The following is a 72,089-nucleotide window of genomic DNA, read 5'->3' as shown; positions in this document are numbered from 1 at the left end:
TTTATAATGAATAAAGAGAGGGTTTACAAAGCACTTCAATTTAAAATAAATCATGATAAGTTCTATAAAGATGTTCAAATTGATGAAAATGCACTTAGTGAGCTCACATCCAATTTAGATGATAATATCTTTGATCACCTAAACTCAGTTCAAATGGAATTTGATTTAGATGCAAATGAATATTTATTTGTAGGTCCAATAATGGAGATGGATCAAGGAAATTTTATCAATCATACCACGTCAATGGCCTCTAAACCACCAAATGCATGAAGAGAGATGGAACCAATTCACGCATGGATAAATAACCCAAATGTAGATCCTGGATCACTAATTGATTGGCCAGGAATTGGAACATCTCTATTGAATGAGTATGTCATAGAAGGATTACTTGATATGGCTTTTCCAACAATATTTTTAGATGGATGATGCGATTGGATTGAGCCAAGATTGAGAAGATTTTGTCTTCATGAATTTGTTAAGCATTTACTTCGATATAGAGATCATCGCTTTGGATGAACCCCACAATTTAAGTATTATATGATGAATATGATCATGCGACATCATACAAAAAATTCATCAGGTGTATTTTCCAAAAAGAGCTTGCAAGATATGCCAATCACAATCAATGAGTTACAAGAACATATAGAAAATGTCCCTCACTCACATCTAGCAGATCACTTGATGCATTTTGGTACAACTTTAATGGGTACAAGGTCTTATTGGGAAAAGTGTCAAGCTGAATGAAGTGATCTCTTGCATAAAAATGGAACACCAACAATTTTCTTTATTTTGAGTGCAGTAGATATGTATTGGCCTGACTTACATGCATTAATGCCAAGAACAAAACCATCTAATCCATAAGAAGCATAAAAATGGCGATGACAAAATATTATTGACTACCCACATATTGTTGCATATTATATGCATCTAAGATATAAAAAATTTCTAAAGGAAGTACTACAAAAGGGAATGAAATTAAATGATTTTTTGTCAAGATTTGAATGGAAACATAGAGGATCACCACATGTGCATGGATTCATATGGTTAGAGGGAGCACCTAACATAGACAACCTTAATTGGAGAAATCATGATGAAATCAAGATAGTTCAAAAATATTTTGATTCTATTATACATGCATGGAATCCAAGGGGAGTGTGAGGCCTCACCCCAACCCTTCATAGCATAGTTGATACCTTATTATTTTGATACTTATGACTCGATACATCAAAACACTACCTAGTGCTTTGAACATATTATATTATTTCATGTTGTGTGATGCTTAGTTTTAGATATTTGAGTTTGTTATTTAATGCTTTATGAACACATATGTTGGTGAAGTAAGTAAATGCAGGATTAACGCTTTGATTATGAAATTGTAATGATTGAGAATATGAGTAGAACAAGAGAAACCCTGATTTATTAAAAGATGTATGTTTTAATTTATGTGATACCCCTATATGTATATACATATGTGCATGTGATTTTATGGGACTACTGATGTGTGTAATGAGTGTGTAAGATATTTTAGCTGAGAAACCCGACAGAGGAATGGAACTGATCCCTATGTGCCATTTGTGGAAACCTTATTGTCATAACTTAATTGTATTGTGAGATGTATGAATGTATCCTTCTATGATCAGTAAATGTTAATGTTTTGTAACTGTGTTCTTATAGTGTCACTTGACATTCGTGAATTTGCATATGCATTCCAGCATGCTAGTTAGGGTTAACTGTGTAACCTTTGGACCTAAGTCAGACCAAGTTAGTGACCTTTTCATTAATTTTTTTCTTAATCAAGTTTAGTTATCCCTAATTTAGATTAGTGCTTAATCTACATTTTGAAGTTGTTAGATGGTCCTAAATATTCCTAGCATTTGTTTGGTCCCAAAATCAATTCCTAAGGCCTTAAAACATGAAATCTTTATACTCAAGGGGTATGGGTATGGGTTGGGGGCATTTTCCACCCCCTAAGCCCCTTTTGTTGACTTTTGAGGTCACTCAAAAAGTCTATTTTTGCCCTTGTGCGAAAATTGAAATTTGTTACCATGAGTTGAATAACCACAACTCCACTTAGAGGTTAACCTTAGGTTTGGTTGAGTTAGAAACTTCTATATTTTTAGGTGAGTGGGGGAAGTTATTTCCCTTTTTGGTGGTTAAGTTTGGATCTTATTTAGAGGCCCTTTTTGGGAGTAGTTTTGATTGTTACCCAATCTCTAGTTTTAGAGAGAAGTCTTGAAAGATTGGAGGCAAGGAAGGAAAAGCTCTTCTCAACTTGTTCATTTTACCATAACATTATTGTGAAGGTAAGAGTTCTTCATCTTCTTTGTTCTTGTTGTTCATGTTGCTCTTGTTATTTCATGTTTATGTGATTGTGTTGTTCTTTGGTATGCTTGTATGAATGTTGGGTATGCTTGGGAGGATTTGAATCATGTTTTCTTGAATGGTTTTCCTTCATGTTGTTGTTTGATTTTTGAAGAGATTTTGTGGGTTGTTTTGGCATTACTCACCCTTGGATAGGGAAAAAGTGGCCATGTATGGGGGAAGGGCTTAAGTTGGATCCTGATAGTGTGGAGTCTCTTCTCATGACAAGAAGAGGGAAAGAGGGTAGGGTGTTATGGGCCCCTACTTGTCATCACATACCATGTTTGAAATTTTGAAATTTGGAAAAAAAAGAAAGTGAAAGAATGGATATCCTTGTATTATTGGCCTCGAAAGGGCATTTGTGGAACAAAGAAAGTTCCTGAGATTTTAGCCTCGAAAGGGTTGTGTTATGGTATTGTGGTCAACGTCTCCTATCGGAAAAATCCACCTTTTCCCTAGTCTGGTTCAATATTGAACCTATTGTGCAAAAATAGGATGGGGATGCATGTTTGTTTTGTTCTTCATGTTTTGCTTGGCTTGTCTCCGAGTTAGTACTTGTCTTCTCCATGATCACTGTGACATATCAAAGCTATTGAAAAGGATTCCTTGTTAAGGACTTAGAAAAGATTTCAAATTGTATTGTAATATTTTGTAAAAAGGTATTTAAATATTTTGTTGAAGTGGCAAGGATGTCGGGTTTTCTTACTGGTTCTTTCCCAACAGAGCCTTGAAGCAGGTAGAATAATATAAAAGAGTTTGATAAATATTCTTGTCTTGAGAATTTTGTAATTTTTTTGTTATATGCATGTTGTATGAAAAATTAGATAAAATGGTAACATTCAATTTTATGCAATCTTGAGTTCAATTACATTTTTAAAAAAAATGGATATGGTTGATATTTCAATTCAAATTTTGTGCTTTATTCGAGATAAAATAAGTCTTGCATTTTTGTGAAAACAAACTAGTGAGCTCTAAGTTATAAAACCTATTTTATATATATATATATATATATATATATATATATAAAGTTATTAAACCTCCTTGTAAAATAAAAAAAAATATGTTGCTTGAAGGATTTCATACTTAGAAAATATTTGCAAAAAAAAATCTACACTTAGACAAATTAGAGTTAGAAAAAAAATGCATCTCCTTAGAGCAATTTAGTCCTCTGGATTTTGTATGAGGAAAGACAAATTCTTGCTTTTGAGAACAAAGAATCTATAAAGATTCCTCTACTTATTCTTTTGAATAAAATAAATAATTTAAAAAAGGAATTTTTTTTTTTTTGAATAAATCAAATTTTAAAAAAAAATTATATCCTATTTCCAACTATAAAACTTTTACATTAACTATCCTAAAATCCTATCAAATACTCTAAACTGCTGATGTGACCCTCCCTATTTTTATTCTTGGGCATAGTTTGTATTTATTGGAGATGTGATCATAAAATCAATGTTTTTATTAGGGTGGGGCGGCTTGGTTTTGAAGGAAGTTTAAAATATTAAAATATATATATATATCTTACCCCTTCTTCTTTTCATTCGTACCTCCTTGATTTATAGGCTGCATTTTTTAAGGCAACATGGGGCAGTGTGAGTTGGGGGGGGGGGGGGAGGGGGAAGAGGGCGAGAATATTTATTGGGCAGCATTTGGTTAGTGGGATAGGTGAGTTTGTTTAGGGATGTAGGTAGGTTAGTTATTATGTTAGAATAGTTTGCTCTTTTAAAAAGTTTTTAATTATAGTTTTGTTTTTTAATATAAGTTAGTGTTATTATAAGTTTAATTTAGTTTTAAATTAGTATTAAATTAAGTTTAGTTTAGTATTATGTTAATTTTAATTTAATTTAGTTTTGATGTATTTTTAGTCTTGTGTTATAATTATGTTAATTTAAATTTAATTTAAATTAGTTTATCTTATTAGTATTTAATTTTAGTTAAGAATTGTTGTTAGATAATATTTATTTATTTTTATTTTTTTTGTTAGTTTTAATATTAGATTTATTAATATTAATAAAGTAATATTTAGAAAATGACTTGTTTGATTTATTAGTTAAAAAGTTATAAAATTAATATTACTTGTAAATTTATGTGAGATTAATAAGAAAGGTTGAATTGTTTTCCTTTAACATTTGGTGAAATTTAAGTTTATTTTATATTGTTATTAAATTAAGAATGTTAATTTAAAAAAAAAAAACATCATCAATTTAAATAAAATTGTAATTTGAATAAAGTAAAATAAAGTATACTTATGTGTACGTTAGATGTGACTTTTATCTTAATTAGTTCTTGATTTAATATTTGAATTAAATTAGACCCGTATTGATTTAAATGGTTATTCAATAATTTTAAATATAATGTTGTATAAGAAATGAAATAACGAAACAAATGTCGATATTAAGATAATAAAAATAGTTCAAAATTTAACGATTTATTTCTCCTCAAGATTATAAACTTAAGATGAAATGTAGAGAACCTATACTTCAACTGTGAACACAAACATATCAAACTTAGAGTATTTTTAATTATTAACTTTAAAAAAAAAAATTGGTGTGTGTTTTTGCCCTATATTTTGGGCATGAAAGGGAGATCCACATCAACGAAACATACAAGAATGATACCAATTCTTCTATAGGCATTCAACATATATTATGCTTATTTTTTTTATTTTACTTAATAAAATATGTTATATATTCAATAATAGGTCCTACAAAATTTTACACAACATCCATGCCTTCGAAATACACAACTAAATCAAGTAGACTTTGAACTTGATTATGAAGAGTTGCTCAATTGTGTTGAACACTATACAATATGCAAAGAGGGTGCTTGCCTTCATAAAAAAAGAGGAAAAATGGTTTGTAGGTAAGATAATTATATAGATTCATATGCTTTTTTACTAAGAAATGAAAAATTAGTGTACAAGCTAATAGCTTTCTTTATTTTATAGGTACAATGCACCATGGCCATTACATCTGAATGGATCAAGATTATTTGAAGATCCAACAACAAGAGATAGAATATATGAACCAGTAATAAATGATGATCGGGTAAACACACATAATCATACCATAGTTCAGTTATGGAGAGGAAATGTAGATTGGTAACTTGTTCTTTCAAGACATGCTGTAATGAATTATATTGCAAATTATGCAACAAAAGCTGAAAAGAGTTCTAAGACATATCATCAAATGTTGGTAAGACTCTCAAATATTGAAAATCCAGATGAAGCAGCATCAAAGGCATATAAGAGACTACTAACTGAAACCATGATTGAAAGAGACATTGGTACATAAGAAACATGTCATATGTTATTAGAGTTGCCATTAGTATAAACTAGCAGACTATTTGTTATATTAAGAGAGGTGTTCAAGCCAGTGATAAAGAATGAAGAAAATGATGATGAAGCTCACCTAAAACTTTTCATTGAAGGATATATGGATAGACCATATGCAATGGAAAGTGTCACACTAATAGATGCAACTAGATCTTGGACTTATAACTCTAGAAGAAAACAAGATAATAAATGGCAAGCAAGGACAATGAAAGCTATTGTGAGAGTGTTTCCAAGATTTACAAATATTCCTTCATGAAACTCACAAAAATGGGTTGATTATTGTTGTCAGAGTTATTATTGTACAAATAATTTCATAATATACAAAGAGATATTGGAATAGATGATACTACAATTGTATCCAATTGGTTGTCCCTTAATTATAATCCATGGCATGTAGATAGGTGAACTATTGAAAATTAATCTAAAAATAATGTTGAAACTCATGATGATTCTAAAGATGAAAATTAATTACCGAATAATCAAAATATAATTGAACATGAGTGGGAGATAATATCAAGACTACATCATGGACAAATGATGGATCTAACCAAAATAGATACTGGGAATAAGAGATATTGATAGACAAAATCCATGGAGTGTAGAATATCGAGGAGAAGAATACACAAATAATGCAATACATTTTATCAATGCTATGAAACAAAATGATTTACTTATACTTGAAGATATGATGATAAGTATATCATATGAAAATTTAGGTGCTAAGCAAAAGAAAGCACTTGATATTATTATGACACATTATAATCAAGGTGAACATGTCATGCCATTATGTATGATAATTCAAGGAACAACTGGAATAGGGAAATTGTATCTAATTCAACCCATTCGTCAAGCTCTTTATGATGTATCAACACCACAATGTTCTCCCCTATTATTATTAGCACCAATTGGAATTGCAACTTTTAACATTGGTGCATCAACAATTTATTCAACTCTAAGAATTCCTCTTATAAATTTTTCTAGTTTACAAGGCACAAGGCTCACAACATTACACGAAGAAATTCAATATATTAGGTACATATTAATTGATGAAATGAGTTTTATTGGTCAAAATTTGTTACAAGATATAGATTCAAGATTATGTCAAGCTTTTCCAAAAAAAATCAAACATGAATTTTGGAGGAAGATCGATTATTTTAGTAGGAGATTTGGGACAACTACCTCCTGTTAGTGACAAACCACCTAATGTTAGTAATGTTCGTGCAAAGTTATTATGGGAAGAGTTCAAGACTATTGTTACTTTGGATAAAGTGTTTAGACAAGAAGGTGAAAGCGAAGAAAAAAAAAGGTTTTGCCAATTACTCACTAATATATGAGATGTAACTCCAACTATAGATGATTGGAAATTATTAATGACAAGGATAGATGTTTCATTGCCCCAAAATGTTTAAGAGGAATTTGATGATAATATTTGTATATTTACAACAAATGATAATGTCAATAACCATAATAGAAAGAAATTAAATTCACTAAAAAAACTAATTGCCCATAGCATTGCATCAAAAGAACGAAGTACTAATCCAAGGAAAGATCAAAATGATGAACTAGATATTGAATTATTACTTGTGAAGGATGCAAGGGTCATGTTAACATCTAATTTATGGATTGAAGAAGGACTTGTCAATGGAGCTTTAGGATACATTCGAACTATCATATACAAACCTGGAAATGCCCCACCAAATCCACCAACATATGTTATGGTTGAATTTAAAAATTACTCTAGAATGCCATTTGAAGATGGAGATCCATAATTAATTCCCATTTCTCGAATACAAAGAGGTCACAAACATCAATTTCCCTTGCATTTGGCTTGGGCATTAACTATTCATAAATCACAAGGATTAACACTTTCCAAGGAAACAGTTGACACTGGACCAAGAGAAAGAACATGACTAACATTTGTTGCTATATCACGAGTTAAGTGTTTGGATGGACTTTGAATTTCACCACCATTTTCTTATGATCATTATGAAAATATGAAGACAGGGAAGCAAGTTGTGAAAAGGAAAGCAGAGGAGGAATGACTAAAATCTCTAGAAAGAGATTAATTGTATTCATTGTATTTACTATATTTCAATATCTATAAAACATAATGGATATGATAAGCATCATGCTGTAAAAGAATATTTCAAATTAAAAATTAAATAGATTTTAGTTTTACATGTTGCGCTACAGATGCTACTAGCTTAGATATCTTTATACATCTATCTAAAACACACACAGAGATATCAATCTCGAGTGAAATAGGCGCCTCAAGATTGATATCTCTCAATGTGTTTTAGATAGTTGTATAAAGATATCTAAGCTAGTATCATTAACTTTATTGGATGCAATGATTCATTAAAAATAATTCACATGTAGTCGGCTTTAAATTTTTAATATTAAAAAGTTAACATTAACACAGTCACAACACTTCAATTCCCCTCATTCTGCACTGTATGATACGCCTCTCGATGTAATTAGATCCTAGAAAGGATTTTTTAATAACAAGATTTTATAATAATTAATAAAAATATATAATAACATTAATTAATTTTTTTCAAGAAATAATTAAAATATTAATAAAATCTAACATTTGTTTCTTTGTACATAAATTTTATAGTAGAAGAAATAAGCATGACTATGGCCACAGTTTTAACCCACTAGTTCAAGATTATTCCAAAGCTTTTGTAGTGCCTGCCCTCGTTTACATTTTTCTGGACACATTGTTGCTATTATTGTTGAACTATCTTAGACTAGTTTTATGTTGATGGTTAGTAGCATTGTTTTGAGACTATCAGATATTGTGCTCTGGATTTAGTTGATATGTGATGAGATTACTTAGACTTTACATTTCATATATGCATCATGATTATTACACTATTTCCAGTTATTGATGATGATTAGTTAGATGGTTTATTATCACATATGTTTTCTAATGGATACTTACCCCATACTTGCATGTGTATGTTGTGCGTGTTTGTTTCTTATGTATGGCATTTTTGATGTGGTTAAAGAAGCAAGTCGTAGTCACCTGCTAGTCAGGATCTACAAGATGCACCACTTCCTACCATTGCTTGTTTAGCTTAGCATATATATATATATATGCACGAATTTTATGCAAGTTGTAGGTACCGGGTATCAACTTCCCTGAATCGCCAGGATGAGTGTACCCTATCGCACTATCTCAAGTCCAAATCCTAAACCCTTAAACCTTTTTGTCCTAGAGAGGTAGGACAATTATCTAGATATTTTACCTTTCAAATGTGTCGGATGACATAATTCATGATTTTTAACCCTTTAGATTGATTTTGTATGGATTGTTCTATGATGGGCTTTCATATTTTATCTTGGAGGTCTATGGTGAATTTTCTATTAATTAAGTGATAAATTAAAAGATTTATTTAATAATTTAATTAATTTGAAAAAAATAATAATAATATCATGATCTTTTGATATTTTGATTTTAATTAATAAAATGGGAATTAATTGAGAAAAAGAATTAAATAAAAGAAATTAAAATTAATAATAACTAAATTAATAATAAAATAATAAATAAATAATAATAATAGAAATAATAGAAGAATTAAAATAAAAGTTATAAGTCCACGTAAGAGTAAACGCATCTCTTGATTGCACAAATGTCAACAACATAGGAGTTAGCGCACAAATTAAGCACATGGTGTCTACAACCTTGTGACTCGTCTAGAAGGTTGAAAAAGACTCATGCTTAGTTGTCAACACCTTCTGGTTGTTTTTAGAGACATTCTAGGTGCTTACTGAGAGTTCTTTATATTCAAGCAATCCTAGAAGCTTAGAGAGCATGTTTGGAGGACCCAAGAACGTTGGAGAAGGAAGGAGATTGCTCTACGGATTCTAAGGAGAAGTGAATTAGCATCAGTGTCCAAGTAGACACTTGCAAATTTTGCATATGAAATTTTGCTTCTTGTACTCCCTATCTTCTTCGTGTCTTCTGATTGCTTTCTGAGGATTTTCATATCTTGGTTCTATGCATTTGTCATGGGTAATTAAATTCCATATAAGAAATTTTCATATGCTTAGATTTGAAGAATTTATTAGACTAGGGTTTATAATGCTATGGGAAAACCTATTAGAAGGATCAATTAGGCAAATCTAGAGAACAATCATTAAAGAGAAATTCTAAATTATAGAATTAGAAAGCCCTTTTTGTTTTAAAAACTATGTACATGTTCTCTTTTTAATTATGCAAATCTACACACACACACACACACATATGTTTATTGTAATACTTAGTAATAATTTGCATGTATACATACATACATACATACATACATACATATATATCATTATACATACATATATATATTTAATTGAATGCTACATATTTAAATAACGCAAAGGAAAATATATATGAATTGCATATGGGAGAAACGTTTATATTAAAAAAAATTTACAAATTTTAATGGGGCGGGCAGGGACGAACCTGTACCCCCATTGCTTTTTATAAATGGTAGTAGCCGGCGACACTGCTGTCGTAGGCTTTGCGATGGTGCACTATCATAGGCCTGCGTTAGCAAGACCGCACGACACCCTGTGTTACGGTGCTGTCACTTTAAACAACGACGACTGGTGCATACATGGGTTTTAATATATATAATGCTGGTTGAAAAAATGTGTTGCGAAATTGATTTTTACATTTCAATTTTTATAATATTTTTAAATGGTATTATTATTATTAAATGTTTATAATTATAATTATATATATATATATATGTATGTATATATATATGTGTGTGTGTGTGTGTGTGTGTATATGTATGTATATATATATATGTATGTATATATGTTATTAGTAATTAATAATTATTATATTTGATAAAAAGATTTGTATTAATAGATCATCTCTTTTAAATATAGAAATTATTTTGTAGTATTATATTCTAACAATATAGAATTGATTTAATTATTTAATTGACTTCAATTATGAAGGAAAGATGATAATGAAAAGAATTGGTAATCTACAATGTGTCCTATTGGAATTCGATGGGGGTCATTTTCAAATAACATTTATATAAATAATATATCATTAGAATAATTGGAAAATTGATTCTAGAGTTATGGAAAATTTTAAACTATTACATGGGTTAGAAGAAAATGCACAGATTCCTCCACTCAATGTCTAAAATTGAAAATGAAAATTGAGACCTCCACACTTTATTCAACTATGTAACTTTACCAAACCCAAACATGTGCTTGTATTTTGTGTTTTCTCTATGCTTCTTGTTTTAGGTTTTTGGGTTGACTAGTTGTTGACTAGTTATATTGTTGGAATATTCAAATATGGAAAGAATACTTATGAGATGGGGGGTTGAATCAAAAGTATCACACTTTTACCAATAAAAATTTTAACTGAAAGTAAATTGCATGCATGTAAATACATCAAGTAAACATGAAACTAAGACATGCATCAACAACTCATAACACTAGAATTTGGTAACCCAGAAACCCTCCAGGAATAAGAAGGTAAAACTGGGGTGGGGATGATACCCACAAAAATTACTGCAGCAATATTGTTCAACCACTTCTGATGGTTTTCCCTATTAAAGGCTTGCCCTATTAAAGGCTTTACACTGTATTAATAGTGACCTGGTTAGAGGCTTTACAAACACTTTACATGAAGTGTCACCCTGTTAAAGGATTTAATCACCTAATTAAAGGATCTATGAAGTAGCTGTTAAGCTAACCTATCACCATAGGATTTTCATTCTAATACAATTGCTAGAAAGTATTAGGTATAATGAATTTGATAGATTACAATCCTTGATTGCTGAATGCAGGCACATGTTGCGCTTTCTCTGATCTTGATCCTTTTGTGATCTGATAACCCTCGCTTCTGAAAATAGATTTCCTTGTGCACCCTTGTATGTCCACTCACTTTTTTCTTTACAATGAAATTTCATCTTCCTTATAAAAACATTTTAGAATTTAGGGTTAGGTATGGATCTATGATCCATATTCAATCTTCATTTTTCACTTATTATTTGCACTTATTCTATTGGTTGCATGCCTTCATCATTTTTCTTGTTGGCAGCATGTAGATTGCATAGGAAAAATAAAAGATTCAATTTTATCATTAAATCCTTCGAGATTTACCTTATGTCAGCTACAAAAATTGTTTGCATCATAGTTTGTGCAATTACAAACTTTTATACTGATACTCTGAGTTACTCAGCTCCTGAAGTATTGTTGATACTCGGCACATGCTATTTCCTGGATAGCTCAGCACCTAAACAAAATTGTATCACTCGACATCTTATGTTACTCGACACATTGTTGACACTTGGCATCTTATGTTACTTGGCACTTGTTAACACTCGGTATCTAATCTTCACTCGGCATCTGAAAACTACTCGGCACATGAAGATCACTCAGCACCTGAAGTCTTTTCTAACTCAACATTTTTTGTGGCTCGGCATGCATGGTGTACTCGGCTCCAATATAGAAAGTAGGTAAGTGTATTGGCACTCAAGTGTCAAAAACCATTATGAGGTTAACAATCTCCCCCTTTGACATGAGTGACAAAAACACTTAACTAACCTTATGAGTACATTTACTAATCTGATTGGTATATACAAAGTTTAAAGAAAACTTGATCAAAATTTGTAACTGACAATCTTACAATATATACCTCAAAAAAGTTTTTAATTCCCCCTGAGTTGATTATGCCTTATCTGTATATCAAGTTCCTCCTTTGTATCATTTCTCCCCCATTAATTCATCTCATAATATCTGTATCTCCCCCTATTATGTCTCTTTTCTCCCCCTTTTTTGACACTTATGTCAAAGAATTTTTAAGGGTTAAGACCATATTTAGCCAAAAATGTGTTGTTTACTTCCATAATCATGCTCAGAGCTGCATCCCAATTATTCAAAGCAATTTCTAGTGACTTGTGTTGGATGGCAGTCTTGGCAGCAAGATGAATAAGTCCTTCTGAAGTAGAAAGATTTGGGTCTTTCTTGAGAACAGTTTCAGCATATACTTGCTCTTTATGGAGTAATTCTAAATGTGGGGTAATGGAGGACTGGAGCTGTATTAGTTTGGCCTTGATATTAGCCTCATCTGCTGTTAATACGACTATTTCTTTGTGAGTGTGAAGCGATTGAGCAAAATGCTTCTCACTTTGAGCTAGATCATTTGGTAGTTGCATGCTTGAAATGTTTAAAATTCTTTCCAGGCTCAGTATCTTTTGGCTTTTCTCTTGTGTGAAGTACAAAAAATCACACAGCTTTTTGTACAATGAGAATATATTATCAAGTACCTTTTTCACTTTGTCAATGAGTTTTGCTAATTCAACCTATGAAAGTGCAATTTGACTTGATATTTGTTCATTTACTTTTCCTTGGAATTTTCTCTCTGACCATTCCATAAGTTTTGCATTTGTTTCTAGGTCTTCATTTGTCACCTAGTCAATAATATCTGATAATTGCTCCGTGATATGCTTTGACTCATCTGGTGATTGCAAACTGAAGGCATCCATAAAGATGTCCTTAATTTCATATAGTGTTTGCTTTTATTTATACTCCTTCCTGAATATCTCCTATCTTTTCCTCCTATTCAATGCTTCCTGCACCTCATTGATTTGATCAATGGTTATTGTTTTTGAGTCATAGCCTGGTATGACTATCTCCTCATCTAATTCAGGGTCTCCATAGTGAAGTACCCTTGCAACTCTGGTAGTACTAGATGCTGGTATAGATATTTGCAATGGCTGGTGTGAAGGAGTTCCCGAGGTAAGCAAATCTATTAATGTTTGTATTGCCTCCTATTCTTTAGGGGTTTTCACTATTTCCTCCTCCTTCTATCTACCATGATCAATTATTGTAATTTTGGGAAGTGCACCTTGTGTTTGTGTTGTAAGATCAGATGTAATAGTCTGTCCTGTTTGTTCTGTTCCTTTTTCTATAGCTGCACTTGGCTTCTATGTTGCAGCATCAACTATGCTTGTTGGCATTTGAAATTGACTACTAGTAGTTGTAGAGATGATAGAAGGTGGTTCTTGTGGATTCACCTTATCTTTGACTGTACTTTCTACTATTTTCTGCAATTCATCCATACTGACCAATACTGGATCTGCACATAATATTGCTTGTTGGGTAGATTGGTCAAGAATTCTTTTAAGATCTTCTGTAGTTAATGGATTGATATTCTGACCAGAAGTATCAGGAACATCAATAATAGTTACAGTGTCTGCAGGTGAGATGGATGCTTGAGGAGGGCTAGGAGGTGGCAATTGTGTGTCTTGCACACTCTGATCTGGTTGCTGCTCTTGCTCAGCTATTCCCATTATATCCTATTTTTGTGTCTCTTCCTCCTCTCCATCTTTCTTTTCTTCTTCCTTCTTCTCTTCTTCTCTTCTTCTCTTCTTCTCTTTTCTTTTGTTCTTCTTCTTTCCTTTCTTCTTCTCTTTTCTTTTCTTCATCTTCTTTCCTTTTTTTCCTCTCCTCTATTGGTACAACAGCTTCTTCCTTGTATTCTTCTTCAAGAAAATCTTCAATCTTTTTGTACAAGTTTTTCCATGATTTCATTATTCTTTGAACAATTTCTTCCATCCTGTTTTGGAGTATGAAGAATGCCCTGTATTTAGGTGTAAACCTATTATTGTGTCTTTTGACTGCATTCTTTCCTTGTTCCTTAGTCAAATCCGGCAATACACTTGCTAGGGTTGATTCCCTCATCTCCTTCTCCATTTTCAAACAGAAATGTCATCTGACTTCTACAATTTTTGATAGTTCTTTTGGCAATTGTCCATCTAATTCAAGTGGAGTGTACTTGAACTGTGCCATCATTCCATAAACTGTTTCTTCTATCTTATTTTGTTCTTCTTTAGTAAGTTTATTGAAATCAACTTTATTTAAATTACTTAAGTCACCATTTCCAATCTTTTTTTATAAGGTATCAACTGAAGAGTGGCTTACCCTTTCAGATTGGTCTTCTTCATCAGTGTCAGATTGAGCCACATATCTTCTTCTTTTCCTTGGCTCTTCTTGTGTTTCCTTGATTTGTTTCTTCTTTGTAACTTCCACTTTGGCCTTTTTATTGGAGGCCCTTGTTGCTGCTCATGTTGTTGGCTTTTGAGGTGATGGTGTGGCAGCTTTCTTTGATTTGGGCTTAGCTAGAGGCTGTTCTGTTGCCTTTCTTTTCTTTGGATTAGCTTCAGTTGGTGCTTCCTTGGCTTCCTCTTCCTCTGCACCTTCCTCCTTGTCTTCTCCAAGACCTTGAGTTAATTCCATTGGCCCTTGTTCTTGCTCATCTTCATCATCACTATCATCTTCTTCTTCATCTTCTTCTTCTTCTGCTTCAGCCTCAATTTCTTTACCAAAATTCTTCTTAATCTTCTTTAATAATTTGTCTTTCTTCTTCAATGTGGAAGTAGTTTTTAATTCCATGTTTATCTTTGATCTTACCACATCATAAGTGCTAAAATGTGGAGCACTTTTATCTGTTTCTTCTGCCAATAATGCAATTATTGCTGCAGATGCCTCATCAATATTAATTTCATATGCAAATGGCCTTAGCCATCTTACCCTTGGTATTACTGCTTGAATATAGGTAAAATCAATGTCAACTAAGAAACATATATCATTAGTATGTTTTTCCACTAAGGAAACTGGTATCCTTGATCTTTGCTTCATGGATTTCTTGAAATCCTTAAAATAGCTTGTCATCAAGGTGTCAAAATTTTCTCCCATTTGCTCTATATATTCATTAATTTGGGCAATGATGGTTTTTTCATTCCTCCATGCCACTTTGCCAAAAGAAGGAAACTCATTTTGAACATAAAAGAATATGTAAACTAAGAGGGTAAAAGCACAAACTTGTGTCACCTTTTATAAAGAAACGTGATATCAGAATGTGACAGTTCAACATTAATGACAAAAAAATGGTATTTGTGTTTAAAATATGAAGATGATGTAAACTAATGAAATGTGTAGAATTGTATGAATTTTATTCCTATAATTTTTATAATTTTTTTGACTAAGAATTTATTCATTTTATTTTATTTTGAAGTCCCTTTTTTAATTGTAAAAAATATAGAATGTAGTTCCCATCAAACAAGTATGTGCAAATCATCTTTTTTTGTTCTAATTTGAAAATATTTTATAGATGACATGTATAGCTAGTGAAAAAAAAAAGAAATAATTATTTTTTATGTATATTTTCTTTGTTATAAGTACTCAAGTTCGACCTTGTCAAGATCCAATAGTTTTTTCCTCTCGTCAAAACTTCTCTATCAAATCTATACCTTCTTGAAACAAAATTACATATTCGTGAAGAGGATTCTCTCCTCTAGTGATAAATATTATTTTTTTATTTTTTTGATATGATTTACTATTTTTTTTCATTTTTTGAGAGAGCATCTTCTGAAATGTTGAAATATCGACTTATAATATTTTGAGATTATAACATATTATAACTAATCAAAACACTCAAAAATTTATATAATGATGATATTGAATCTCAGATCTATAAAAGGGTATTTTTAGTTTTTGAAAAAAATTGAGTTTTGATAGAGAAATGAGATTTGACCAAAATAGGTTTTTGTATCACAAACGGTGACACAGATCTGTGCTTTTACCCAAGATTGTTCCAAATTTGCATTGAGTGCCCTTTGTTCTTCTTATGGCAGCTAGGTTTTCATTGATTTTTTGTAGTTGCAGTTTTGCAAGATCATAAGTATGATCCTTTTTCACCAATTTGTAGCCTACATCTACTACAATACATGGTACACTATTGAGTCTATTGGATTGGTAGAATTTATGGGCGATGATTCTAACAGCAAACTCAACTAGAGGATCTTGTATGGTGTGAATTGTCATTCCTCTTTTGTTCCACTGGCACCAGTGTTCTTTTCAATAACCTCCTTTGATTCACTTCTCAAAGTTTTGAACTGATCTAGGGTTGGGTACCCTATTAGTCTATGTATGATTTCTTTTCTCAATTTGATGGGAGTATCTTCTAACCACAAATTTCCACCATGAATTCTACTTAGCACAAGTCTAACCCATTCTGTTTTGAATACGGTGGGAAGGCTCAAAACTCGGGTTAAACCCTTTCTTTCAACGATTTTGAATTCATCTTTTAAAACTCCATCTACACACAATTTCTCATAAGCTTGTCTTATTTCCATGTCTCCTAGGGAACCTATCTTACAGTTGTAACATTTTCTCATGTCTTGGACCATTACAACTTTTGGGGGAATTTGAGAGAGAGCACTGGCTGGGTCATTTTTGTAGGCAACTTCGAGAATGGGTCGAAAATCGGGTTGCTTTATCTCATTTGAAACTAACTGAACTTCAAACGTTTCTTTATCCCCAGTTTTCTTCGAACTTGATGCCATTTATGCAAACTAGGGTTTTTACAATAAAAAGATACGAAACTGCGTAGCTCAGCACAAATGAAAATACTTTGAGATTGATGAAAAACATGTTGAATGAGGTTGAAATCTGCTTGAAACATTAGATTCTTGCTATGAAGTTGCTTAGCTCTCTTTCTTCTTCTTTTCTCTTTGATCATGATGAGTAAAACTGATTGAAATTGCGATAATATACCCTATTTCCATCGCATTAAATGCTCAACTGCCAACTCGACTTGCACTATATTTCCACTTTTACTCGGCTTCCATTGGAGTTAACCAACTCAGCATTAGTTATTAGCTTGGTCGCTGTTAGGAGCTCGGCATGTGTTGGATTTTAACTCAACATCCAAAGATATTCTGGAAACAACATTTAGATTTTGTCTTGACATCTTATTTCATGCAGATTTATACTTAGCATGGCTTCTTTGTCTTGGGACTAATGTGAGATATAGCTTTGTATATCAGTCCAGTATACTTCTTATGCTTAGTTTGATGAGGTGTGATCACTTGACCCATTGGGTGAAGTGATCCCTCCACTTGATGTGTTGCACTCATCTTTCTTTTTCCAAGTCTTGTTCATTTGCCTTCTTATCTTTTCGACATCAATTTTTCCTTTTCCATTGTTTTCTTCAGTCTTGGGTGGCTTTGATCTTGTAGGACAATTTCTGCTAATATGACCAATTTTCAAACAATTGAAACATGTAGTTTGATTCAACCATCTTTCGTAGTTTCCTCTAAAATGTGTTCTTATGCAGTTCTGTGGTATATGTCCATATTCTTGACAATAATGACAACTATACCTGGTATTGTAATCCCAATGATAATGACTTTCATTCCCATCTATTTTTGCTGGTTTATTTAATGTTCACATAGGTTTTGATCTGCACTCAAATGCCCTATGTCCATACTTTTTACAATTATAACAATGTCCATCAAATCTCTGAGTCCTTGTGACATTGGATCTGCAATTTTGTGTCATACGTCCTTGCATGTTGCACTTGTAACAGAAACTCTTATTTTTGGGTGTGTTTGATTGATTGAATCTTCTACTCCTGCACACATTTTTTGTATGCCCCTTCTTATTACAGTGATGACAAGTGGGTTTTGAATTCTTACCTTTATCACTTCTTTGTTCAGCACTCTTTGATGATTCCCCAACTTCAGTGCTATTGTATCCTAGTCTTGATGTACCATGGGCAGATTTTGGGGATTTCAGCAACTGTTCAAAATGCTTGATAGCTTCACTTGACTTGTTGAGATTCTTTGCTACCTCTTTTTCTCTGTTTAATTCATTCTGCATTTTTTCATTTTGCGTCTTTAAAGTAGAGATCTTAATATCTTTCACATTGAGTTCATGATGAAGGTTCATCATTTGGGCAAGTGTATCCATCTGCATGTTTGAGATCCTGGTCAATTCAGTACATTTTTCTTCAAGTCTGTTTGCAAGGTTTCTTTTGTCATTTTCCATCATAACTTTATCTTCAACTGCTCTTTTTTTGTGTTCAGTGAGTTCACACATCATTAAGGCCTGTGACTCATGTTCCATCTTGAGAGATCTTATCTCATCTGCTTGAACTTTATTTTTCTCCATCAGTTCTTCTATTCCTACATCAAACTCTTTAGTATCTCCGTTGGAAAATATGTTGGTGGTATCAATCTCCTTGTAGTGTATATCATTTTCAGTTATGGCTAGATCCTTCCTTTTTTTTAATGAGTTTCTCAACTTGTTTCTAAATTCTTCCAGGCTAAGAAGAGCAAGTTGCACATCTATCACCTAATTTTCAATGATCTTTCCAAGTTTCAAAGCTTCCATCTTTAGATCTTTTCCTCCAAGTTGTTAGGCTTTTCCTTGTGAGAATCTAGATGCTCTGATACCAATTGTTGTAATATTCAAATATGGAAAGAATATTTATGAGAGGGGGGGGGGGGGGGGGGGTTGGTGAATCAGAAGTATCACACTTTTACCAATAAAACTTTTAACTAAAAGTAAATTGCATGCATGTAAATACATCAAGTAAACATGAAACTAAGACATGCATCAACAACTCATAACACTGGAATTTGGTAACCTAGAAACCCTCCAAGAATAAGAAGGTAAAACTAGGGTGGGGATGATACCCACAAAAATTATTGCAGCAATATTGTTCAACCACTTTTGATGGTTTGCCCTATTAAAGGCTTTACACTGTATTAATAGTGACCTGGTTAGAGGCTTTACAAACACTTTACATGAAGTGTCACCCTGTTAAAGGATTTAATCACCTAATTAAAGGATTTATGAAGTAGCTGTTAAGCTAACCTATCACCATAGGATTTTCATTCTAATACAATTGCTAGAAAGTATTAGGTATAATGAACCTGATAGATTACAATCCTTGATTGTTGAATGTAGGCACCTATTCCGCTTTCTCTGATCTTGATCCTTTTGTGATCTAATAACCCTCACTTTTGAAAATAGATTTCCTTGTGCACTCTTGTATGACCGCTCACTTTTTTTTTTAACAATGAAATTTCATCTTCCGTATAAAGACATTTGAGAATTTAGGGTTAGGTATAGATCTACGATCCATATTCAATCTTCATTTTTTGCTTATTATTTGCACTTCTTCTATAGGTTGCATGCCTTCATCATTTTTCTTATTGGCTGCATGTAGATTGCATAGGAAAAATAAAAGATTTGATCTTATCATTAAATCCTTCGAGATTTACCTTATGTCGACTGCAAAAACTGTTTGCATCATAGTTTGTGCAATTAAAAACTTTTATGTTAATATTCAATTTACTCGGCTCTTGAAGTATTGCTGATACTCGGCACATGTTGTTTCTTGGATAGCTTGGCACCTAAACAAAACTGTATCACTCGGCATCTTATGCTACTCGATACTTTGTTAACACTTGGCATCGTATGTTACTGGGCACTTGTTAACACTCGATATCTGATGTTACTCGACACTTGTTAACACTTGGTATCTGATCTTCACTCAGCATCTGAAAACTACTCGGCACATGAAGATCACTCGTCACTTGAAGTCTTTCCTAACTCGGCATTTTTTGTTGCTCGGCATGCATGGTGTACTCGGCTCCAATATAGAAAGTAAGTAAGTGTATTGGCACTCAAGTGTCAAAAACCATTATGAGGTTAACATATAGGATGTCTACCAGAGGCTCGAGGGTTATGATTGTGATGTCATGATGATGTTTTTTGATTCTGATCTTTATAAACTCAACCATGGTTATGTGATGGCATGTTGATTGATATTGTCTTCAGTCTTCTTGTGTAAGCTATGATATATGTAACATTTTTATGAGTTATCGATCAATTGTATTGGATTACTTTCCAGTTACTTGATGTGATTGACTTGTTTATCTGATCTTGATGATGTCATGTTGTGACATGTTTTGACTCAACCATTTTGGAGTCTTCGATCAGTATTATTTTGAGATGCTTTTTGGTTGCTTATTAAGAACCAATGATTATAGTGATTATTAGTGATACCTTCAGTTGCCAATAGAGAATTGTTGAGGTCATGATTATCTATGGATGCTTTTCTTTTGCTCATGGAGATTTGATGTTCTTACTATGGATTATCTTTTAGTTTTTTTTTTTTGTTTTCAGTTGCTTGTATAGGACTGTGGTGATTTATGATTCCATGAGCTTAGGGTAGGTTATCTACTTGTAGTGTCGAGAAGTGGCTTGCAATGGGGGCCGGGGCCCTAAGAGGCTGCCAGGGTAACTCATTGCAAGTTGTTTTAATAAGTTAAAACATTCACACCTAATACTGACTTAATGAACTTAAAAAGACAATTTTTTGTTCTTGTCCATGCCTCAAGTGCTAGTATAGACTAGGATGGGAGTAGAGAGAATGCTTGGTTGCGACCTTGCATTCCGTAGTATGCCTCATCTATATGAGAGGTACTAGTGGCTGCATATGGATCACTAGGGGGCACGGGTCTATAGAAAGACTACCAGGGTAACTCTAGCGTGATCCATGCGATGACACTTTCCCGCTTGCATAGTAGGTTACCTACATGTCTTTGTGTGCCTCTGGGATTAGATGTCGGTTTGTGATTGGAACTTTTGAGTTAGTATACTTTTAGGATTCCTCGACTTGGACAGTTTTGTGCTATGTGTTTTGATAACCTGTTTGGGACTTGAGATTATCTCCTCAGTGTGGTGGGAGTGGACCATCTAGGTACCACGCGGTCAGGTGGTAGTGCTTTTTCACTCTTACCATTTGAGATCCGTTTGAGACATTGTGGCTGATGCATTCTCTTGTTGGCATCTATCTTCATTCTATTCATGGATTATGATGGTGGACACATATCCTTACATTGATGATTTGCATATGTTAGATGATGTTATCTTATGCTTTACTTTGTATGTTAGATTTATTTTCTGCATATGATGTAGTGTGATTTAGGAGTGACATTCCTGCTATGTTAATACTGATGATCTCTTTGGTGACTTGGGATATTACGCACGGTGGGATGGCTAGGGCCCACGATGGTCTAATGATGTTATTTATGGTTGGGAGGAACTGTGTACTTAGTTAATTATGTTTGTGATAAATGGCTAACCTTTATGATGGATGTTTATATTTTCTATGATGATGTATCTTGTATGACATGTGGTTTCATTTACTTTATTGCATCATGGACTAGAATAAGGATGATAATGTATTTTATTTTCACACATGTATATTCTTTTAAGCCTTTCATACCCTGTGGCATGTACAATGGATGTTTGAGCATTCAAAAATGTAATTTATGGACATTGGACTTTTCATTATTATTTATGTCGATGTAGTATTAGATGGAATTATTAATATTAGTTGATTTAGATGTAATTCAATGTTAAGGGATGCATAAAGAATGTAACCTGTTATGGATATTATGTTTGCTTTTGCTACTATGTTATGAATGGTTTTACTTTCATGCTTTAAAAAAAAAATGCTACCAAACTTAGTGAAACTTTAGGTTAATTCTTTGAATCCCTTGACGAGGTGTTACAACTTTTATTAAGTTATAATTTAGATATTATTAGTTTATAAATTAAATAAGAAATAAAGATGGTTAATTTATTTTGAAAAAAATTAAATTTTTAATATCTGAACAATAAGTATTGATATGTAAGAAAATAAAAATGTTAAATAATATAAAGTTTTATACTAACATGCTTTTAAATTTTAAAAAGAATGAAATTTAAAAAGTTCAACAAAATTATTTTAATAAGAGAAAACAAACATTTCAAGAAATAAAAGAGTAGCATAAAATAATAAAAATAAATTTAACATGGATACTTTCTACGTTTTTTTTTCATAGAAGTCGTGTATATGGAAGAAGTGAGATAAAAAATAGATCAGAAATTAAAAAATAAATAAATTGTGGATATGACTTCTAAAATTGTACATATGATTTGACGGCGAATATTTGAGCTTCCATACCCAAAAAAGGTGATGACTAACGGACACTCTGGTAACTAGTTGTTGTTAGCTGTGGTCACGCGTATGTTTATTAAACTTAAAATAAGATTTGTTTGTAGTTTTTAACTGACTTTATTTGAGATTCCTTCTCAACGGCCGGACTTAACCAGCAATAGTGGCTTGCGGCGGAAGAAATATTGTCTGCTAGAATCCCACCAGTAGATCTCTTCAACCAATGATGGCTCCTTCAGATTTATGGTTTAGCTTGCATAAAAATAGGTTTAGAAAAACAAGTCTATAATGTTTTTTTACTACAAAATTCATTATAAATAAATAAAATAAATTACAAGTTGGATTTAATTTATATATATTTTTTAAATTCTTTAAAAAAAATTAAATCTATTATCAAGATATATAAGGATGTAAGCTACTTTAAATTATTATGAGAATATTTTGTTAGATAGAACTCTCTCATCTCTTATTTATTTAGTCTAAGGAGGTATCATATTGTTATGTGTAAAATGAGTGGTTTCATCACCCTTCTAAAAGCTTATCTTGTGAAATCTCAATAATCGTGTGTATATGGTATAAGTTGAGAACAAATTGTTATACATATATTAAGGCAGTTAGATCTTCCCATATCATAATCCTAGGAGTATCCTTTTCCTTGATCCCTTGGTTTCTCTAACAATGATACATATTATAAAGTAAGAAACTAGGAAATAAAGTTGAGAGACCTTATTCCTAGTTACAAAGCGATGTGTTTGAGCTAGCATGTTGATTCCCAACCATATTTATCTCCATATGTCTTTATATCAATGACTATCAAATACTACTTATAAAATAAGTGTCTTGATTCCTTATTGGCTACGAGGAAAGTAGGAAGGATCTTGAATATGCCCTTCAAATAGTTGAAATGGTCTTATCCTTGATTTGTATGAGATTGATAAGATTATATTTCAAAGATTTTAGAAAAGCAATTTCTTTAATAACATGATTTTATAATCAAATATAATCTCCTACAAGATTTTTAAAAATTAAGAATTTAATAATAAGAATATTCTAAAGAAAAAATGACATGGTCTTGTAATTAAAAATTCTTGCATTTAAAGAAAATATTCATAATAAATAAAATAAAATATTTAATTTTTTCAACATAAATTAAATTGTATTAATGGGAGATCTAATTCTTATTCAATTCCATAGAGCTAACTATCACCTTGTTTTTTGTACATAGAAATAGGGTAGTTGTAAAATGTAAATTGCAAAATCTTTAATTTAGATATTATTGATTTTAAATTATATTTAAAAATAAAGATAGTTATTTTATTGTTAAAACTTTAAGATCGAATATTTAAACAATACATATTTGTAAAGATATGAAACCCAATAGTCAAAGTTTTCCCTCCAAACCTCTTGGCTGTTCATATTCTAATTAATGTTCATTTATAAAAGGATGTTACTACTGCATTGTAATAGTATGGAGAGATGTCTCTCAATTAAGGATTAATAAGATTATTGATCTGTTTGAAGAGTGGATTATAGAATTTGTGTGGATTATTTTTGAATCTCTATTTTTAAGTTGTTGCTTGTATTTTAACAATTGGTATTAGAGCAGGTTGTGCTCGTCCTATTCAGTGAAAGAGATTCAAGTTTGAGTGGGAGCAATGGTATTTGAAGAAATAAAAGTTGAAAGGTTCAATGGACAAAATTATGCATTGTGGAAGATACAGATGGAGGATTCTTTATATGAAAAGGATCTATGGTGACCATTACAAGGTAAGGCTAAGAAACCTACAACAATGTCCAATGAAGATTGAGACATTTTAGATAGAAAACCACTAGGAGCAATTCAGTTGTGCTTATTTCTATCTGTGGCATTTAATATATCTAAAGTGAAAAAAATTGTTGAATTGATGAAAATATTGGATAAATTGTATGAAAAACCTTTAGTATTGAATAAAGTTTTTCTTATTAAGTGGTTGGTTAATATGAAAATGGTTGAAGGTAAATCTGTGGCAGAACATTTGAACAATTTTGATACTATAACTAGTTAGTTTCTATAAAAATTACCTTTGATGAAGAAGTTTGGGCTTTGTTAATCTTATCCTATTTGCAAGAAAGTTGGAATAGTGTAGTTATGGCAGTAAGTAATTCTATTTTTGGTTCAAGTACATTGAAATTCGATGATGTTGTTGGTATAATTTTAAGTCAAGAAATGCACAAGAAAGCGAGGGTGAGACACAAATAGGTAATTCTTTTATTGTAGATGACAAAGATGATAGAGGCAGATTGAGAGAAAGAGGAAGGAATAGGAGTGATCATGATAGATCACTGGCAAGGTCAAAATCTAGAAGTAGAGAGATTGGATGTTGGTTTTGTGGCAAATTAGGCCACATCAAAAAGAACTATTGGACATATAAGAAGGTATTGGAAAAGGAAGAGGAAGCCAATGTAGCATGTCAAGAGGATACAGGTATTCTTATCCTAACCACTAAAGAAACTATACATCATGTTTGGGTGCTTGATTTTGGACCATCATTTCATGTGACTCCACATAAGGAGTATTTTGAAAGCCTGGAAATTGGTAACTTTAGTAAGATTGTTTGGGGTAATAATCAATCTTGTGATGCTTCTGGTATGGGAGATGTGCTATTAAAATTAAAGAATGGTAATAGTTGGTTGTTAAAAGATGTTAGATATGTTCCCCAACTGAAGCACAATTTGATTTTGGTTGGAAAACTTGGTTCTAAAGGGTGTGAAATCAAGTTTGACTTAGATAGATGGAAGGTTAAGAAGGGGGATTTGGTGATTTCTTGGGGCGGAAAAATGGGCAGCCTATATGTAATAGAGAGTCACAGTAAAGTGGAAGTTATTCATCCTGTGCAGATTTGTTCTCTATCGATATCATAGCCTCCTGTAGAAGAATCTGATAAGAATATGAAAAAAGAAGAGAATGAAAGATTAAAAATTATAGTAGCTGAACTTTTAAAGAAAAATGAAAAGCAGAATGAGATAATTACTGATTTGAGTTTACAAATTCTACAACTTTCAAATGTGCAGGGTCAGATTTCTCGACACAGCATGGAGGAAGGGGAAGTCTATAGCAAGATGAATTCTTCAGAGTTCAAGAGGCTGAGAATGAAAGAGAAGGCTAACAAAACATAGGCTCTGCAGCTCGTGATTGGACAACTTATGGAGATGATAAATAGGAGAACACAGAGTCCAAATATCATATGAGGGGACCTATGTCTGCAACAGAGTCTTCCATTTCTCTTACTTTACATTCCAAGAAGTATGCGAACCACATGCAAGAGGAGTTGTTGATATACATAGAGACTTGCTATGTCCAGCCCCAAGCCATTGGACAATGGGTCAAGTTTGTTTTTGTTTTTTCTTTGGATCCCAATGCTTCGTGCTTAGAGTGCACTGATAGGGGTCTGTGGGTTGTGGATGGTATGGCCAGAAATAATATAGTGCAATGGTCCTTAGGATATACACTCAAAGGACATTGATAAATGAGAAAGAAAATGAAACTGTGGTTTTCCAGAAGTATCCAGAGAAGTATAATAGCATTTATTTGATGGCAATAAGAGAGCCTCTATCAAATTAGTATGAGGACAGTAATTCAGATGCAATAGTTACATGTTTATTAAAAGATAAAACGGAAGAGAATATGTCAGATGATGTAGATGGCAAGAATAGTTTCAGAGTTTTTGGTTTTATGTTTTTTAATAGTTTTATTAATTCTGATTTATTTTGGAAAATATTAATTAGAAGTGTTCGTGAACAACATTTTGTGAATTTGAAGCCATTTTCTCTAAAGTTGAGTTGATCGGAGATTGTTAATTTGGTGGTTGGGTTGCAAGTGGGAGATTGTAAAGATATGAAATCCAATAGTCAAAGTTTTCCCTCCAAACCTTTTGGCTACTCATATTCTGATTAATGTTCATTTATAAAAGGATGTTACTGCTGCATTGTAATAGCGTGGAGAGTTATGTCTCTCGATTAAGGATTAATAAGATTATTGCTCTGTTTGAAGAGTGGATTATAGAATTTGTGTAGATTATTTTTGAATCTCTATTATTAATTTGTTGCTTGTATTTTAACAATATTGACCTGTAAAAATAATAATTTTAAAATAGAATAAAAATTTAAAACAAAATTAAATTCTAGAATAGTATGTATTTAGATGTAAATTTTTTTATAAATACAAATAGTTTAACTAAAATTAGAGTAGAATTAAATGAAAAAAGTTACATAATATGTTGAAAAGAGAAAACAAATACATAATTAATACTAAAAATAGATTGATATACACTTCTATGTAGAAAATAAATCAAAGCCAAAAAAGCATTCATGAACTAATACTAAAAATAGATTAACATACACTTGCATGTAGAAAATAAACTGAAGAGGAATAAAATATTAGAAAAACAAATATTAAAATAGATTAACATACACTCGTAGTCTAGAAAATAAATTGAAAGAGAAAAAAACATTAGAAAAATTAATAGATTAACATACACTTGCAACGTAGAAAATAAATTGGAGGAAAATTTTTTTGGAAAAACTAATAGTAAAAATCGTTTAACATACAGTTGCATGGAGATGTGATTTTGGATTTCCAAAAATAGATGTTATTCTTATAAGCGATGCGATATATAAATTGAAGACAAGTTTTTATATTTTAAACAGAAAACATTTCATTTTGAAGGCGGGAGAGACGAGAGAGATTCATTTTGAGCATATAAGATGGCTATGGTGATTAGGGATAAAAATTCAGCGCAAGAAAGTATTCCTTTGAGTGGTCATGGGCAACTCATTAAATGGGCAAGAGAGGAAGAAGATGAAGATGCATATTATTCAAGTGAAGAAAGTCCCTTCGACATGATCAGCATCCAACACCCACAGGCTGATAAATCAGCTGAATCGGAGGCAGATTCTGATTCTGTTAATATATCAGTTGAGTCGGAGGCAGATTCTGTTAATGGCCAAGGTGAAGGTGGGCCAAACATGAATCAAGATCAAGAATTACATGACGGGAAAAAGAAGAAGAAGAAGAAGAAGAAGAAGGGTATGTCGATCATGCATCCGTTTAAGCAGCTTGGGAGAATCTTCAGCAAGCTCAAGAATCAAAATAAAAAGAAGAAGAGCAGAACTTCTGTCTAGTTCTGCTCGTTTGAGTAAGGAGGAAGACGACATTTCTGTTTTAATATTTTTAGAGATGGAAATCAAAACGAACACCCACAGCAAAGAGTTGGCAGATGGTGGGCTCAACAATGATGAGGAAGAAAATGAGGGGAAATGCAAGAAAATGAGAAAAATGTCGGTGAAGCCGCAGGTTAAGAAGCATGGCAGGAGTTTTGACAGAGTCTTCAGGAAGCTCAAGCAACAAAATAAAAAGAAGACCAACATATTTCAGAACAACAGAACTTCTTTTGTCTTGTTTTAATCAAGAACGGCAAATACTTTTGTCTAGCAACAAAATAGAAAGAAGACGAACATCTTTTGTCTAGTTCTCATCAACAACTTGTCGGAGCCACGAGGACGGCCCATTCTATTTTTATGAATATGTTGGCAATTAGAACTATTTTAATTATTTTATAGATTAACATGTGAATAATCTTGAGATGGTTTTGATGAAGAAAAAGGAGATTACTATTTTAAAAGCGGAAATGCCCATCAATATAGGGTTCTAATTGTAAGGGAACATGTGATTGGAACTGTATCCACTGAAATGCAATGTATATCTCCACGTACATTGTATTTATTTTGGTTTTCGGCAAATATGGAAATCTTCATGCTCGTCTGTAATTGTTTTTTTTTGGATGTAAAAGTGATTAATAGTTGATTATACATATTGAATGCAAATTTATTTGTTTCTAAATTAGTTGCCTTGCAAAGAAATGATTATCGCAGCATCCAACTTTTTATCTTTGCGAAACAAAATTATATTATTTTCTTTTGTATTAAAATTTTTAGTATAGTTTTCTTTGCACTTTTGTGGGCCAACATTATGTCTATGTTTATTAAACTTAAAATAAGAGTTTATTTTTTATTTTTCAAGTTTTTAACAAAATTTGTATCAACGTCCCTATCGGTGAGTCAATTAGCACGTTTCCAACAAGGCTAACACGCTCATCATCCCTCTGAAAAAGCTTCCTTGCAAAGAAATGCTTTATGACATAATCTTTTTTTTATCGGCGCTAAACAAAATTGTGGTAAAAATTGTACAATTGTAAAATCGGAGATGCACAGTGCTCTCGACAAGAGTTTTTCTTTGAATGGAAACCTACTTATACAATTCCGTAGAATGCTCTTTCCAGTGGTTAATTTAATTCTTAATGACAATAGATACTGGGTTATTTCAAAATTAAGGGATAAAATGGGAATGTTTATTATAAAGTTTGATAGAACCAATCTTCAGCCAATGATGGCTCCTTCAGATTTTTGGTTTAGTTTGGATAAAATAGGATTACGAAAAAAATCTATAATGCTTTCCTATTGCAAAATTTATTATATATGAAGCTAAATAAATAGATAAAATTATAAGCTTGATTCAGTTTTTATATATATTTTAAATTCTTCAAAAAAATTAAAATCTATTATCAAGATATATAAGGATGTAAGCTTCTTTAAATTATTATGAAAGTATTTTGTTGGATAGAACATTCTCATCTCTAATTTATTTAGAAGGAGATCGTATTGTTATGTGGTTTTATCACCTTCCTAAAAGTTTATCTTGTGAAATCTCAATAATTGTGTATATATGGTATAAGTTGAGAACAAATTGTAATACATAAATTAAGGTAGTTAGATCTTCCTATATCATAGTCCTATGAATATTCTTTTCGTTGATCCCTTGGCCTCTCTAACAATGATACACATTATAAAGTAAGAAACTAGGAAATTAAGTTGAGAGACCTTATTCCTAGTGACAAAATGATGTGTTTGAGTTAGCATGTTGATTCACAACCATATTTATCTCTATATGTCTTCATATCAATGACTATCAAATCCTACTTATACAATAACTGTCTCTATTCCTTATTGTCTATTAGCAAAGTGGAAAGGATCTTGAAGATGGCCTTCAAATAGTTGAAATGGTCTTATCCTTGATTTCTATGAGATCGATAAGATTATATTTCAAAGATTTTAGAAAAAGAATTACTTTAATAACATGATTTTTGTTGGAAATTTGATTTAAAAATTCATTGTGAGAAGAAGATTGATTGAAAGAGGGAGATTGTTGATAAAGAATGTTTTCAATCATTGTTTTGTCATTGATATCAAACCTGCTATTTGTAGGAATAGCAATTGCTTATAAGATCCAAGTACTGTCACTTAGTTGATTGATGAAGAGGATTTAATCAACAAGATGTAACAAAAACACTTAAGGGAAAGGTTGAGTTATGGTTTTGTAATGAAAGTGCAAGGATCAGTTAAGACAATAGTTAAATGATGTATTGATAACATATCTGAAGATATAGAGGTTGGCCAAACTTAGAAACACTAGAAGTATAAGTTGAAACAAGGTTGATGACAAAGCTTAACTAAGTTCATTAGTGAGTGCCAAGCAAGCCCGTTCAAGCCGAGAAAATTTTTAGTTAGAGCCAAGCAAATGAAAAATCTAGTGTGGACCAAGTGATATAGAAGGAGCCGAGTGTGTTTAGGTACTGAGAAAAGTAATAGGTGCTGAGCATCAGAAAAACTTAGTGGATGTCGAGTGAATCCACAATAGATTTCGAGCATCAATAAAATATAGTTGGTGTTGAGTAACACAGTATGTATCAAGCACCAAAATTTCAATAGCGCTAAGCTGTTGCATTATTTGAAAATTCAAAGATTTGCTAGATTTGAGCCAACAAGTTTGTTACCTTGCATTTTGTGAACCAATTAGAGGATAAGGATGATGAGCTGGTGGCACATAATTCTATGTAAACTATTTTTGAGTGAATTCAAGAGTATTCTTCATGATGTTTCTAGAAGAAACAAAGTATGGATTAGATTCAATGAATCCTATCTAATCCATTCAAACTTAAATTAAAGGAGGAAAGAATTGAGTAGGAAAAGAAATTCTAGACTTTTATTTAAGGAGTCATAGGCCAAGAAGGAAGAGTTGTCGGTGTGCCAAATTGCAAAGTGGTTGAAGGGTGTCAAGGAGAAGGCATCTAGGAGAAGGAAGAATAAAGCACATAGACTCTGCTTTGATAAGTGGTTAGAAAGAGAGGATTGCACAACTACATTGAGCATGGAGACTCAAGGAGACAAAGCTTGAAAGGAGGTCAAGCTATCAGAACTACAAAGACTAAAACCCAGGAAATATTATGAGCTGAAGACTGATCTAAAATTTACAAGATAAATTATATAATGTAATCAAGTCAAAACCTCTTATTGTTACTTTCTAGCAATTATATCAGTTCGAGTAAAAATCCTATGGACTTAGGTTGGTTTAGCAACCATTTGTAAATCCTTTAATAGGGTGACATTCCAAGTGAATGTTCTAAAGTCCTCTAACTAGACCCACTTCTAACAGGGTGGTTAAATCCTTTAACTAGGTCACATTTAATAGTGAGTTGTAGACTTTAACAAGGTAGGTCTTTCATAGGGCATCACTTCAGAAGAGTGAGAATTGAGTAGCATGTTAATAATGGGCTTTTAAAAATTGGGTTTCCATGTAAATCATTATGTCATGTGTTGATCTTTTCATGTGTTATGCTTGCATGCTGATTTACAATAACTTTCTGAATAGGAATGTTTAAGCTTGGATGAATGAATAGTTTAATGGACTCACTTTAGATGATGAAAAGTTTGAATTGGACATTTGACTTTGAATAACTTATTTAGCCCCCCTCTCAATCATTCTAAAACATTTCTAACAATTGGTATCAGAGCCATTTGTTGATTTAGTTTAAAGGTACTAGAAGCAGGAAGATCAAGATGTCCAAGAGAGAAGTTCTCAAGCTCAACAAAAACAACTTTGTTGCATGGAAGAATTTGATGAAATTGTACTTTGGATCAATAGGTGATTATGCAAAAACCTCAATTGGAGTGTAGCATGTCAATCTAGCTAGACCCCTCTCTACAGATGATTTGAACAAAAGGAAGCAGCACAATTAGGCAATGTTGGAGATTGCCTCTGCACTCAACTATGCTAAATTTGATGACATTAAAAGATGTAACACTGCATTCAAGATGTGGAAAGACCTATTAGATACCTATGGAGGAGATCTGAATATTCAGAGAGCAAAGAGAGAAAGCCGTACAAGAAAGTTTGAGGACATGGAAATGGACGAATGTGAGAATGCTACTCAATATGGCTCCAGAATGAAAGAAGTGGTAAGTGCAATAAGAAGTCTAGGTGGTAAATCAAAAGAAGAGACTATCAATAGCAAATACTTGAGAACCCTGTTCCCTATCTATACTATTAGAGTTTCAGCCATCCAAGAGCTAAGGTGTGTACTAGGAAACACACTAACCTTTGAAGGTATAGTGGGAAGACTTACTACATTTGAATTGTCCAACTTCGATAACAATAGACCTAACAATCTTGAATCTACCTTCAAGGCCAATTTGACATTAAAAGACACCGAGGAGGTGAAATCAAAGAGGAAGAGTAGAAAAGGAAATCATGCATCGAGTGACAGTAGCACAGATGGGGAAGATGTGGAATAGTTGGAAGCACTACTGGCTAAAAGATTCCATAGAGGCAAAGGTAAATTCAAAGGTAAGTTGCTTATCATTTGTTTTAATTGCAATGAAGTAGGTGATATTGCTACAAAGTGCATACAGATGAACAACTACAAAGAAGGAAACAAGTACAAGAATAAGAGAGAAAGTGATAGTAGAGATTACAAGGACAAAGGAAAAAGATGCTACATTTTTGAAGAAGATTCTGACGAGAATGATGATGAAGTAGTCTATGTGGCCATGAAGGATGAATTAAATGAAGATGAAGCAACAACATTGGTAACCTGTTTGAACAAAAATGACAAGTGGATCATAGATAGTGGGTGTTCACATCACATGACAAGAGACAAAAGTAAGTTTATTACCTTTACTCAATATGATGGAAATAGTGTTAGATTTGGTAATGATGCTCCATGTAAAATCAAATAAAAAGGCTCAATTAAACTTATAGAGAAAATTTTATGTGATAATGCATACTATGTTGAAGGATTGAATTACAATTTGTTGAGTGTATCATAATTAGGCAATATAGATTGCAAAGTAGAATTTGGAAACAAAACTATCAAAATCTATGACACTGATGAAAATCTCATAGGAAAAGGTGAACAAACTAGGAGTAATTTTTTTTACCTAGATATGGAAGATACAACTTGTCTTGTTAGATTTGATGATGTGTGGTTGTGGCATAAAAGACAGTGTCATGTTAACTTTGACAATCTGATTAGCATTAGCAAAAGGAAGAAAGTAAGAGGTTTGCCTAAGCTAAAGAAACTTGAAAATACAATGTGCGAAAAATGTCAATTAGGAAAGATGACTAAGTCTAGTTTTAAAAGAAAACTATACACTTCCAAAGAAGTACTAAAACTAGTCCATACGGACTTATGTGGTCTAATATAGGTATAAAGTTATCAGGGAGATAGATACATGATGTTATTTGTGGATGACTACTCTAGGATGATGAGTACCATTTTTTTGAAGCAAAAATATGATGCATTTCAAATGTTTAAGTGGTATTTGGCCAGAGTTGAGAAGGAAATAGGAAAGAGTCTAAAGTGCCTAAGGTCAAACAGAGGAGGAGAGTTCACATCAAAAGAATTTGAGATATTCTACAATGATAAAAGTATCAAAAGACAAACATTAGCACCAAGAACTCCACCATAGAATGGGATTGCAGAAAGAACAAATAGATTAGTGATAGACTATGCCAGAACCTTGACGATGGATAAAAATGTTGCTCTAAAGTGCTAGAGAGAAGCTATAAGTACTACTATTTACACCCTAAATAGAGTTCAAGCCAAGAAAGGAAAAAGTGCAACACCTTTTGAATTGTGGTATGGTCACTCACCTAATGTAAAAGATTTCATAGTATTTGGTTGTTAATGATATATTCTTAAAGATACTAGAAATGGAAAGTTTGATGCAAAAAGTGATTAAGGCATATTCCTTGGATACTCCATTAGAAGTAAGGCATATAAGTGTTTGAACACTAACACTAACAAGATTGTGGAGAGTGCAAATGTAAATTTTGATGAGCATGTAGAAGTCCAAGTTGATGAATCCAATAAATCAGAAGATTATAGATATTTTGTATGCTTTTATGAAGGAATGAATGTTAAAGATAATGCTGCCAATCAAGTTGGAAATCATAAAAAAAATTTAGTATCAGCTGATTCACAATGAGTGAATGTCGAGTTGCATTCAGAAGTTGAGTTACAAAATGAAGAAAATGCCCATTCTGATTCTCAAAATAGTACACATGAAGGAGATGATAAAATACTAGATGGAGAAGAGTAAAATGACTTTGAAGCTAAAGAATCAAATATGGAAAGAAGGACAGAACCAAGACTAGCTAAGTATGTGAGAAGACATCACCCTGCTAAACAAATCATTGGTGATATGGATGCCAGATCAATGAAAATGAATAGACTAAGGAATGAATCATGTCTGCTGAGAAAGATTGAGCCCAAAATAGTGAAAGATGCACTACAAGATGATGATTGGTATAAAGATATGGTAGAAGAGATAGATCAAATTGAGAAGAACAATACCTGGACTTTAGTTCCAAGACCAGCTGATAAGAATGTAATTGGTATCAAATGGGTCTTTAGGAACAAACTTGATGAGAATGGTAAGATAACAAGAAATAAGGATCAAATAGTTTGCAAAGGCTATGCACAAGAAGAAGGACTAGATTATGGAGAAAAATTTGTCCCTATTGCAAGAATGGAAGGAGTAAGAATGCTACTTACATATGTTTCTTACAAAGCTTTCCAAGTCTACCAAATGGATGTAAAGTCTGCTTTTCTGAGTGGTATACTTGAAGAGTAAGTCTACATAGAATAACCAAAGGGATTTGCTGATGACAACAACAAGGATATGGTTTGAAAATTGCATAAAATACTCTATGGTTTAAAGCAAGAACTTAGAGTATGGTATGAGAGACTGCACAAATATCTTGTGAAGATAAGATTTGAGAGAATAGATGACAATGGAAACTTGTGTATCAGAGCACAAAAAGGTAAAGATATTTTGATATCTGAAATCTTTGTTGATGATATAATATTTGGAGGTAAAGATGCTCTATGCAACGATTTTGCTAATCAAATGAAACATGAGTTTGAAATGTCAATGTTTGGAGAAATCAAATTCTTTGTTGGATTGCAAGTACATCAATTGAAGCATGACATATTTGTGACCCAATCAAAATACATCAAGGAGATACTCAAGACATTTGGATTAGAAGATTCAAAACCAGTCCACACAACAATTGTAATAGGACATAAGTTATCAAAGAATGATGAGTCAACTGAAGTGAATAAAAAATTGTATAGATCAATGATTGGAAAGTTGTAGTATGTTGTAAATAGTAGATCATACATTGCATTAGCTGTTGGAATAGTGGCAAGATTTTCTACAAATTCAAGAAAAATTCATCTGATGGAAATAAAGAGAATACTGAGGTACTTAAAAGGAACTAATGATTTTGGTTTGTACTACAAGGGGAGTGAATAGTTTGAGCTAAGAGCCTACACTAATGAAAATTGGGGAGGTAATATAGATGTCAGAAAAAACATCAATGGAGGAGCACTTTTCTTAGGTAAAAGATTGATTACTTGGACTAGAAAAAAAAAAGTTGTATTTCGTAGTTCACAACAGACAGTGAATATATTGCAGCTACTATCAACTATACTAATATTGTATGAATCAAACATTTGTTGCAAGGTATGAAAGAAGAGGTAAATGAGCCTATGATACTTTATTGTGAGAATACAAGTGCCATCAACATATCAAAGAATCTTGTAATGCATGCCAAAACCAAGCATATTGCAATTAAGTATCACTATGTAAAAGAATTGGTGGAAGACAAAAAAGTGAGGATGGAATATGTCAATTCAAAGGAATAGATTGTTGACATCTTTACAAAAGTATTACCTAAAGATTCTTTTGAGTATCTTAGAGGTAAGTTAGGGGTGATACCCCTAGCCAAGGCTACTTGAAGTAAAAGCAAGACTGCCCTGCATCAAATGAGCTGATTGTTGAAATATTACACACTAATGCAAAGGATACTTACTTTAAAAAACTTTCTTAAGTAATTAAAGTGCTGAAGTTTCAAATCAGTCACAAGCAAGGTGATAGAGGGAGGAATTGAAAGTACCTATGAAAGCTACACTTGCATGTTAAGATGCTGAAATAGTATGTCTTTGGCATTGTTGTCAAAGAGGGAGCAGTAGCAAGAAACTAATCAACAACATTCAATTGGATAAAGGGAGAAGATGAAGAAGAATGAAGATTGAGGAAGAAGAATGAGAAAACTGATTAGATTTATGGATAGAGAGAGAAGAAGTTGATACTAGAATGTAGTGGGAGAAATAGTGTAAGAAGAAGTTAGGAAGTAGGACAAGATCAACGTGACCATTAAAAAGAAGGAAAGAAAAAGGATACAACAACAAAGAGGGAGAAGTAGAAGTAACGCAATCAAGATAGTAGATCAAGAGAGGGAGATGTGAAAATTGATGGTAACACAATTTCTTTTTTGGCATTTGACTTATTGTTTTAACTTAGTTAGCATTTTGATAACATGGTTGAATAGTTTGGTCTGATGGTTGATTAGTTTTGTTTGCCATCAATGCCAAAGAGGGAGATTGTTGGAAATTTGATTGAAAAGATCATTGTGAGAAGAAGATTGATTGAAAGAAGGAGATTGTTGATAAATAATGTTTTCAATATTTTTTTTATCATTGATGTCAATAGTGCTATTTGTAGGAATACCAATTGCTTATAAGATCCAAGTACTATCACTTAGTTGATTGATGAAGAGGATTTAATTAACAAGATGTAACAAAAGTACCTAAGGGAAATCTTGAGTTATAGTTTTGTAATTAAAGTGCAAGGATTAGTTAAGACAATGGTTAAATGAGTATTGATAACATACCTAAAGATAAAAAAGTTGACCACGCTTAGAAACACTAGAAGTATAAGTTGTAACAAGGTTGACTGCAAAGATTAACTAAGTTCATTAGTAAGTGCCAAGCAAGCCAATTCAAGCCAAGAAATTTTTTGATTAGAGCTAAGAAAATGATAAATCTAGTGTGTTCCAAGTGATACAGAAGAATCCAAGTGTGTTCAAGTGCCAAGCAAAGTAACAGGTGTTGAGCATCAAAAAAATTGAGTGGATGTTGAGTGCATCCATAATAGGTGTTGAGCATAAGTAAAATGTAGTTGGTGCTGAGTAACACAACATGTGCTAAGCACCAAAATTTGAATAGTGTTGAGCTATTGCATTATTTGAAAAGTCAAAGATTTGCCAGATCTGAGGTGACAAGTTTGTTACCTTGAATTTTGTGAACTTGTTGGAGGATTAGGATGATGAGCTAGTCGCACAAAATTCTATGTAAACCATTTTTGAGTGAATTCAAAAGGATTCTTCATGATGCTTCTAGAAGAAACAAACTATGAGTTAGATTCAATGAATCCTACCTAATCCATTCAAATTGAAATTAAAGGAGGGAAGAATCAAGCAGGAGAAATTTCAAACTTCTATTTAAGGAGTCATAGGCCAAGAAGCAAGAGTTGTTGGTGTGCCAAATTACAAAGTGGTTGAAGGGTGCCAAAGAGAAGGCATCTAGGAGAAGGAAGAATAGAGTAAAAAGACTCTACTTTGATAAGTGGTCAAAAAGAGAGGATTGCATTGGTACATTAAGCATGGAGACTCAAGGAGACAAAGCTTGAAAGAAGGTCAAGCTGTCAGAACTATAGAGACTAAAACTAAGCCAATGTTATGAGCTGAAGAGTGATTTGAAATCTACAAGATAAGTTGTATGTTGTAATCAGGTCAAAACCCCTTATTGTTACTTTCTAAAAATTGTATTAGTCAAGGTAAAAATTCTATGGACTTAGGTTTGTTTAACAGCAATTTGTAAATCCCTCAACAGGGTGGTATTCCAAGTGAATGTTCTAAAGTCCTCTAACTAGGCCCACTTCTAATAGGGTGGTTAAATCCTTTAACTAGGTCACATTTAACAGTGTGTTGTAGCCTTTAATAGGGAAACCTTTCATAGGGCATCACTTCAGAAGAGTGAGAATTGAGTAGCATGTTACTAGTGGTTTTCTCCAAATTGGGATTCCACATAAATCATTATGTCATGCGTTAATCTTTTCATGTGTTGTGCTTGCATGCTAATTTATAGTAACTTGTTAAATATGAATGTTTAAGCTTGGATGATTCAATAGTTTAATGGACTCACTTTAGATGATGAAAAGATTGAATAGGATATTTGACCTTGAATAATTGATTCACACCCCTTCCCCCCCCCCCCCCACCCAAAATTATTTTAAAACATTTCTAACAGATTTTATAATGAAATATAATCTCCTAAATCAACTTAAGATTTTTAAAATTTAAGAATTTAATAATAAGAATATTTTAATATCAATTTAACAAAAAACATGACATCATGCATCAACTTAACATTTTCTAAAATTCTAAAAAAAGAAAAATTAATAAGAATAAAGAAAAGCAACATGATCTTGTAATTAAAAATTCTTGCATTTAAAGAAAATATTCAAAATAAATTAATTAAAATATTTAATTTTTTGAACATAAATTTTTTTATTGATGGGAGATATAATTCTTATTCAACTGCATAGAGTTAACCATCGCCTTGTTTTTTGTACTTAGAAATAGAGTAGTTGTAAAATGTAAATTGCAAAATCTTTAATTTAGATATTATTGATTTTAAATTAAATTAAAAAATAAGGTAGTTATTTTATTTTTTAAAAATTAAGATTGAATCTTTAAACAATAGATATTGACATGTAAAAATAATAATTCAGAAGTAGATTAAATTTTTTGAAAAAAAAATAAATTCTACAATAGTATGTATTTAGATGTAAAACAATTTATAAATACAAACAGTTTAACTAAAATTAGAGTAGAATTAAATGAAAAAAGTTACATGATATGTTAAAAATAGAAAACAAATACATAATTAATACTAAAATAGAAAATAAACTAGAGCCAAAAAAGCATTCATAAACTAATACTAAAAATATATTAACATACACTTAAAGAGAAATAATATATTGGAAAAACAAATATTAAATTAGATTAACATACACTTGTAATGTAGAAAATAAATTGAAGGAAAAAAATACATTAGTAAAACTAATAGATTAACATAAACTTGTAATGTAGAAAATAAATTGAAGGAGGAAAACAAATAAGAAAAATGAATAGTAAAAATAGATTGACATGGAGATGTGATTTTATATTTCTAAAATAATATGTTATTCTTAGATGTGATGCAATGTATAAATTGATGACAAGTGTTCATATTTTGAAGAGCAAACATTTCATTTTGAAGGTAGGAGAGATGAGAGAGATTCATTGTGACCATTTGTATAGCAACATATAACATGGCTCTGGTAATTAGGGAGAAGAATTCAACGGAAGAAAGTATTCCTTTGATTGCTCATGGGAAACTCATTAAATGCCAAACAGAGGAAGAAGATGAAGATGCATATTATTCAAGTGAAGAAAGTCCCTTTGACATGATCAATATCCAAAACCCACAACCTCATAAATCAATTGAATTGGGGGCAGATTCTATTAATATATCAATTGAATTAGAGGCAGATTCTGTTAATATGTCAGTTGAATCAGAAATAGATTTCGTTAATGGCCAAGGTGAAGGTGGGCTCACCATGAATCAAGATGAAGAATTAGATGAGGGGAAGAAGAAGAAGAAGAAGCATATGTCGATCCTGCGTCCATTTAAGCAGCTTGGGAGAATCTTGAGCAAGATCAAGAATCAAAATAAAAAAGAAGAAGAGCACAACTTCTATCTAGTTTTGATCAAGACCTCATTTGAGTAAGGAGGAGGAGGACAAAGAATATGTTGGCATTTCTGTTTTAATATTTTTGTTGAGAGATTACATTTGTAAAATAGGAAAGGCCTATCAATAGAGGACTCCTGTAACTAAACATATAACTGCAATATTATGCACTGAAATGCTATGTTATGATTACAATTGTATGTAGTGAAATGCTATGCACATCTCTTCATTGTATTTTTTTTTTTTTTTGGCCAAGATGAAGATATTTCTACTCATCTATAATAATTTTACGTTGGATGTAAAAGTGATTTATAGTTCCCCCATATTGCATGCGATTGATATTTTTTGGTTGTTCTAATTTCATCCATATCAAATGCTTTGTCCATATTCATTGCTATTTTTTTTTAGGCCTAATACTTGTCAAGATAGTTTTAAGTCAAAACAATGGCTGTCATATTCATTGCTATTTTTTAATGTTTATCAAACTAATTACAAGTCAAGACAACCCTGGGTTGTCTTGTTGTAGTTGAAGTCTTTGTCTAGTACAACTAAAACATGAACTTAATGCCTAGAATTTGGTGTACAACTAGAACAGGAACTACAATAATGGAGAAATAACTAGTTTATGTCACAAAGAGTTATCCAATTTCATGTCTCTCATGTCTAGAAGCAGTCTTTTGAAATTCACTCTAGAAACGTTGCTTTGAAAATTCATGAGATTCAAACTTCAAATAAATAAGAGGAGGTTCAGACCCATTGTAATGCCCCACCAAGGGAATTAAAAGAATTAACCTAAAGTTTGACTAATTTTGTCAAACATTTTTTTAAAAAAAGAAACAATAACATACACATCAAACATAAAGCAGTGAAAGCAATAACATACAATCATATAAAGCCAAACATAACATATTACATTATTTAAGGATCCCAAGACATTGAGTCACATTTAAAATTTAATTAATACTAAGTTTGACAAATAACACATCCACATGAATGAATAATTAAATGTCCAAAATCCATTTAAATAATATACATTTGTTCTGAATGCCACCTAGCAATAAAATTCAAAATGCTCAATCATCCATTATACAAGTCATCCCTTTCATATCTATGCAATAAAGTACAACATAATAAGTGAAAACATCCATCATAAAGAAATAACTATCCATAATAAAGATACAACCATACATCATAATACACAAAGATAGAATATAAGGAAATGCATACAAGGAATTCCAGCCACGGTATCAATGGACATATCTCAATGGTAAGAGTAAAATGCACTACCACCCAACTGCATGGTAACCCAAAAAGGCCCACTCCCACCATGCTAAGGAGATAGTCTCGAGTCCCAAATGGGATATCAATCCTAATATCAAAAGTAATCTCTAAGTCTAGGAAACCCTTTGAGAAATCTAACTCAAATGTTCCTAGATAAATCAACATTTATATCTAGAGGCAAACACAAACATGTAGGAAACCTACTATGTAAGTAGGCAAGTGTCATTGCATAAATCAATGTTGGAGTTACCTTGATAGTCTCTCAGGACCCTAGTCCCCTAGTGATCCCTATGTAGAACTAGTATCCTCTCATACTGACAAGGCATACTAATGATGCATGGTCGCAACCAAGTGTTCTCTCTACTCCCATCCTAGTTTGTACTAGCACTCGAGGCATGTGTAGGAACGTACAAAGACTCATATTAGGTACATTTTATTCCCATTTAGTGTAGTGTTTTCACTTATTAAAGAAGTTACAATGGGTTACCCTGGTGGCCACTTAGGGCCCCAACCTCCATTGCAAGCCACTTCCCCATATTACATATAGATAAGCTACCCTAGGCTCATAAAAGTATAAATCAAGGAATCAAAATTTTCACCTTAGTCCTATACAAGTGACTAGAAAGCAAAAAAATATAATCCACGATAATACATCAGTTGTCTACGAGCAACTTGAAAGCATCCCAAAAATACTAATTGAAGACTCAAAATGGTTAAGTCAAATATGTCAAAACAATCACCTCAGCTTCCCACAAGAACACTAGAAAGCAATAACGAACAATAAATACAAACTAATCATAGAGCATACAACACATTACCATGGTTGAGTTTAAAAGGTCAGGACCAATTCATCATGAAACCACAAACACATAACTTCCAAGCCTGTGGTAGATGCCCTAAAAATGGTCAACACTCTAGTCAACCCAAACCCCCAAACATAGACAACACATAGAAAACAAAGTAGTCTTATAGTTTGGTTTGAGTTTGAAAACACATAGATGAGTTAAAAAATCAGGTTTAAGTTTATAGTTTAATATATGTTTCAAGTAAATAAGTTTCACAGTTAACCCTTACAATTAACCCATTCTTATATTTAAATGATTCGACAATTACCCCTATTTGATTTTAAGTCAATTAATCCAAATAAGTTGAGGAATTTTTTTTAAAAGTATTAAAATAATAAATTATTGATTTTAAATAAAATTCTCTATAATCTTATTAGAAATCAACCTTATCGATAATAATTAAATAAATCAAAAAAAAAAATATAATAACATTCATTATTAATTATATTTAATTAAACCAAATTTAATTAAATTAATTAATAATTCAAAAAAAATAACTATATTACGTTCATTAATAATTAAATATTAATAAATAAGGATATAAATTTAATGCAATTTAAATTTAATAAAAAAATTAAATACAATTTAAATTTAATAAAAATTAAATACAATTTAAATTTAATAAAAATTAAATACAATTTAAATTTTATTAAAAATTAGATACAATTTAAATTTAATTAAAAATTAGATGCAATTTAAATTTTATTAAAAACTAAATTTAAAAAAGCAAATTTTAAAACCAACTTTAAAATGCATTATCCTTGCTTTCAAGGCCTGCACGTTCAGCGAGGAGACTGTCACAGCAGGGTACTGCTTGTCAGTAGTCTCTGCTACCATAGCAATACTATTATGATGGTAGTACATCGCCACCACAGTAGGGGAGAACGGAAGAAGGGGATGGTGGCCTCCACCAACCCAAAAATATTTAAAATTTAAAATTTAATTTTTTTTAAAATAGTTATTTTTATTAAAAACAAAACTTTACTCCACACACCCTCTTTTTACAAATTTCACTTTAATAAAATGTAGTACTATAATTACATCGTGATTATAAATTACTATGCAATTATATATATATATATATATATATATATATATATATATATCACTACATGTCTGTTATAGACATCTAGATCAACTAGTTAAATTCTACACAATAAAATTTGTTTTCTTAATAAAGCAAAAACCTGATTTCAACATCCAATTATGAAATAGGTTCTTACATTTGTTTGATTTCTTATTCAACCCTATTCGTAATAAAATATAATTCTCTGAAATATACTCAGTGAGGTTTTCAACTAAATCCATTCATAGATATTTTTAATAAATGAAGAACGATAATACCAATACGAGGGTTTCAAAGTCCCAATGCATAAACAAATATTTCTCAATCAAAAAAAAATATTCACATATAAGGATTTCAATCTAACACATTCTGAAACTAGCACATGCAATAGACACAGAGAAGATAGAAGTTTGAAAAGGAAAAAATACTATAAAATAAACCACAAGATCCTACCTAGATTTGATGCTAAGATGACAACTGCATGAAGATTGTGGGAGAATTTTCTTTGCTCACAATCTTCTCTCCAAAATATTTCCCTTATCAAAAAATTTGCCATCCCTCAAAAATGAACCCTAAAATTGTGATATGGAATTCTCTCCTAAAATCGGGGCACTAATTGTGTGATCACTCAAGAGAACTCTTTTCTCACTACACTTTAACTCTTTATTAGCTTTTTCATGCACATTTACTGAATTATAAATTAATTTTATTTAATTTCACTTGACTTCTCCTTTTAATTAATTTATTAAATTTTAATCTCGTGTACACATTATGCAATCTTAAAAATTTTAATTATTTTTTTTCACATTTTAATTAATTTTCAAAATGTTAATTGGTAAAATATTTATTAACTTAAATAATAATAGTATTTAGCATTTATTTTAAAATAAACTCTAAATATATTATTATTAAATTACATAAGTATTATCACATTCTAAATTTTAACTTATAACTTTTATCTTTAAATTTAATTCTTTTTACTTAATTAATTCTCCAAATTAATTGAATATAATTAAATATTAATAATATCATAACAATTTTCTATTAAATTAAATAATTAATTCAACCATTTAATTTGACTTAATTAATACAAAAATCACCAAAGACTAATAAGGAAAAATACGAAAAACCCATTAAAAAATACATACAAGATCAAACTAAAGGGTTATAATCACAAATTAACATCATACAATGCATTTGGAAGGTAAACAACTCAAATAATTGTCCTAATTTTCTAAGAAAAATGGCTTAAAGGTTTAGGATTTGGACTTGAGAATTTATCTCTCCTCTCTTACCATTGAGATAATGCGATAGGGTATGCTCATCTTGGCAATTCAGGGAAGTCAATACCGGGTACGTGCAACCTGCATAAAATCTAGGCATGTACAAACACATATGTTCTAAGCTAAGCAGGCAATGTCATGAAGTGGTGCATCATGTAGATCTCGATTAGCAAGTGACTATGACTCCCTTCCTTAACCATATTAGAAATGACATACATAAAGAAAACATACACGCACACCATACACATGTAGTATGGGTAAGTATCCATAAGAAAACACACATGATAATCCATCTAACCAATCATCATCAATAATTGAAAATACTATAATAATCATCATGCATACATGGAGTATAGACTACCAAGTAATCTCATCATAAATCATCTAAATCTAAAACAATATCTAATAATCTCAAAACAATGCTACTAATCATCAATCATAAAACTAGCCTAAAAAAGTTTGGCAATAATAGCAAAAATGTAAACTAGAGGCAGGCACTACATCCACCTCCATAGACTTAGGCATACTCTTAGAAGCCTAGAAAAATGATAAAACTAAAAAGATCACTTTGCAGGTCCCATTGGACCCTTTCCCCCAATAGGAGGATATGACTCCATTGAGAATACTCTCTGGGACCTACCCATGTCACCAACCATAGGTTTTGAAGCTAAATGTCTTTAATCTAAAAATTGTGACTTCCCTTGAGGGCAATGGGACAACTTGTGTCCACATTGTTTACATGAGAAACACTCTTCATCAAAACTCCTCTACACTATAGTTGCACTAGACTACTGAACACTACCCCAACTATGATAAGAATGAATACTTTGAGATGGCTTATCATACTGGTTGCACTTATTATGCTACACATTGTAGTAGTTCTTAGAGATAGAAATACCATCATCATCCAAGATCCTCCCTATTGCTGATTTCCTCCAAAAAGAAGTTTCCTATTACCATCAAAGTTGTGGTTACCCTTAGGTCCTAATATTGTAGGTGCTCCCACAAAACCCCCATGTCCTGGGTTGACACTCTGCTCTACAAGGATGGCTCAATGTATCACATCCTTGAGGGTTTTATGTTCAATTACATTAACACCCCCAACTAGAAGTTGTTCAAATGCCAGATGAAATGTTGTGCCAACTATATTGGGTTATCATTGATTCCTAAAAAGGGTATGAGCTCATAAAAATTGCACTCATACTCTAATACAATCATAGTAAACTATCTCTGATTGTGGAACTCATTTGCTATATGCTACTTATATTCCTCTAGTAGGAATCACTCACAAAACTTTTCCAAGAATAACTCCCATGTGACACTGTTCATGTTTATGCCAAGCTTCTTCTCTTCAATAGTCCACAAAGTGGCTCCAAAGTTTTCTAGGTTGGTAATAGAAAACCTTGCTTTGACACTGCTATCAAAGTCTTGAATAAAAAAACCTTGTCAAGACAAATAAGCCACTACTCGGTTACATAACCTAAACCATGCTTGTTAAAGGGCTTAACCTTGGACCTCAAAAGGTCCTTCATCAGAGAAGCTACTATGGATCTATGTCGATCCCTCTAAGGGCTCCTAGACGTAGGTCTATGTTCATGTCCTGCCTGATGTGCTCCATCCTAATCATGAATAGGAGGTAAGTGATCAATGATGGTTTTTATCATTTGCCTTAGGTCAACCTCCTTAGAGTTGGCTTGCTGCTCTCTATGGTTCTCTTCCTGATGCTCGCTAACTTGATCTTCCCTATTCCCTTCCTGACTAAGGTCTACATGGATAGACTCATGTACACTAGTGTTTTTGCCTTGTCCACAACCTCTACCATGGCCTAGGCTATAACCTCTAATAGAAGATCTCATCCCATAAACCATCCTACAATAATATCCAAGGTACAAGATACTACAATAACCATAAATCACACTATTGTAGAGCACAGATAAAAGACACATGTTTTGAAAATAGTATAAGTTCAATTTTCAATTTGCCAATTTTTAGTTTTAAGTAAATTTCAGTTTTGAAGTTTACATGTTCAAGTTTTAGTTTTAAAAAGATACACAACAGTTTTAAGTTTTATTTTTGTTCAACTAGTTACCAATTAGAGGCATTCTAATATACCCAAAGCTCCCAATGTAGAACTCGGGCTCTGATACAAGATGGAATGCCCTACCAAAGGATCCAAAAGAATTAACTTAAAATTTTACTAAGCTTTCCAAACATTTTTATTTTATTATATTTTTAAAAAAAGGAAGAATAACATACACATCAAACATAAAGTAGTAGAAGCAATAACATACAATCATATAAAGGAAAACATAATGGATTACATTCCTTAAGGATCCTAAGACATTGAGTCACATTTAAATTTTAATTAGTACTAAGTCTAATAAATAAAACATGCACATGAAAGAATAATTAAAAGTCCGAAATCCATTTAAATAATATACATTTGTTCTAAATGCCTCTTGGCAATACAATTCAGAATGCTCAATCATCCACTGTACAAGTCATAGGGTATGAAAATCTAGAAGAATATACATTTATAAAAAAAATAGATTACATCATCCCTTTCTGATCCATGAAATAAACTACAACAAAATAAGTGAAAACATCCATCATAAAGATATAACTATCCATCATAAAGATACAACCATCCATCATAATACACAAAGATAGAATGAAAGGAAATGCAGACAGGGAACTCTAGCCACGGTATCAATGGAAGGATCTCAATGGTAAGAGTAAAAAGTACTACCACCTGATCGCATGGTAAGCCAAAAAGGCCCACTCCCACCATGCTGAGGAGATAGTCTTAAGTACCAAATAAGATATCAATCAAAATATCAAAAGTAATCTCTAAGTCTAGGAAACCCTATAAGCAATCTAACTCAAAGGTTCCTAGATAAATCAACATCTATACCCAAAGGCAAACACATACACATAAGAAACCTCCTATGTAAGTGGGAAAGTGTCATCGCGTGAATCAATGCTAGAGTTACCTTAATAGTCTCTCAAGTCCCTGGTCCCCTAGTGATCTCTATACAACACTAGTATCCTCTTGTACTAACAAGGCATACTAACGATGCATGGTCACAACCAATTGTTCTCTCTACTCCCGTCCTAGTCTATAATAGCACTCGAGGCATGAGCGAGACCATACAAAGACTCTTATTAGGTTCATTTTATTCCCATTTAGTGTAGTTTTTTCACTTATTAAACAACTTACAATGGGTTACCTTGTAGCCACTTAGGGCCCCGATCTCCATTGCAAGCCACTTCCTGACATTACATATAGATAACCTACCCTAGTTTCATAAAAGTATAAATAAAAGAATCAAAATTCTCACCTCAGTCATATACAAGTGACTGGAAATCATCAAAAGATAATTCATAGTAACACATCAATTCTCAATGAGAAATTGGAAAGCATCCCAAAAATATTGATTGAAGAGTTAAAATGGTTAAGTCAAATATGTCATAACAATCACCTTAGCTTCCCACAAGAATACTAGAAAGCAATAATGAACAATAAATACAAACTCATCATAGAACATACAACACATTACAATGGTTGAGCTTAAAAGGTCAAGACCAATTCATTATGAAACCACAAACACATAACTCCCAAGCCTCTGGTAGATGTCCTAAAACTGGCCAACACAAATCCCCAAACATAGACAATACATAGAAAATAGAGTAGTCTTATAGTTTGGTTTGAGTTTGAAAACACATAGATAAGTTAAACAATAGGGTTTAAGTGTTCAATTTAATAAGTAAATAAGTTTCACAATTAACCCTTACAATTAGCCCATTCTTATATTTAAATGATTGCACAATTATCTCTATTGAATTTTAAGTCAATTAATCCAAATAATTTGAGGATTTTTTTTAATAAATATCCTAATACAAGTCTGGTATAGAAATCTAGATCAACCAGTTAAATTCTACACAATAAAAAAAAATTTCTTAACAAATCCAAAACCTTATTTCAACATCCAATTATGAAATAGGTTCTCATATTTGTTTGATTTCTTATTCAATCCTATTTGTAATAAAATATAATTCTCTAAAATATACTCAGTGAGGTTTTCAACTAGATCCATTCACATATATTTTCAAGTAATGAAGAACGATAATACCAATAGGAGGGTTTCAAACTCCCAATTCATAAACAAATATTTCTCAATCAAAGAATAAATATTCGCACACAAGGATTTCAATCTAAAACATTATGAAACCAACACACACAACAAACATGGAGAAGATAGAAATTTGAAGAGAAAAAACTACTATACAAATAAATGATGAGATCCTACCTAGATTTAATGCTAAGATGACAACTACTCAAAGATTGTAAGAGAATTTGCTTCACTCAGAATTTACTCTCTAAAAAAATTTCCTTCTCCAAAATTTTTCATCCCTAAAAAGTGAACCCTCAAATTGTGATATGGAGTTCTCTCCTAAAATTGGGGCACTAATTGTGTGATCACTTGAGAGAACTCTTTGCTCACTAGACTTTAACTCTTTATTATATTTTCTCTATCTTTTTCATGCACATTTATTGAATTATAAATTAACTTTATTTAATTTCACTTGACTTCTCATTTTAATTAATTTATTAAATTTTAATCTCATGCACACATTATGCAATCTTAAAACTTTTAATAAATTAATATCTTATTTTCACTTTTTAATTTATTTTCAAAACATTAATTGATAAAATATTTATTAACTTAAATAATTATAGTATTTAGCATTTATTTTAAAGTGAACTCCAAATATATTATTATTAAATTACATAAATATTATCATGTTCTAAAATTAAACTGATAACTTTTATCTTTAAACTTAATTCTTTTTATTTAACTAATTCTCCAAATTAATTGAATATAATTAAATATTAATAATATCATAACAACTTTCCATTAAATTAAATTATTAATTTAATCATTTAATTTGACTTAATTAATAGAAAAATCACCAAATACTAATAAGGTAAAATATGAAAACCCATAAAAGAAAAACACATACAAGATCAAACTAAAGGCTTATAATCATGAATTAATGCCATATGATGCGTTTGGAAGGTAAACAACTCAGATACTTGTCCTAATTTTCTAGGACAAATGGGTTAAAGGTTTAGGATTTGGACTTGAGAATTTATCATGGCTCTCTTACCATTGAGCTAATGCATTAGGGTATGCTCAACCTAACAATTCAATCAAGTTGATACTTGGTACTTGCAATCTACATAAAATCCATGCATGTACAAACACATATATTCTAAGCTAAATAGGCAATGTCAAGAAGTGGTGCATCACGTAGATTGCAACTAACAGGTGACTATGACTCCCTTCCTTATCCACATCAAAAATGTCATACATAAAGAAAACACACATGCACACCATACACATGCAATATGGGGTAAGTATCCATAAAAAAACATATGATAATCCATCTAACTAATGATCATCAATAACTAAAAATACTTTAATAATCATCATGCATACATAAAGTATAGAGTACCAAGTAATCTCATCATAAATCATCTGAATCTGAAACAATATCTGATAATCTCAAAACAATGCTAGTAATCATCAAGCATAAAACTAGCCTTAAAGAGTTTGGCAATAATGGAAAAAAATGTAAATTAGGGGCAAGCACTACACTCATCTTTCACCAAATTTGTCTCTTGAATATTTTAAACTGAATTTGAATATTCATGGTTGTTGGTGTAAATAAGTATTTCTATTTACACTTAAGTTTACTTAGGTTAATGCATATTTTTATTATTTATTTATTATTCACCTAGGAGTATGCATACTTTTGTGGGTTGTCATGTTGACAACATAGAGGTTTGCACCTCTTTTATGCACATGCTGTCTACAACATCTCCACTTGAGATACACCTTGTCATTCTTATCGTCTCATCTAGAATGAAGGATAAGACATGTGCTTAGTTGTCATGCTTATCTTATCTCTTGATTCTTTCTAGACCCATTCTAAATGCATCTTGAGAGGCCTTTATATACAGGCACTCCTAGTGTGTTTTTACACAGAGCGATGTATAAGGACATGCTTTGATTATTGATCACACTCTTTTTGGTCTATAGTTGTGCTTATGTTTGAGTTCTTTGATCTTGGGTGAATTTTTTTCTAAGAAAAATTCTTACATGATATTAGAGCTCATGGAGAATTTCTCTTCACATAGCCATTTGACACCATCTTATTGCTTTAGCACCTCGGTCCAAATCTAGAGTATCATAGTCATTGGGAGTGTCTAGAGCTAGAACAAACCTTACCATTGCATCTAGAATGTCAATTCAGTGAAAATTGACTATAAATTTGCCTATCCTAGTCCAAAGTTGATCGCGAGGAAAACTATTTTTGCAAATCAACATCTAAAGGCCCAATTTGCAACTTGAGTATTGTCATTTTTCAAATCTACTTAATTTTTTTTTAGATCTGATAATTCTTTTCTTTTTTGGATAAAATTTTCTAAAAAAATTTTGGCCAGGCAGCTCTATAAAGATTTTTTTTTTTTTTTTTTTTTGTATAGGTACTAGATAGTCACACCCTAGCCCTACACCCTACACAAAATATTCTACAAATAATATTCCATTCTGATCATGTCATATTCCTTTCTTTGGCAGTTTACACATAGCAGTTGTACCTCTACAAATTTCGATGACAACTAGTCGATCGGGCACCCCATCCACTGGCCAACCTCAAATTTGGGTGAACAACTCTCAACTAGTGGATTCTTCTTCATTTAATTCATAGTGGTCATCATTTTTAAACAACATTGCATGCCTTTTCTGTACAGTTCATACCGTATAGCCATAACATGTCACCTAGGGTGGCTATTTTTTTGGTGACATATTGCCAAACACAAGATTAAATTTGATAGTCATCTAACCATCATTCCCAGGCATTTTTTGACTATCATGATAGTTTTTTGACTATCAAATTTAAGCTAGTAGTTTTCTACCTAGACCCCTCTCTAGATTTAGTTTTTATTTGGTAGCCTAACTTTGAGAGGCCATAACTCAGTCATTCATACTCCAAATTAGGTGTAATTTCTTTTAATAATGGGTAGAATTTCTTGAAATTTTTAGTGGTGGTGTTCTTTTCTGATTTTTTTGCAAGAATTTTTTAGATATTGCATCTTTTGGTGACTGTACCTGAACAATCCTACATCTTACAACTTGAAATGCTCTATATGGGCTCATCTAGACTTGAAAATAGGTTTCATTTTTTTTGAAAGTGCATTATTTTTTGTCTAGTTTCTAGATCTACATTCAAATAATAGGGTTGCATGGGAAAAAAATCACTTTTAGAACTAGGGCCTTTTCTGCATTGTATTGCTTTCATTTCTTTTCAAAAGTGTTGTACATCTCAGTTATAGTGCTTAGTTCTAGATTTAGGCCTCAAAAGGTATTTTTAATAGGAAAAATTAGAAGTCTGCTTTGTACTTTTTGACAAGTGGCCTATTGTACATGCATTATATATAAAGTGCCAAAAACATCTTTTTTGGGTGGGTTCTTTTGTTTGAGTGAATAGGGGATTTTGTATTGTGTTTGTGTCTCTCTTGTGTGCTCTTTTCATTTTTTGCATCATGGGTTCACCTAAATGTCCACCTCTAACTTCATGCAATTATTCTACGTGCAAAGATATTGGATGGAGTAGATTAATAGAAAAAGGTCTAAGTCTTTATGTTGATGGTACAATTTCTAAACTCACTAATACTACAACACTCATTAATTAGCAAACACAAGACCAACAGGCTTTAGGAATTATCAAGAATTGTGTACATAAAGATCACTTCTTCCACATTGCCAGTTGTAAGAAATCCAAACCAGCATGGGACAAACTTGCAGCATTTTATGGTAAGGTGGATGAGGAAAAGGGATTCCAAATTGAGGATGATCTACTTTTATCAGATCCAAATAACTTTGATACAATTTAGGGTTACATCAACAAAGCTAATGAGTATAGAGCACTACTTAAAGATTGTGGAAATCCCATGACGGATTACAATTTGATTCATCATATCCTTAAGAGGCTACCTTTAGAGTATGCTTCCTTTGGTTTGAGTTATAATACTCACAAGTTAACCATGGGAAGTGATTTCTAGAAGCCTACTTTTGATGCTTTTCTAGAAATTTTGATTGTTGAACAATCTCACTTGATAGAATTGGGACTTGTCATGAGATCAAAGACCAAAGCATTGGTGGCTAGTGATGAGAACCAATCAAGACAAGGAGGAAAAAGTTCTAGCAACAAGAAGAAGAAGGAGTGGAAGCAAAAATCATAGTCTAAGACACAACAATCCTCCTCACAACAAGGTGGTTATTCTTCCAACGAGAAGGGAAACAATGAAAAGAAGGACAAACTTTTTTGTGCATATTGCAAAAAGCCAAATCATGATGAGCATCATTGCAAGATTAAGCGAGTTAGAAAATCTACTCAAGAGGAAAAAAATTCAAGTGCTAGGTACTTCCAAGGATTCAACTCCACCTACTTCAAAGGGAAAAGGGAAAGCACTTATGGAAAATACAAGTTCTTCTACGGAATGGATTCTTGACTTAGGTGCCTCCTATCATATGGGTTCTTCAAAGGGAGACTTTTCTCCATTAAATTAGTCATAGGTACCACACGTCTTTGTGGGAGGTGATACTAAAATCAAATTTGAAGGGAAAGGACATGTGGAAATGGAAAATGTGGAATTCAAAGATGTTCTCTATGTTCTAAACCTTAGGTCCAATCTCCTCTTAGTTTACCAAATCACTCACCTTCGAGATGGTCACAAAGTTGACTTCCTTCCAGATTTAGTGATGGTGTGCAGTCTTAGAGATGATCCATTGTTTACAGTGGGGAAGGTCAATCATGACAATAGGCTTTATTCTTTCTCCCACTTTGTGCCTAAGTCTCCTTCTCAAGTCTTGTTGACTCACTCACATCCACAAACCAAAATATGGCATCAATGGTTTGGTCATCTTTCCTTCTACTACCTTTAGCAAATTTGCTTCAAACATATGGTCAAAGGTCTCCTAACATCAACTTTTCTAAGGGTGAATGTTCATCATGTTCAGTGGCTATGCATCTTAAGGAGAAGTATGACAAAGGGAAGTCTTCTAGAACACCAGTTGTTCTTCAATTGGTTCATATGGTTTTAGTAGGACCTTTTATAGTGACATCAGTCAACCAAGGCTACTACATCCTTAGTTTTGTTGATGAGTTTTCATGCTTCACATGGGTCTCTTTTCTTCATCACAAGAATAAAGTGGTTGATAAGCTTCAAGCCTTCAAGACTCATGTTGCACAAAAATCAAGGAAAGCCATCAAGGTTCGATGGATGGACAATGAAAGTAGATATGTTGACAGAAGAGTTCAAAACTTTTACAAACTTGAGGGAATTGATCTTTAGAATCCACTAGCATTCAGTCCACATAAGACAAATGTTGCAGCACTAAGGATTAGGAATCTTAAGTCCATGGAAAGTTACATGATAAAGGCTAAGTCTCTTGATCCTACACTAGAAGTCAAAGCTATCAATAGTGCCACTCGTATAGTTAACAAGTCTCCTCATATTGCCTTAGATGGGAAGACTCCTTTTAAGGCATGGTGAGGTAGAAATCTATTGTTAGTCACTTTAGATTCTTTGGTTGTCCAGCATGGATAAACCTATTGTCTAGGGGATTCAAGACACCAACACCTAGGCCTTGTAATTTCATCTGATATGAAGACAGTGTGAAGGCATATTGACTTATGGATCTACAGACTCATGAGTTTTTTGTGGAGAAGGATGTACACTTTGAGGAAAGTTCACCCAACTTATCCTCTAATCCTCTCCACATGTCATACATTATGGAAACTGATAGTGACACCAATAATAGTGCTTCAATAGATTTAGACATGTGGGGTTCTATCAACAGTTGCAGTGAGCAATCATGACATCAATATAGTCCACATGCATACATTGCCACAATGATAGGTCTGGCACAGTAGGGTACATTTTTTATTCCATCTCCAGCTTAAGTTGATGACTTCTTGGTAGACATTTCAGGTTTTTTCATAGAGTCACACACAACAAATTTGGGAGACATCCTTGATGATTTACATCTTCTCTTTGATGAAGATGATCCTTCTATAGTTGTTGCGAGGGCTCACTCTAACCCTCATGTCCATTCTCTACATGATCAATCTTCATAGTTGGTGTGATTGTGGATCCTTATGTATAGTAGTTGGAGGAGGTCTCTTTATTAGTTGAGAATATTGTTGGCTCTATAAGATAGGTTCTATCTACATCCTTACGAGATTTACAATTGTTCTTTTTAGCATATTTGGAAGGGGGATTATCAACATGGACGTAGGGACACTTGGGTAGGTTTCAAGGCCACCATACATCTTCAAGATTGTACCTTTTCCTTTGTTTCTTCCAAAGAGGAGGAACATTGTTCAGCATTCTTAGACCAACTTCTACCTTGGAGTGGCTTTCACTAATCAGCATTTTTCATTTTGGGGCGGGGGGGTGGGGGGGGGGGGAGACTACCTTGTCTCTCTTCCTCCTCTATTTTATGGGAGGGACTTTTTCCTCTTAGGAGGTTTTGTCCTTCTCATTCTTATCACTTGTATATACTTGATGTATGTCATAATAGGGGGGTCTTGCTTACTCCATCCATCTATGCATCCTCTTTTTTCATCTCTCTTTTTGGGGAGGGTTTTTCCCATGATGTTTTCCCTCTTTCTGTGCTTTATGAGAAACTGCATTTCATTATGTACATGGGTACCTAACATGGCCTACTAGCTGGGACCCATTTTACATTTCATCCTAGTTTTTGTAAGCTTAAGTGCATTCCCCTAAGTGCAGTGTTGGTGTAAATAAGTATTTACTATTTACACTTACTTAAGTTCACTTACGTTAATGCATCTTTTTATTATTTATTTATTAGTCACCTAGGAGTATGCATACTCTTGTGAGTTGTCATATTGACAACACAGGGGTTCACACCTCTTTTATGCACATGGTTTCTACAACAGAGGATTTAACACACTAATTAAACACATGGTGTCGACAACATCTCCACTTGAGATACACCTTGTCATTCTTATCCTCTCATCTAGAATGAAAAATAAGACATGTGCTTAGTTGGCATGCTTATCTTATCTCCTAGTTCTTTCTAGACCCATTCTAGATGCATCTTGCGAGGCCTTTATATATAGGCACTCCAAATGTATTTGTACATAGAGTGATGTATGAGGACATGCTTTGATTATTGATCATACTCTTTTTGGTCTATAGTTGTGCTTGTGTTTGAGTTCTTTGATCTTGGGTGAATTTTGACCTAAGGAAAATTCTTACAAATGTCATCTAAGCTCAAAGGGGATGAGGAGAAGTGTTTTTATTGGTATGTGAAAGTAGTGGATATATCTCTTTTAAAAAGATGCACTACTAAATCTAAAGTAGGATCTTGACCATTAGGAGGTTTAATTGAAACATATGTTGAAAAAGAATTTAAAAAACACACAAAAAAAGTAAAATGATATGAATATTCTATGCTAGCAATCAAAATTAGGGATCCAAGGGAAAGTGAAAGGATCCACTTGTGATGAACAAAGCACAAGATAAACCATGTTGATGTTGTTGTACATTGCCACATTTTTCAACCCTTTCAAAGTACCACCAAATTTTCTGATTTTTCTATCCTACACAACCCATCTTAGAAAAGAAGATACCATGAGACAAAAAGGGAAAGAGATAAGATTTAAGAATCCAATTTTAATAGGATTCCCAGATATTGGAAAAGAAGGTTTGAAAACATTATTCCACTCAAATTAAATGTCTAACACCAGAAAATACCTTGCAAAGAATTGTTTATCACAGAATCAATATTTTATTTGTGCAAAAAAAATTTGTAATAAAATTTTATGGAGAGGGTTTCCTTTTCATCTTTATCAGCACTCCTTTTATCCTCATTTTGAGGGTAAGTAAGCTTCTAGCCTAAAAATACGGTGACGAGTGGATGCCCTTATTAGCCATCGCAGGTTCAATAGTTATGTGGATTGTTGTTGATTCATTATATTAATCACTAGTTATAATTCTCATAATAAGTGATATAACATATTTGAACAATGTCATAAAATTTTAGAAATTGATATGCCAAAGAAACTTTTAGAAACAATATCATTGAGACATTTTCAAGCAATTATCTTGCTTCATGTATTTTTGTTCTCGAAACCAATGTATCCACAAAAACAAAAAAAAAAGACAAGAGTTTTTAAAAAGAAAAATTATGTCCTCAAAAGTCAAATTAGATAAAAAATTTATAAGAAAAATATGCATGTCCCAAATTCAATGCCAAGTTCCAAAATGGAGTTTCTAAAAAGAAGAATAATGTACTCAAAAGTCAAATCAGATAAATTTTTTATAATAAAAATATACATGTACAAATTTCAAATTCAAAAATGGAGTTTCTAAAAAGAAAAATCATGTACTCAAAAGTCAAATCAAGATAATTTTTTGATACTAAAAATATACATGTATGATTGTACCAATGCCAACTTCCAATGGTATACGAATGGGTAAATTTAAAAACATTTGACTATAAAAATCATCTATCACATGTTGAGATAGTCAAATGGTTTGGTTATATGTGCGTGTGCGTGTGTGGATTTTGTTTGAGTGTGTATTCTATTTTTTTGCTTATTAACTACTCTTCTACTCTTTATTAGGAGAAGGAAGCGGTTGGTTTGCTTTTTCACTTGTTCTTCATCTAGCTAGTCATTTCTCAAGTTCTAGAAGATTATTCAAAATGATTTTTTCTAGTTTTCTTGATATATGAACTAGGAAGGTTTTTTTACCAAATTTCAATAACAAAACTTTAGGAGAATATTTAAGGTCTTTTATTTCTTATCTATTTTTTGATTGTGGGTTTTGTTTGAGGTAACAATTTAAATTTAGTGTTCTCTAGAAAATGGTAAGTCTTAAGATATGAGTGGAAAATCTCCTATATAGAAGATGCATTCTAATCTCAAAGATGTCTATGAGGGTGTGACAAATGCATTTCCCTACTACAAAAATCATATTATGATTGATGTTTGAAGCTTGGAGTATTTATAATTTTGTAAATTATATGATAATGGAGTTTATTGTCCTTGCCAAAGCTAAGCCCAATTTTTCTTAGTATATATAACTAGTTAATATTTATCCCATATTGTTGTCACAAGTATACACATGATGAAAAATTAAAATCTAATGAAAATGAAATTAAACATTGTATTTAGCCTTTTGGAGCATAAAGAAATTATAATTATAATTGTGCAATCAGATATTTTATATATTCACATTAAGAACTAACATCCAAAGATGTATTAATAGATTTGAAATGATAAAAATAATTATTATAACATACCTTCTAAAAATTGTATACAAAGTACTAAAGATGACCTAGATAGCCCACTAATTGCACCTTTGCATAATTAAACAATAGCATTTCCTACAAGAATGTGAGTACAAAATATAATGTGTAATAAATTACAAGATATATCAGATAATCTAAATCAACTAAGTTTCAAAAAAATGTGTATCAGATAATCTAAACACTATATGCAAGACACCTTTCAACTCCTTTCCCCATGGTTCCATTAATCTTAAAAATTTGAGTTTCAAGATACTTATGTAGCAATTGTAGCTCAGCAAAAACACAAGAGTGAAATGATGTGTTGATTGAAAATTACCTTCAAAACATATGAAACATGGGAGACCATGAGTTTTAGTTACTCTAGCTAGGTTATTGAGTAAAAGCTCAATAGTCAGATTTACAAGAGGGTATGTGGAACTCCTATAACTAAGAATATATTTGATTAAAAATAGAAGTTGTGATTCATATATGACCATTCAATGTGCTAGAAATTTATATATTTTTTAGATCATGTCTAGGTACTTCTATTCACTCATCTCAAATTTTCTAAAATAGAGTAAGGATCATGAAATGTTGAATTTTTAGTTTGGCACTTTAAAATTTAAATCTTATGAAGATTGGTTTCCTACATCTTTTCCTTTTTCACAAAAGTAAAATCCGTAACTATTATTCAAGTAGATCCAATAATATTCATATGGATCAATCTAATCAATTTATTATGCATGTTGATGGCAATGGAAGAAATATCTATATAGGCTAAAGCCCTGACTATTGAAAGTGTGGAGTAGCCCACAAAGGAAGAATCAATTATTTGTGAAGAATAGTATCTAGTGTGGTCTAAAGATGATGATCACAACATTTGATCACATCTCAACCATGACCATTGTTCTCTTAGGTGCATCATTTACAATTGAGTCAAACATATGATTTATTCTATATGAGCATAACAACTATGTTAGTCTCATAATTTTTAAATTAAATTATTATTTATTAGAAGAATTAAAAAATAACTCTAGCCTTAATCACTTTGCAAAGAAAAGTGGTTACCTAAATAATTTAGGGAGCTATACTTTTCTATATCCATCAGAATTTGGCATATCAAGAAGAAGGTGTAGTATTTTTCTATGGAATTTGATCTATACCATATCTAACCACGAAATTGTTAATTGCATTAACCAAGTTTTTAAAAAATCCTCTACTTCCTATTTGTTATAATCAATTCATAGAATATTTACTTTTAGATAATCATAGTAAATTCAAAAAATTGTTGCAATATCATACGTATTATTGCATGGATTGTCTACAATACTTCAATCGATTCAAATAATTCTTTGTTAATCCAAAAGAAAGAATGAAACCTATGAGACCTAGTAAAGGCTACTTAAAAATTAATTAAGAATATATCATCAATGAAGAATATAAGAATAAGTAGCTTAAGTCTTGTAGACAAATTTTTTCTCTCATATCAACAATTCAAGGAAGGAATATTTTATAAGAAATTATGCTTTGAAGAATTCCTCACAAGATACATAGGAACTTTCCTTACGAAAAATATTATTTGAGATTGAACAAGCCCTTTAAATATCTATATGTTGTAGAATGCTAAATAAGGAGCAATAGACTCAAGAGTGTGATATTTGACATGTCATTGGATTGAGTGATCTTTCATCTCTATTGTTTGGCTAGCACTATGCTCAAATTCCAATGCTCTCCAAGTCCTACAAGTGAGTCATCTACTGACTTAGTTTGCTTAGCATAAGTATGTATAAAATCTACCCCAAATTCCATAGATTTGACTGAAATTGAATCCCACTTATAATCATGTAAATTAGTATTATGATACCTTTCAAGTAGGTATCCAATGTTTCTTCAAATTATTTCTCTATTAGGATCTACAACTTCTAAATAATCATGTTGGTGGGATGTAGAATCTTTGTCATTATGTCCTCATGAGGGTCCCTCATTATTCCAAATAATAGTAGTAGAAGGGATAATTTTTTCATCTTGAGTGATAATATTAACAAGGGAATTATCTTCCTCAATTGATTAGTACTTTTGCTTCTTGATAAAAAATGAGTTATTTGTGATTGTTAAAGAATCCCAAACTAGTCTTATACCTATATTTTTGTCCATTGACATAAATCAAAGGTTTTCCAAGGGAATTTTTCTTATCACTCAAAGGTCCATGACCTGGGTATCCCATCTTGGCTAAAAACTCATAACCTTTCCCATATTTTTTTGGATAAACTATGGTTGTACACATGACTTCTTTGGGAACTTCTTTCCTATAAATCCATTCTTTAAATACCCTATCCTCATTTTCATCATCTAAGTGTATTGATGATTGAACAAAAGTTCCATAGATAGTCATAATAGAAAATGTAGGTTTCATCTCCTGTGAAGGTTTTCCATAAGAACGGGGTGATACAGAAAGAGTGGCAATAGAATCTAAGTAATACTCTCCCATTCCAATATTCAACTCAATTTCTTTTCACATTTATAAAGTGTATTATTGTATTCTCTAGTGGATTTATTATGTGGCACCAAATATTCAATGAGAGTATTGATAGAAATTGCATTATTTCTAGGAATATAGACCTCTATACCATCATAAGGGAATTTGATGCATTGATGATAGGTGGGAGGCACCGCTTTTAAGTTGTGGATCCATGGTATTCTTAGCATATTGTTTTAAGCAAGAAGGATGTCCAAGACTTCAAAAACCACATTCTTTTCTACAACTCCCACTCAAATTGGAAAAGCCACAAGATCCTTAGATGATCTTTCCTCTTCATCATATTGGGTTAGTGCAAGAAGTTGGGTCTCACTTTTGGCCAAAAAGTGGAAGTTTTTTTCCCAGTTTTACAATTTACTGTCAAATAAGCTAGATTTTGAGACAATTATAGTTTTAAAATTGAAAAAAATTAGTAATAAAAATTGTAGAGCTCAGAGTCTACCTTTTTAATAAGTAATTTATTTGAATACTTATATGATATATATTTTCTTTTTGTAAGGATATTTAGAAGCCTTATTTTAAAAATGTTTATTTTAGGACCATACCATGCCCATGTATAGACACCATAATTTGACACAAATGAATTAATTTTTGTGAATCCTTTTAAAGGAAGTTACCTAACACACCAAAGACTGATGAGAGTATTTTTTCTTTATTTTTTATTGAATTAATTTTTTAATAATATTTAATTTATGATTAAGCTATTTTTTAAAACCTCTTATGTATAGATACCATAATTTTATCAAAATTTAAATTTTCAAAAAGAATTGACTTTAAAAGAATTATGCAGATTAATGACATGTAAATTAATTTAAGAAATATCAAAAATTTAAAAAATTATTAAAATTTTAGTGAATCTTACTATTTTATATTTAGGTGACACTTTTGATTAATAAATAATGTAAAAAATGGAAAATAAACTCATAACACTATACAATTTACATTTCTAGAATCATGACACTAAGAACTATAATGGATTTTCATTTCATCAAAAAATTGATGAGGAAGACGCTCTTAAAATTTTGGCAATGCCTGAAATCATCAAACAATTGCCTTAGTCAAATTTTGATAGATGAAGCCACATGATTGGTCCCACCAAACCTATACTATGCCTTTTCTTAAAGAAAAACCTAATGCTAATGGGAAATTCCCATCCATGGCTCTAAAATCAAGTGTTGGATTTTTAAATTCACAAATCAGGTGCCTGATTCTAATTTAGCCATTTTAATGATCGAGCACTAATTATTTAAACTTGATCAGGTGCTTGATTTATAAATCATGCATCTAATTTATTCTTAGTGATTGGGGCCCAAAATCTAGTCATAAAGCACAAAATAATCATTGCAATCATTCTTCCATAGTCTAAAGCTGTAATGACAAAATTGTGACTTATTATTTTATTTTCTTGTCATCTTTGTATTTTGAAAGTTCTAAATGATTTGGATTCAAAATTGATGCAAATATGGGATCAAAACCAATGAAGAAATAAGAAAATGAAAGTTCTAATAGATGAGGAGATTGCACCAAACAAAGAAAAAGAAGCACAACATAAATGAGAGAGAAGAAAAAGAATTACAAAGTTGACCAATGTTTGGTCTTCAATTTCAAATATTATTTCAAAAATGAAGGACATTCAGGATACCATGATGGATGAACAGGTCGAAGAAGAGAACCTAATACAAGGAGATTTGGGTGCACATTCTAATTAAACATTCTCCAAACCCTCAAGTCTATTCTCATCAAGGAATTAGAAATTTTGTAGAAGAAAGTTACAATTTAAATTATTTAGATTTTCTTCATGAGAATAGATTGACAAATGATTATGCACAAAAAACTCCAATGAAAACTTCAAACTAAAAACTGAATAGAAAGAAAAAATGAGATTGAGATTCAAATTATAATTATAATTAAAATGAAATGCCAATTGAAAATAAAAATTGTATTAATGTAGATGTGGAAACACCTAGTACTAAAGAAACACATTTGAATGATATTGAAGTGTGTGAATATTTCCATTTTTTGAATGATGTGCTAGATAATCTTTGTGGATTGGTTTTGTGGAGACAGATTAGGACATATGCTAATTTTGGATACAATTGATTAATTGTGTAATGTCTTTGATGTTACACAAATTTCATATCATTATCAGTCAGTATATGCCAAGCTCATTCAGGCATTGAAGATAGTTTTATGTGCCTCCCAAGCAATCTAGAGTTTGCCTAGTTCAAAAGGTAGTGACTATCAAATTCACTTGGACACCAAAAGGAAGTCAACGGATGATGAGTGATAACCAAGATCACTCAGTTAATGAATAAAATGTTGGATGGAACCAGTGCTAACTAAGCTCACTTGGTTACCAAAGGAATTTTCCAATATGGACTGTTGACCAAGCTTCACTTGGTTAACACAAGAAAATTGCTTCATAGTTAGTGTCTACTAAGTAGGGTCAGCTATCAAAATATTTTCTTATTTTTGCATATCAAGTTTAAATTATTTATCTATTGGTTCTAGCCAACTCAGAAACTGAATATTAGTTACTCTAAGTTGTATTCTAGCCGACCTGACAATGTGAATGATATAAGTAGAAGGTAAAGTTGCGGGATAGAGTGTGTGAAGTACTATGTGAATCCATTGAAGATTAAATAAATTCTAAGAGGAAGCAAATCAGAAGGATAAGAAGAATTTTCTTATGGAGCTGAAAGGGTACATTTGTTAGAATTCTTTACAATAACTAGGGCGAGGGGCGGGTGTGTGAATTAGTTACTCAAGGTCCAGTAAAACTTTTCTCTTATCCTAGCGAGCCCATTAAACATTCATGCATCCAAGGTTATCATTCTAAACTTGCAGGTTATTGATAAATTGACATACAAGAATAAAACATGAAATATCAACACATAACAGAATGATTTACATGGAAACCCATTTTAGGAAAAAACGCTAGTAACATGCTACCTTTTTTCTCACTCTTTTGAAGTGATGCCCTATGAAAGGGCTACCCTATTAAAGGCTGCAACACAGGATGTTAAATGTGACACAGTTAAGGGATTTCAATCACCCTATTAGGAGTGAGCCTAGTTAAAGGACTTTAGGACATTCACTTGGAATGCCACCCTATTAAAGGATTTTCAAATGGTTGTTAAACCAAACTTAGTCCAAAGGATTTTTCCCTAACTGATACAATTTTTAGAGAGTATTCAATACGGACTTTTGACTTGATAGGATTACAACTTAACTTGCTGATATCAAATCACAATTTGGTTCATAGATTTTCTTGGCTTTCAGTCTTTGTAGTTCTAATAGCTTGTTCCCTCCTCAAGCTTTTGTCTCCTTAAGATTATTTCTTGTTGTACCAATGTAGTCACTCCAGTGGTCCTTTGATGAAGTAGAGCATCTATCCTCTATTCTCCTAGGTTTTCTCTTAACCTTCTCAATGTCTTCTCCTTGGCACCACTCTCCAATCTTACTTGACCACCTTCTGCCTCACATCAAGACCTTACATTCCTTTAATAGGAATTTATAATACTTTTCCCACTCTAATTTCCCTCGTCTAAATTAGGTTTTGAATGGATTAAGTAGGATATTATGTATCTCTTCCTTATCTTGTTTCTTCTAGAAACTTCATGTAGAATCCACTTGCAATCGCCTAAAAATGGTTAGCCTAGAATCCTGTTTCACCAGCTCATCATCCTTATCTTCCATCTAGTTCACAAAATTCAAGGTAACAAACTTATTAACTCAGATCTGGTGAATCTTTGGCTTTTCAAATAATGCAACAGCTCGACACTATTGTCTTTCTGATGCTGAACACATACTATGTTACTTGGCGCCTCAAACATTTTCACTCAACATTAGCTATATTTTTGTGATGCTCAACACCTTTTACATTTTCACTTGGCATCAACTAAGTTACTCAACACACACTAGATTTTGTATTTACTTAGCACTAACTGATAATTTGCTCGACATGAATTAACTTTGCTTGGCACCCACTATAGACTTTGTTTGGGCTCTGTAGACAGTCTTTAGTTATAACTTGTTCTTCTAAAGTATCTAAGTGTAGTCAGCCTTTGTACCTTCAAGTATATTATCAATACATTATTTCACCACTTTTTTAAATAGTCCTTGCACTTCATTACAAAATCATAACTCAACCTTTCCTCTAGGTGTTGTTGTTACATCTTATTGATTAAATCCTCTTCATCAATCAACTAAGTGATAGTACTTGGATCTTATAAGTAATTATCTTCCTAGCAAATAGCAGATTTGACATTAGAGACAAAAAAATGATTGAAGCATACTTCTTCAACAATCTCTCTAATTCATCAATGATCTTTTCAATCAAATTCCAACAATCTCCCTCTTTGGCATTGATGGCAAACCAAAATGATCAACCAAGTTACTTTAATAAAAACAAACTAGGTTAAATTATTAAGACAATGCCAAAAAGAAATATTTTGACATTTTTATTTTCATTAGCTTTCAAATTCTTATTACTCCCTCTTTGCTAATGCACTATCACTTCTAATATGCTCCCTCTTAGATTTGTTATCTTGATTAATCTCTTTGCTTCTCCCTCTTAGCTATTGTATCTCCCTTTCTATCTTTTTGCTATTACTCTCTCTTTTGATTTCTGCCTTGATCATCTTGCTATTCCTTCCTCTCTTCTTCTTCTTCCTTGGATTTGACATTTTCTCCCTTATCAGTTCCTTGATCATCTTGCTATTTCTTCCTCTCTTCTTTGCTTCATTAGATTTGATATTTTTCTCCCTTATCAGTTCCTTATTAGTTTTGATTAGTTTTTGTTATTTCTCCCTCTTTGACAACAATGTTAAAGTTATAACATTTTAGCATGTTCAATCATGCAGATGTAGACTTTGTAGTTCCAATTTTCTCCCTCTTTTTCCATGCTTGTGACTATTTTGGAATTCTAGCACATGATTTACTTTAGGAAAAACCTAAAGTAAGATCCTCTACATCAATTTATGTCATTCAGTAATCAGCCTATTTGATGTAGGGTAGTTTTTCTATTACTCAAATAGCCTTTGATACCTCTAAGATATTCATATGCATCCTTAGGGGGGTGATCCCACAATAATGGGTTCCACTTTTTGACCAATTTTCACACCGAAATCAATATTTTTGAAACAAACCTCACATTCGAGTGACTATATCTTTAAAACTATGAATAATTTTGAAATGACATAAACTAGTGATTTTTAGTACTCTATTCCTACTTTGTAACCATATTTTTAAATTTTTTTTAAAAATATTTATGTCAATTTTTTCTTCTTCTGCGAAAAGTGGTACATGTTAAAATTCAATATTTTTAAAGAGTGACAGTCCATTTGACACCTATAAATTTTTTTTCTAAAAAATATAATGAGGTAATTATTTCAGCGTTGGATTTGTAACATCAATATCTAGAGGATGCATTTGGTTTGATTCAATTTGGTTGAATATTGTATAGTTTATGAAGTTTTGAAGTGACACCAATTATAATTCAAACATACATTCATTTTGACACAGACAACTTGAACTCAATTTATCATAAATCTTTTTTTTTTTTTTTAAATAGAAAGCTATCTCAATTACCTATTTCCTATATATTTTTCAAAAAAAAATTCACCTAATTTACTAATTTTCCTAAAGTGTCGAAGTCAGTTGATGTTCAATCGGTAATGAACCTATAATGAGTTAAAGTCATATTTGAAATCTTAATGAATATAATATGTATTACAATTATAGTTGTTGGAAAGCTTGCTCTGAGCAACACAAATTGGCATTTTTTATTTTATACTAGGAGATCATTCAATCTCAATTTTAGGGGTCAAAAGAGCCAATTTCATTTTTTTCCACAAAACAACACCAAAAATTTGTAATTTGACATGTTCACACAAACATTTGTTCGCGCAAACATATTAGACATGTTCGTACTAACAAATGTTAGCATGAACGTATGAGAAAAATAATCTGGCAGGCAAAAATTTAAATTAACGTGTTCGTGTGAACATGTAAAATAATTTGTGTTCGCATGAACATACAAAAAATGCAAATTTATCAAGATCTCAAACAGAAAATGGAATTTTAATCACAAAATCATCATTAAAAATATGTTCATGCAAACATATTAATAAGTTATGTTCGCACAAACATACCTTATTTAAACTCGATAAGTTTGTGCGAACATATAATTATTTTATGTTTGCGCGAACATAGTTAGAGTGTTCACGCGAACATATGTAAAATTTAATATGCGATTTTTTCATCATTGCACAATTTCCTTCATCCCCCAAAAGTAGTACCTAGTATTGTGGGTTCACCCAGGGGTATGTGCAAGATCATGGTGTACCAAACTATGGCCTTAAGTGGTAGTGAAAAACCAGCAAATCAGGGTTATGTCAACTTGACACATAATTTTCAAGTGGTTCTAGACTTTATATCAAAAAGTTGTAAGAAAGTAATCTGTAGGAAATTGAATCTAGTTTCTAAAATACAAGGCCTTATATGGAGAAAAAAATATTTGATTGGTCAAAAGTTTGGATTTTAATGCAGTACTACAAAAATTTCAGGGCGAAAATAAAAAGTAGGTGTATGTCTAACCACCTTAATCATAATGAAATGATAATATGTTTAAATATAATTTTAGATATAAAAAGTAGACTCATGCCTAGATGTGACGCATATTTTTGGAAATTTTTATTCCAAATAAATAATTAATTATGAATTTTCTAATATACTATTTTCAGAATTAAAAAACTCCCGTGTTTGACCACCTTAACTAGTTCAAAAAAAATCAAAATGAAGTTTTTTTTTTTTCTTATACTAGGTGAAGCATAGAATGTGATGCATCTTTTGGATTTTACAAATCTTATACGGTTTGAAAGTTATAGCTATTTTTCAACCAGTATGTCAATCAGCACTTTGTAGCTAACTCCATTAGAAAATAAGTAATAATTACTTCATGAACTCGTAATTTGACAAACCTTACATTTATGAAAAGCTAAGAACATTCTTAAGAAACCCTTTTCATTACATCAAATTTTGGTTTAAAAAAAGTCGTCAGCTACATGCTTGAAGTAAAAAACACATAAGAACATGCAAAAAACACATTTTCAGGATGTTTTAAAGATGACCACATAAGGTTGGTATCGAAAGATATAGTAGGAATTATAAAGGTATTAATTGTTTTCATTTAGTATCAGGATGGGTGGGAAAAAAGTTGGAATAGATTTTCAAATTCTTTGAGGCATTTCAGAACTACATATTTTTCAGATCGCCACTTTTTGGCACACCATGATCCTGCACATATCCCTAGGTAATGATTTTGTGAAGATTTCAAAAAAAAATTCCTTTGAATTTACATACTCTATCTTCACCTCTTTGTCTTCCACTAATTCTCTTACATAATGGTACTTGATTGCAATGTGCTTTGTTTTGGCATGCATCACAGGATTCTTTGATATGTTGATGGCACTTGTATTGTCACAATAAAGTATCATGGGTTCAATTATCTCTTCCTTCATACATTTGAGTAGATACTTGATCCAAACAATGTTTGTACAATTTATGATAGTAGAAACATGTTCAACTTTAGCTATAGATTGTGAGGTACAACTTTGCTTTTTGCTAGTCCAAGTGACTAATCTTCTACCTAAAAAGAGTGCTCCTCCACTAGTGTTTTTTCTGTCATCTATATTACCTCCCCAATCTACATCAATGTAGGCTCTTAACTCTTCTTATAGTATAGACCAAAGACATTTGTTCTTTTTAGGTACCTCATTATTCTTTTTACTGCCACAAGATGATTTTCTCTTGGGTTTGCAGAAAATCTAGCAACTATTCCAATAGACAATGCAATGTCAAGTCTACTATGTACAACATATTTTAGCTTTCCAATCATTGATCTATACAATGTCTAATTCACTTCAACTAATTCATCATTCTTTGATAACTTATGTCCTATTATCATTGGTGTACTGACTAGTTTTGAATCTTCTAGTCCAAATGTTTTGAGTATCTCCTTGATGTATTTTGATTGGGTCACAAATATGCCATAATTTAATTGATAAACTTTTAATCCAACAAAGAATTTGATTTAACCAAACATTGACATCTCAAACTCATGTTTCATCTGATCAACAAAATCTTTGCATAGGGCATCCTTTCCTCCAAATATTATATCATTAGCAAAGATTTCAGATATCAGAATGTCCTTACCTTTTTCAGTCTTGATATACAAATTGATGTTGTCATCTATTCTCTCAAATCCAATCTTTACAAGATATTTGTGAAGTATCACATACCATGCTCTAGGTGCTTGTTTTAGACCAAAGAGTGATTTGTGTAGTTTTCATACCATATCCTTGTTTTTTTCATCAACAAATCCCTCTGGTTGTTCTATATAGACTTCCTCTTCCATTATACTATTCAGAAAAGTAGACTTAACATCCATCTAGTAGACTTTAAAACCTTTCTAAGAAGCATATGCAAGTAAAGTTCTTACTGCTTCCATCCTTGCAATAGGGGAAACTATTTCCCCATAGTCTAGTCCTTCTTCTTGAGCATAACATTTACAAACTAGTTTGCCTTTGTTTCATGTGATTTCACCATTCTCATCTAGCTTGTTCCTAAATACCCACTTGGTACTAATAACATTCTTGTAAGCTAGTCTTAGAACTAAACTCCATTTTTTGTTCTTCTCTATCGGTTCAATCTCCTCTTCCATAGCTTTACACCAACCATCATCTTCTAGTGCATCTCTCACTATCTTGGGTTCTATCTTGCTTAGCAGACATGATTAATTTTTTAGCCTATTCCCTCTCATTGGTTTGTCTTTCTTGTTTCAAATGATTTGTTTAGTAGGGTGATGTCTTCTCACATACTTGGATAGCCTTGGTTATGTCCTTGTTTCCATGTTTGGTCTTTAAGCTTTAGAGTCACTAAGCACATCTCTTTTAGGTAACTCAACATCTCTTCCATGTGTACTAATTTCACAATCAAAATGTACATTTTCTTCATTCTACAACTTGGCATCTGAATGCAACTCAACATTCTCTAATTGTGACTCGGAAGATACTGAAACTTATTGTTGGTTGACTATTGGATTGGAAACTTCTTCATCAATAGGCATTCCTTCATAGAAGTATACAAAGGATCTGTATTCTTCTAGTCTTTTGATGGATTCATCATCATGAATTTCTATGTATTCATCAAAATTTACATTTTCACTCTACACAATTTTGTTAGTCTTAGTATTTAAAAACTTGTATGCTTTATTTCTATTAGAGTATCCAAGGACATACCTTCATCAATCTTTAAGAATATAGCATTTACTACCAAACACTTTGAAATGTTTCACATTGGGTGAGTGGCCATACCATAATTCAAAAGGTGTTGCATTTGTACCTTTCTTGATTTGTATTCAATTTAGAGTGTAGATAGATGTGCTTACTGCTTCTCTCTAGTACTTTAGAGAAACATTTTTCTCTGTCATTAATGTTCTAGCACAATCCATTACTGATATTCCTTCTCTTTGCAATTCCATTCTATGGAGGGGTCCTTGGTGCTAATGTTTGTCTCTTGATTCCTTTGTCATTACAGAACATCTCAAATTCTTTGGATGTGAATTCTCCTCCTCTATCTGATCTCAAGCATTTTAGATTCTTACCTATTTCTTTTTCAACCCTTGCCAAATACCACTTAAACATTTGAAAAGTGTCAAATTTTTTCTTTAAGAACATGAGAGTCATCATCCTAGAGTAATCATCTACAAACAACATTATGTATCTATCTCCCTTATAACTTTGTACTTCTATAGGTCTACACAAGTCAGTATGAACAATATCTAAAACATGTTTTGAAGTAAACAAATTTCTTTTGAAAATTGACTTGGTCATCTTGCCTAATTGACATTGTTTGCACATTATATTATCAGGCTTTTTCAGTTTAGGCAAACATCTTACTTTCTTCATATTGCTAATGTTAATCATGTTATCAAAGTTGACATGACATAGCCTTTTATGCCATAGCCACACATCATCAGTTTTTACAATAAGACAACTGGCATCATCAATATCTAGGTAAAATAGATTGCTCCTAGTTTGGTCTCCTTTTCCTATTAGATTTCCATTTGTGTCAAAGATCTTGGCAGATTTATTTCCAAATTTTACTTTGCAACCTATAGTGCTTAGCTGTGATACAATCAATAGATTGTAATTCAATCCTTCAACATAATATGCATCATCACATGAGATTTTTTTTGTGAGCTTAATGGAATCTTTTCTTTTTATTAAACATAAAGAATCATTACCAAATCTAACATTTTTTTAATCATAATGAGTTATTGTAGTGAACTTACCTTTATCTCCTATCATGTGGTGTGAGAAATCACCATCAATGATCCATTTTTCATTCTTGTTTACACAAGTTACAAGAGTGGTTGCTTCATCTTCATCTGACTCATCCTTCATAGCAACATAGACTACCTCATCATAATTTTCATTTGAATCATCTTCTTCTACAATGTAGCACTTTTTGCCTTTGTCTTTGTACTCTTTGCTATCTTTACTTCTTCTGCCTTTGTATTTGTCATTTCCTTTGAAGCTTCTCTTTTCTAGAAACCTAGCAGCAATATGTCCTACTTCACTGCAATTGAAATAAATAATGGGCAACTTGCCTTTAAATTTTCCTTTTTCTCTATGAAATATCCTTGCTAGCAATGCTTCTAATTGTTCAACATCTTCCTCTTCAGTTTCAATGTCACTAGACACATGCTTTATCCTTCTCTTCTTCCTTGGCTTCTCTTCATCATAATCTTCGAGAAATAAATTAGCCTTGAAAGCATATTCAAGACTCTTTGGCTTGTAATTATCACATTTGGATAACTCAAATGTAGCGAGTCTTCTTACTAGACCTTAAAAAGATAGTTTGTTTCTTGGTATGCATCTCAACTCTTGGATAGTTGAGACTCTAATAGCATAGATAGGTAGCAAGGTTCTCAAGAATTTGCTAAAAATAGTTTCATCATCTAAATGACCAATAGAACTTCTTATTGCATTTACAACTTCCTTTATTCTAGAGTCATAGTGAGCAATGTTCTCACCTTCCTCCATTCTCATGTTGTAAAATTTTTCTCTAAGGCTTTCTGATTTTTCTCTTTGGATATTGTTACTAAAATATATATCATAAATTTTTTTAATTGTTATTCAAATGTTAGTTTTCAAAAATAATTTTATTTCTTTAGTAATTGGATACAAACTAGTATAAAAAACACATTTAATAGATATTTCCAATTGAAAAAGTGTGAGACCATATATAACTGAGCTAAAATGAATTTATCTAGATCACATGTTTGAAGAAAGTTTATTTTTAAATAGAAATACTCAAATTCAATCATTCTGATAAGTCAACCTAAAAGGTGACACAACTTTGTACTTTTACCTAGCATTAGAAAGATCTTATACTTCTCCTACAACCTAGTTGAAGCTTATATACCAATTAATCCATGTTGGGATCCAACTTGTCTACCTAAAGCAACAATATTTTTATGGGCAGCCATACAGAACAAGATACTAATGGTAGATAGATTTACTAAACTGGGTTTTGAAGGTTTTTCTAGATGTTTATTATATAAAGAAAACTCAAAAATGGCATAACACTTGCTATATCAATGTCCTTATACCATGCAATTTTGGGAGTGACTTAGGCAAAAATTAAAATGTTATGATCCACTCCTAATTAGCCTAGAGAAACTTTTAAAATGTTGGCCTAATTATAATAGGAAAAATCTATATTCCAAATTATGGAACATCTCACCTTCCAACGCATTCCCTCTCTTCTCAACAAAGTAGAAACTTGAATTTTAGAAAAACTATCTTAGAGGAAGGTACATTCTCATCATAGAATGTGGAGATGAAGAAAAATTGGACTAACCTAATAAACCCATCATTATTATATACCAAAAAGAATTCCCAAACATGAAAAGAATGCAAATGAGAACCTCCACCAACAGGTTGGGAAAATCTCACCTTTGATGGAGCATCGAAAGGAAATCCAAAAAAAGAAGGAATTTGTTTTATTATACATGCAGATGATGGTAAATGGATTGTAAAATGATCAAAATTTCTAGGCATCAAAAATA

The sequence above is a fragment of the Cupressus sempervirens genome, chromosome 3, assembly GCF_028749045.1.
Source record: "Cupressus sempervirens isolate cs-2001-9-10 chromosome 3, ASM2874904v1, whole genome shotgun sequence".
Classification (NCBI taxonomy): domain Eukaryota; kingdom Viridiplantae; phylum Streptophyta; class Pinopsida; order Cupressales; family Cupressaceae; genus Cupressus; species Cupressus sempervirens.
This window is presented reverse-complemented; position numbering follows the sequence as displayed.